The following is a 72,089-nucleotide window of genomic DNA, read 5'->3' as shown; positions in this document are numbered from 1 at the left end:
AGTTGGGTTTTAAATATCTCCAAGGATGGAGACTCCTCAGCCTCTCTGCACAACCTGTTCCAGTGTGCAACCACCCCCACAGTAAGGAAAGGTGTTTGGTGTGTGTGTGKGGGGTTTTTTTGTTTGTTTGTTTTTAAATGTTAAATAGAGTTTCTTGTATTTCAATTTGTACCCATTGCCTCTTGGCCTGTCACTGGGCACCACCAAGAAGAGCCTGGCTCCATCTTCTGTCTTTACTCTCCCCCCATCAAGTGTTTATACACATTGATAAGATCACCCTGAGCCTTATCTCTTCCAGACTGAACAGGCCCAGCTCTCTCAGCCTCTCCTCGTATGAGAGATGCTCCAGTCCCTTAATCATCTTTGTGGCCATTTCCTGGACTTGCTCAAGTATGTCCATGTCTTTCTTTTACTGGGGAGCCCAGAAATAGACATTTCCTCTGACAAAAAAATTTAAGAGAACTATGACAATTGAGAGTTGCCTAAATTAAATTTAGTGAATGCAAAAGGAAGAATTTTTTTAAATTTATATATGTGCAGTATAATATATATGAATTGAAACATGTTTGTGTACATATGTATTATTAACCGAAAATGTTTGTTACAAGTGATATTCTACAATTGATATTCTCAAGATATATGTTGGAATAATCAGTTTCTCCCTTCTTCATAGCAGGTATATTCTTCATAGGGGTCCCAGGAGTCAATGTTGTGCATACAATACATACCTAATGTACAGTGTATACTTGCCATAAGGAGAAATGAGTTTGTGCTGAAGTGTACTCAGGATTGAAATGTGTTATGGTACAACTGCAAAGGTTAAATGCAGATTGATAGGATTAGGAAGAGTATTTACTCCTTCACGAGTACTCCTGAATCAGAGAGACTGGGATTTTAACATGATTTCAAATAAACTTGCGCTGTCTTAGTAAGTGACAAGTGCAAGAGCATCAGAGAAAAAACAGGTGAACCATGTTGCTGACAGCAATACCTGAAGGCACAAGACTATGTGACCAAACCTTACAAAGGTTATTTGGAAGTTATGATGTTATGTGAAAGAGTCAGGCAATAATGCCTTTTGCCTGAGTGCCCTGTGAAACTGTTTCTGTCAAGTAATGTTATTAAATAGCCTTTTACTCAAATAAATAATGCACAGCTTGTGTATAATGATACTAGGGCCTGGGAATTAGACACTGTAAGGAGTGGAATAAGGCTGCTAATGTTAAAGGAGCAGTGTTAGAAGCCAGTCGGGATCCCTAGAGATGGAAACTTATTTCCATTTGGTTTAAACCTAACAGATATTTGATGGAAGCTCTGATTTTGTAAACTGAGACTTCAGTGACTGCTTTCTTCTGTGACCAGTCGAGACTTGGGGCATTTTGAATAAACTGCAAATGATCCCTTTTTAAACAATTCAGTCAAATTTTATACAGAGTTGATTTACATAATCATAAATGAATTAAACTTCCCCTCTAGGACCAGTGTTCAAAGGTCTTTTTAACATGACCTTGGAGTTAACAGCACTAAAAGTTGTTCATCCCTTTCTCTGCAGACCTGAGCATTCATTTCTCCCCAAGATACTAGTTTTAGCTCTTTGCCCAGGAGCGGTAATCCCAGAAGTAATGCTGGGGCATCCTGATAGCGTTGGAGGAAGCGGAGGTGGGCTTCCTCGCTGTTGGTACTGGGCTTTCTGCACAGTCATCATCAGTGTGCAGCAAAGCCTCGATGGGGGGTTATTTTCTGTAGTGATCTCAGCTAGAAGCCAGTGCTGAACCAAGTAGAGTTTGCGGTGCCATGCACCATGCATGGCTCAGTTAGAAGAGAGGCAGGATTTTAGTAAGCTTTTGACAGCTGTCCAAAGCTTTGACTTGTTCTGTGAGTTGACGTTTATGGCCAATTGGTTGTATCCTTATGCAATTGCTTGGAGATGCTATTTTAACTCTATCATGCAGCAAATGTCAAGCTAGCAAATATGAATAATGGCTTGGTTACACTTTGTTTTTTCTATCTTACTCATTCTGAAGAAAAAAGGCATTTGGTCTCCCTCTTGTTTTTTTTTTTTTTCCCCCTTTATTTGGATATAGAATTAAAAAAACATATTTAAAGGATGGGTTGGGTTCATTAGTTGTCTATTTATACAACTGCAACCCCCATTCGAGCTCTGATGATACTACAGAAATTACCCACTGTTTATTGGGAAAAAAAAAAAAAGTCCAACACTAGAAACAAAGTAATTATTTTCTCTTCCCTATTCTCTGGAGTTATATTTCAATTTTTTTTTTCTTGATCTTGATTTATTCATAATTTTCCTATGATATTTTGTTATATGAAAGACACTTTTGTTTTCTCATTCTGTTCCTTTCTTCTTTTCCCCCACACTCCAGACTTTCCTGAAAAACTTGGTACTGATCTGTGCTTCCATTTTTGTTAGTATAGAAGTAAACTGGACAAATTGGAAACAAATGCTAATTTTAGAAATAGTGCAATAATTGATCCAAATAAAGTGACAAGCAGGCAACATACACCAAAAATTGTCCCCAGTAATACACCTGGGATCTGTACAGTCTTCTGTCAGTGGTACGGACCTTTGCAACTTTTGCATGGGTTCATATTTTTCCAAAGACATGTTTCCAGAGTAACTTTGCAAAACAAAACTAGTGTTCATATATAACTCAAGGTATTTCCGTGGAAGGTCATGTTTTAGGTCACTTTTTGTTGTTTTGTAGCAGGAAATAAATGATGGCGACCTAGAGGCCAGCCTGAAGCATGCTCTAGACTGAGAGCCACAGCATCTCCCACATAGGGAAGGAACATAAGAGGTAGACATGGGTCTGGTTCTAACGTATTAAAGGTGATTTATAATGACTACAGCAACTGTTGCAAATAACACTAAACATTCAAAAAGAACATTCATTATGTTAAACATACATTTTAGCTCATTTCTCCATCTCTCCCTTAAACAACCTCTAAGGTCTATGGAAGTTTTCAGAGTGCACAGTACCGGGATCTCTTTTGGGAACCAGTATAGTCTGAATATTGAGTGACACAAGCCAGTGAGACCTTGCTGTGTGTGATTAAGGCAAGAAGTCCAGATCACTAGGCTAGCCTGGAAATTGGGATCAGGGAGGTAAACTGAATCAGCTCTTTTCTTTTGATATTGGGGCTGGTGCAAGCAGTAGCACTTTGTTGCTCTAATACACAAGAGCAACAACTTTGTGAGTCTGTGCTACATGCTACATTTCCAGAATGCAGCATCCTCAGTGTATCTGCTCAAAACTTGTCGTATATTCCCTCATAGATCATAGGTAGGAAATGTATAATGTTCACATATTCTTCTGCAAGAGGAATATCTTTAATGCAATGCAAGCCAGCTTTCCATCTCCTTTGCATTGCCAGAATACTATAAAGGAGTAGAGTTCATGATCAAGTCCAGTATCTGAAAATGCCAAATGCAGCAGTCCTCCAGAGGCAAAGGTTAGTTTTACAAGCTAAAATCCTCTCTAGAGTAAAACTTCTTTATCTAAAACTTGTTTATTTTGAAAGGTCTGCCCAGGCCTCCAGCACTTGCCTTTCTAAGACAATTCAGGCTATCCTTGGAAAACTCCAGCTGTTCCCGAAAGAAAAAGTGTGGTCCCTGTGACACCAATTTGCCCTCCCCAGGACATCTCAATAAGGGCATATTTCTTCCTTGTCTCAGCTGATTCCTTCCCAGGGCAGGAAGCCCTGGTCACGTGTGCACTAAGGCTTAGGGGCAGGTATCTCCACTGCTTTTGCCTCAGGGGCAAAAGTATGGTCCAGGGTCCAGAGCCAGACCCTGACACCATTTCTTAAAGTTATTTGTACCTTGTTCCTTGAGCAGCACCATTTAAATAAGCAAGTCTCTCCAGCAGAGGTATCTCTTCTTGAAGTGTTTAATCACTTGTCTTCCCAAGATCTTAATGAGGAGTTAAGGTTTCAGAGTCATGGTATGACCGTAATGGACATGCAGCTGACCACAGTATTTTAAGTCCCATTTAACAGTAAAGGAAGTACAATTTGAAATCTGCTGCCTGTTCAAAGGGATGAATGACCAGCTGATAAAAGATATTCTGCATTATTGTACTGCAAAACCAGGGAGCAGAGACGCATAGCTCTGTAACAGAGGCTCCGTAACAAACGGGATCTGAAAGGAGCAGCGTTAGTCCGTGCATGTTATAAAAAAGTGCAAAACTGTGAGACAGGAATTTGGATAAGATACTTTCATGACTTCTGTGACCACAGCTGTGAACTCCAGCTGAGTTGCAGACAAAACTTGCTGATTTCTTGGCTAGAGACAGTAAGCAGCAGGGTCTTCTCTTCAAATGATGTCTGGCAGTTTATCTTGAGATGTCCAGTCAATGAGGCTAAATCAACATGCAAGATGAAGGGGTTAGTGATCTCTCTTTTCCCTCCTCTGTGGGCCTGAAGCTCTCTCCATCTGATTTATGAGTTCCTGTTGATTTCCAAATAGCCCATGGTTCTCTCTGAAATCTGAGACCCAGAAGACCTTCTTGAAGTTTCCCCTTTCCACTCAGGGGGGAAAAAAAATCGATTTCCAAGTTTTCTGCTGAATGCTTTGTGCATATTACCCTTTTATCCTTTTACTATAAATTTTAGCAGAGGAGAGAGGCTACAGATTATTGCCTATCAGCCATCTTATCTGGTAGATGTCATTTGGAATAACCTATACTTTTGCTCTTTACTCATATAATTGAGTTTACTCTTAATCTATTGTGGGTACTGTGTGACTCCTACTACTGTAGTATCTCTGTGCCTGATGACAGTCTGCATGAAGTTGGGAAAAAATATTTCTATTTTACATGAGACACATACAAGACACAAAAAGGAATTATGTGCGCTCACACAGGACATTGCTAAAGAAAATGCTTGAATTCAGTCTGTACAAGTGTGAAGTGTCCTAACCACCTACACTGACCACTTTTTCTTCACTTTAGAAGAGACCTCAYTGCAAGAGGGAGGAAGAGCCACTGATACAGTGACGAGCAGTCATGAAAAATCAATCCAAAATGAAGTTTTGAATAGATTTCAACTAAATTTATTGCTTGATGTGTTCCTGACAGGCCTGGCAGAGGCTTTTGAAAGTGCTGAAAGCTTGAAAGAAATTGATAGTTTGTATGAAATTTTGAAGCAGGAAGTATTAGTTGCATGTGTTCTGGTTTGGGGTTTTCTTTTTCTTATTCTTTCTTCCATAACCTTGATGCTGATTGAAGTCTACTGCTGTGACTGAACATGGAAATCTTGGCTGCCTTGCCGTAGCTTACCGAAGGACCTTGGCGTTTTTGTCAGGAGGGAAGTGAGCACAGCAGTAGTCCTGGGATGTGTGCTGTGCCTGCGATGTGGCTCAACTTCCCAAAGAGCTCTTACTCCTGGGTTTTGAAAGCAATGGTTCAGGTCCTAGCATTAGGCACAACAAAGAAATTGTCCTTTTAGTAAAAGCTATGTGATGCTTGGAAAATTTGTGAAAAGCCTTTCTGAATCTGTTTCTCTTTTTAAAGAGCTGAGCTGGCTGACTAGGAAAGTAGCTGGAGTCTGCTTCAAATCCACAGCCTCAAAACACCAGAGGCTCTCGGGGCTGTGTGGCTTACAGGAAGCATTTGGCCATATCCCATCAAATATCGAGGAAATGCCCACTTGGGTGTCTGGAGCCAATTTTTTGTCACAAGTCTCTTTCAGTGAAAGAGTGTCTCTCTAAGAAGAAAGAAAACAGTGTTCATGGTTCAGTTTTGTGCAATGGCTAATTATAGAGAACAAGAAATATAAATAAGGGCTATCTGTGTATAAATAAGGCTGTGATCAGGACTGCTTTCCCTCGGAGGAGGCTACATCCTCGTTGTGGAAATCCATAACACAGATATTAACTCCACTGCCAATGGAAATGAGTGTGTGACAGTCCCAAAAGAGACAGTAGAGCAAGGGTTAAAAGAATGGCATGTATTGACAATCAAGAACATGACTAACAGCAATAAAACTGATGAACACTGAGGAAAACATTGTTTATATCAGGACCAGAAGGCCAGAGCATCAGTAAGTCTACAGCACAGATGACTCATCAAGAGAAAATCTGTGCCCTGAAAACAGAGGGGCTGCAACAGCATTATGCCACACTTGCTTTGCTGTTCCTCTTCCTGCTGTCTCCAGAGGAAGACAGCCTGCTGGCATAAAGATACCCCAAATGAGGAAACAGTAGGCTGCAACCTTGTTTAAGGCTGAGGCAAAAGATCACCCTATAATGACCGTTGACTCCCAAAGAATTTAAAAGACTTATCCAAAAGCCAGTTTGTTGTCCATCGAGAAGAACCTAGGAGACATGAGAAGTTGATAGCTGGCCCTTGTCCTCTTTGTTGCACATTAGTTATACTGGCCAGGCTAACTGGACACATCCGTTCTGGTGCTTGTGAGTATGAGAAAATGACTGAGTGACTGAAGTTAGTTTTGTTTAAAACAAATAGCATGTTCAACTTTGAAGGTCTTGAATTAAGTTTTTTTTAAGATAGTTTTATACAGTGTCTTGTGGGTCTTGTCAACAATGCTGCTAATAGAGCATGAAGCAATTGCATTCAAAAAAGAGATTCCAGTATTTTGAGGACAGTAGTTGCTTTATGTCCTAAACTCTTGATGCTGTGCTTATCAAGTGGAGAACAATGATTTCTTCGCCTTCTTTTGTGCAGTGTATTTGATACAAGATAAGCTACCTGCACGCACTTGTTCTGAGAGTATGAGAAATAGGACTTTTCAGGGACTTTTCAAGGCTTTAAGTTTTCTTTCACAAATGGAAGATCTTTGCTATCTTTCTGTGATAGGTGTCCGACTTCTGAATGCTGCTGCATTTTTGAAGGTGGTATGTCAGCTGCAAGCAGAATTAAGTGCTCTGTGGCTTTTAACCAAAAGAGAAGACATGACATAATGTTACATTTCTGTGCTTTCTCCTTCGTTTTGTTTGTTATGATCAATCTCTGGGACAACTTACCACTGCCCTTTTTCATTAAATAATCTACTGAGCCAAAGCATTGTTCAGCCAAACATAGGTGCCAATGAAAACCGAGTCACATACAGAGTGCAATGAATCATTTGATGTTCAGCTGTGACCTCGCTCTTACTGCTTGCAGCTGACATATATGACTGTCCAGCACAATGACACGTTTTGCCATGGTCTGTGTTCAAGGGTATTTACACTCAGTGTTAGAACAACAACATTTAGAAGACATGCATTAGTCTGTATAGGGTAAATCCAAGCTAACACAGGATYTGATGCTGTTTTGTTGGCCTGAGTCTGCTGCGTATACTTGGAGCCTTCACTAGTCTACGCTGGAAATCTGAATAGGTTAAGTTGCATAATATACTACCCATGATGTTTGGGGGAATCTGAAAGGGGACAATTAAGCCAGTGGAGCCAGCACTGAACCAAGAGCTTTTTCTTAAGGCACCTGGGCTTGAGAATCCAGCGACTCTGGAGGGGTGGTGGGAGGCAGTGGGTGTATCCCCAAACTGTGGCAAGAGCCAAAGGCCTGCAAAGCCCTGAAGCCTGAAAGCACCTGTACCCAGTATCCTGGGAACAAAAATTTGCTGTCTGTATGCATCCAGGCAGGAAAACTGTGCTTTACTGTGCTGTATTTGCCTTTAAGGATGCGGGCATTGGCAATATTGCCTACAAGTTATCCTGACTTGTTTAGCTTAGTTTTTCTTTTTGTTTTCTGCTCTCTGCTGCAATTAGGAGCAGCCAGAGAGGCAGATGCATGTCAAAAGCAATGCCAAGGCCTGCCTACCCCGGACCGGAAGATGTGCAAGATCTCTGAGACAGCACTGAGCACGGGATCCCTAGAGCTGGATGATGCAGCACTTTGTGAAGATGCAGCTCAGTTCCCACAGGCAGTGGGAATCGCTCTTTTAGCATGGTGCTGCATCAAAGTTAATGAGCCCTGCCTTTCAGGACTTGTTCCCTTAGGCCCTGAGTTGTGCTGGGCACAGCTCTGCTACTTGTTGTCTCTTTGCAAAGCTATCTCCATTGTGCAGAAAAACATGCCCTTCAGTATCTCCAGAAAAATATTTGTCTTTGCTTTTGTTCCTAATTTCAGTTATTTTAAGTGCAGCTCCAACTGTTTAAATCACAAACTTATGGAAAAGTCCATGACAAGTGGTAATCAAAAAAGTAGCCTCTAGGTGTATCCGTGGTGTTCACTGCACTATGTGAAATGCACTCTGCTATCCTGTTTCTTCCTCCCTCCTTTCTTTGGCACAGGGCTGGAGATTGCTCAAACTCAGTGCAGGCTGGAGCACAAACTTCCGCACAAGTGCTCTCTAGTGCGGCAATAAGAAAAATTGGCCACAGCCAGGACAGACAAAACTATGTACACTCTCCTTTCAGTTGTCTCAAGAGTATGGACGAATCAGGACCGCAAACCGAGAGATGCCTTCAAACAAATGAGTTTGTAGTAAATATATACTTTCTAAATGGACTGGTGAAGATATGGAAAATTGTTGTGCCCCCCTTCCCCAACCTCCCCTGCTCCTCCATCCAGACAAATTCCCAAAATGGGAAGGGAGGGGGTGGGAAAGACATTTGAATTTGAAATGTTTAACTATGTTGCATGAAAACAGAAATTATTTCTTAAAAAACCTGCTGATACTTGAGTTTTCTCCCACATCCCAGCCTTGTCTCATTTTTTTCCTTTCAGACTGCTCTAGCTCAGTTTTCTCTGTGCAATGGTACACATATGCTGCAGGCCATTGCAAAGAAATATAGATTCCCAGATTGCCTCTACTAGGCAATGGCAGCATGGAATTCACTGTGAGTTAATTAGGCCTATATTTTAACACTTTTATGGCTGTGATGGAGTTGTATTTTCTGGTAAGGTCTATTTCCCCTGTACACATTCTGTTGCAGGTTTACTTTTCATCAAGGTGCTTTCTTCTGGCCCAATCTTGGCAGATTTCCACTGAACCCTTTTCCCTGATCCTTGTGGATACCTGACTTGGTTGGAAGGGCCCAATGCCATTCAGAAAGATGTCAACAGGGAAATACCTATTGCCTTTGAAAATGCAATTAGGCCTATGGGTTTTATTTATTTATTTTTTTAATTCAGAAGGGACCATTTTCATTACCTTTCCTGTAGAATTTGGATGCCATAAAACCATGAAATTCACCCAGTGACTTCCAGTCCTAGCCCAATAACTAAAATATAGAGTTATTTGTAACAAAGACATCTGGTCTTCATTTAAAGACTAGGAACGTAATTGAAACTGATGGAGAATTTCCACATATGACAAATACCATCAAATAGATTAGCTTCAATCTGATTAAAACAATACTTTAGAATTTCTTTGACGTTATATTTATCCTTTTGGGGAGTGAGAGAAGAACTAACAGATTCTTTTTTGAAATTTCACTGTGAAATTATGAATTACTACTGCCAAGTTTTCATTATAATTACTTTTTATATTAGAAGTCAGTCACTAATTCAATATAAACTTAATGTAACTGGAGTTTCAAATATATTCAAAGCGAGGTTCTTAAATAACGATCTAAACTCATTATGAGCACAAACTGACATAGAGTAATAGCTACATGAGTAAAAAAAAAGAATTAAGCCAATAAATGAAGTGTGGGAATTAAATGGCACATCCTGAGTCAGTTTTCATTCATTGTTTTATTCACTAGTTTTGGTGCATATGTCTCTCTCTCCTTTTCACTAAATATAGCGTGTACTATAGGTCTAGTAGCCCACACAGATCAGAGCAGCAACTGAGCATCTGTGGTCCTTTAAGAAGGTCATAGGATTATATTATGGCTCTGTCAAATGGACTCTCAGAGTCTGATGAGACAATGAGTCTAAGCAAATTCACATTTCAGTGATATATTCCAAATGTTAGTAATTCAAAAGCTATTCTGTAAAATACAATGATCATGGTAGAAGGGCTAAATGCAAATGCAGTGCTTCGAGTTACTTTGGGAGGTGGAACCAGGTGTCTGAGGTGTCATCTGGAGTTATGTAGCATTACTTGGTGGTCACAATTATCAGATTTTCCTTCCCAAACCCCTCTTCCATAAACAACAGAAAAGCAACAAAAACAATATTGATTCAACTTTGGTGAGTGTCAAAGTGCAGAACTCTGTAGTGACCTTACTTTGAAGGACTCATTTTTATTTTGTTTGGCCTTCTGGGATCTAAGTCTTTTTTGTGTTCGTATAGGTGTGCACCAGTGCAAGCTTTGGCTGAAGTCAATCTAATGTTACTGTGTAAATGTAGAGAAAGTGAAGGGAAAAGCAGGTTTCTAATTTTCCTCTATCATGTGGGCAGGATATGTCTTTTACTCAGACATGACAGCATGTCATGACTTTAGTCTGTGAATAGCTAAGAAGGCCAGGGCTACCAAATGGTATTCCTGGGGCTGGCTGTGCCAAGCGACCTCTTGTGCAGATGCAGATGGCGCACGTCGGCTGACCTGAGTGCTGTCCCAGCAGCTTGGCCGGGCAACGCCATGGGAAGCCATCACTCCCGGTGGGTAGGAGCAAGGCAGCAAGGAGAAGTCTTTGCTTCAAATAGAAGTAAGAGAATATCATATAATAAGACTTGATTTTTTAGGCAGGGAGAAAGAAAACGGGCTAGGCAGTCAGTGACAAATTTTTCATCAGCCTCCTGAACTCACCAGTCCCCAAGTAGAAAGTGACCTGAGCTTCCCTTTGGTTTCTCCTCCCAGGCTGGAAAAGACGCCCCGGCCGCTGTGGCGGTGGAGCAGCAGGCAGGAGCCTTGACGACCGGCAAGGGCTGAGACCGACCGAGGTTGGCCGTCTCTCCTGATGCTTTCCTTGCTCCTGCTCTGGAGTGTCCTGCAGGGAGACCTGGGCAACAAGGAAACCTTTCCTGCTCTAGCAGCTTATAGAGCTGGGCTATTTTATTTCTCTCCGTTGGAAACATCATTAAAAGGCGTTTTTCTTGTAACTGATTGGGGCAGTGTTTTACTAATGTCTAGAACTGACTTCCTGAGCAGAAATCTCTCTTTTATGGAGGGCCATACATTTAAACTCAGAAAAAATTTAAAGGAGTTGGGGAAAATATTTAATCCACTACCCTCTAAAAAATATACTATTTTCTATATTTTTCATTTTTGGCAAAGACTGAAGTGAATCCCAGCCAACATGTAAGTAAAACACAGTCAAAGACTGTCCTTGTCCACATGTTTAAAATGGGCTACCAAAAATGTTTCATTTTTTCCAACGTTTTTGTTGGGCGGAGTACGGAAGGTGATTCCCCCTTCACACCCTTACATAAATATTTATACAGAACTGCTTTACTTTAACCTGAAAGGAAAATTCTGAGAGTGCTTCAGAAAGCCTGTGGTAGGAAATAAAAACTGAAAATGATTTCCATTAAATTGCTGGCTCTGAACATGATGTCGTGGGCTTGGCATATGTTGTGGGTTTTGAGTGAAACAAACGGCCATACAGAAAACCCCAAAGTCCTACACTCTGTGTTCACAAAGTGTCTCTGTTACTCAAGAACCTCGGGAAAAGGAAAGGAGGAAATGCTTTATTGCCTTGGGAGGGTACATTAAATAAGCTTGCTGTCCTTTTCTGCCTCCTCACTGAGAAAGGCAAGAGAATAGTGAAAGGATACCGTATCTAAGGAAAAATCCATAACATCATAGGCACAAAGGGAATGTATAATGGGTCATAGGACAAGCACTTTTGCAAACATAAAGAAGTCTTTTGTAAGAGGATTAAAGGCTTGGGTTTCCTTGGTGTGTTATAGCTGAACCAAATCTGTCAATGCTTTCCACTCCAAACCCAGCAAAGGAAAAAAACAGAAACAGTCTAAATGCAGTACTTGGGAAACGGTACTGAATTGAGCACTGCATTTAGATCTGTTCCTGTTTTTTCCCTTGCTGGGTTAGGTTAAGCCTCATAATTCTGGAATGGCCTGTTTCAAAATGCCACGGTCAGAGGCATTAATGCTTTATAAAGACAGAGCTGAGATCGGAAACTGATCTCAGCTGACCTCCCTGGCCTGAATTTACCTTCCTTGTATTTCTCACTTGTGGAGCGGCAGCAGCAACAGGTTGTCCTGGTAATGGCTCTTGTGAGTTACTCAGGCTTGCTGGGCCAAATGAGAGACGTTTAGGCCCATGCATCTGTTTTCAGTCCCATCTATTTAGGTGACAAATCTAGGACACAGGTTAGGTACTTCCCCGGCATAGCTCTCCCAGGTCTGCTTGTCTGCACCGGGGCAGCTACATGTTCTCCATCGATTCCTCTCCTGCTGCGTTTAGCGCTGCTGGAGCAGCAGACTAATAAGCACTTGGTTGGCTTAATAGGATAGTGGCTGGGGAGGAAGGGGAATACTATTCCTGCCTGTGTGTACAAGAGGATAAATACTGGAGAAGGATAAATACTGGAGAAGGAAAATAATCATTTAATGCAAAAGGTATGGCTAAAGAGTAAGCTGGTAAAATCTGGGCCTGGATAAAAGCAGGCTGGAAATTATAATGATGTTTCACACTGTCAGGAGAGTAAGGCCCTGGGACAGCCTCTGGTAGGAGGAGCGGAGGAGAAAAATGCAGGTCCCAAGCTGTGGCTGCTGAGCTGGCTCGYGCGACGCGGCTCCCCACGGCGGCGAGGGACAGGGCCTGGTGGCCGGGTGATCCCTTGCAGCAGGGGGGCTATGCCGCAACGTGGCCGTGCCCCAGCAGCACCCCCAGCACTGCGGGGCTCCTCGTGCCTCCCCGAGACACCACCAGCCTTCCCTGATGCCTCAGGGCTGAGAGTCTGGGTAATATTTGTGCAGAAATATTAAGTAACCTGGTGGGGCAGAGATACCTCGGAGCTCTTGTTTTTATGTTACCGAAACACTGAGTTTGGTTTCTTCGCTCAGTAAGTTAGATCAGCTTTAAAGAAAGAAACAATAAAATATACATACTGCTTTGCATTTTTAATACTTATAAATAGACACTTACGAAATAGACTGGGAATCTTTAAACAGCAGAACAAATGCTATAGCATTATAACAAATCATTGCAATGAATCCTTGCTAAAGACTTCTCATTAATAAACCATTACTTTGCACTTGGGAAATGTGGTTGGTTTATTAATGTGGACCTTTAATCCCTGCCATTATGGAAATATTTAGCAGTATAGCTCAGCTGCTTGATCTTAGAGTTCTCATTCATAAATCTAAGTCACGTTTCCTAGATATAATTTTTAGTCTTGCTAAATACAGTTTAGGCAGAGTTTTACAAAAGTGTTTATGTAGTTGGACATGGCTTAAATGGACTTCTACTTCAAAGTTAGGCTGAAATGACTGCCTAATTTGTAATGGAAATGAAATTTGGAAAATTATGCAAAAGTACAAATAAATTACTAATCAGTCAAGGCCTTGTCTTCCAGCTGACGTGTAAATTTTGTCCCCGGTGCAGTCACAAGGGAGACTGTTATCATGTGCATGTAAATAGCAGTTTTGCAGGGGACAAGCTTTTCCAATTTCTTCTATGTAGATGTGTGAGACAGGGCCATGTTGGGTCATGTGAGGGGTGAGATGCATCTGATGTGGGTCATATCTCCAGGGAAGGGCTATCATCACATGAGACTTTAATGGGGTAATACATCTTTGAGCAGGGGTCTTTTAAGCTCACGTGCAGATGGGAGGCTGAGGTGTGTGTGGCTGTACGCGTACCCCATCAGCAGCGGTGTAAGAGGAAAGTCCTGGATGCATCTTGTATGCAGTGGGTGAGACTTCACAAGTCCAGGTGTATGACACCAGAATCAATTTTTCTTGATTGGTTTTTTTTGGTGGCTTTCTTTAGGAGCAGAGCAAGCTGGAAACAAAACCATACCAGACTTGTTTCTGATGACTGTCTGGGTCCTTATCTGCCAGTTTCATTGCTGTAATATTTGGTCTCTTTAGAAAACAGTAAAGCTGGCCCTGCAGGCTGGACCCGGGTCTTGCTCGGTAGGCATAACTCTGTGTGAGGAAGGTGGAGGTATGATTAGGAGTTGCCAGTGTCTCTCCCTGGGCAAAGTGCCAGCAAGTTTTAAGCGTGTGGTTGTTGGACATGTGCTCAAAGCTTGCTTTTGATATTGCTGCTCTTCCCGAGGTCTTGTCTTTAACTTTCTTATTTGGGGAAGGTTATTTAGAAAAGTGTGGAGAAGGCTTTGCTTAGTTTCCCAAACACTTAGCCCCTTTAAGCCTGTTTCTAGCTGGAAAACCGGAAGGGAGACTGTGTTCATCTCTGGAAAAAACTCTCAAAATAGTTCAAGCTCAATCTTGTAACTATCAATATCTTATAACACCCAAAATGATGGAGAGGGAGATGGGATTTTCTTTTTAGAACAGATTGAACATGCTGCTGTGGAAGAACACATTTGTCCTGGAGGCATAATGAGTAATTTAGGATTTTGCTATGGCGCGGCTCTGAATCACTGTCAAACCTCCCGTTAAGGGTCCAGTGGCTCTGTAGCACCAGCTGATGTCCAGAAAACACATGCATGCCTAATGTTTCTAGGCATCTAGTGCGGTTATGTGACGGGGCGCTGTGTGGCGCATTGCACTCCTGATCCTGCAGTGCACCAGGGCTGTGCCTTCACCTTTGCGGCTCTCCGCCTCCCCCAGCTCTATTCCCTGTCTGTCAGCGCTGGCTCCCAAAGCGCCCCTGCACGTGGGCAAGGAGAGGGGTCTTGGCAGGCTGTGCGTCCCCTGATGGGGTCCATGAGGGACTAGGACCACGGGGCATACCATAAAGCACACCTTCCCTATAGTATGTACCCAGCTGTTGACACACTTCTGCTGTTGAGCATGTACAAAATGTGATGATGTCATTCTGGGCCTGGCTTATGCCAAAACTTTGGAAAAGTTTTAAACTAGGCCTTTTATTTGTGTACAGTAGCTGGAGTGAGAGTCTTGGACTGTGAATACTGTGCATGCATACTTGCATGTGTGTATCTGTCCTCTGTCTTTGTTCAGTTTTTCCTGATGAGGCATTTTTAGGAAAAATGAAAAAATTAAGTTACATCTTAGCACCAAATCAGTTGAGAGAGGAATTTGAAAGGAGGCCCCTTGTATTACAGGATGGTTTGGCTGAGTGCCTCAGGTTATTTTATTTATTTATTTCTGGGAGGACTGCAACAGTGGCTTACCTGGCTTCCTGCGGTTTGGATTAAGTCTCACTTCTTTTCCTCAGCAGCTCCCTGTTCAGTGTGCTGCCTCTTCTGGAGCATGTTATTCAGCAGTTCCTCCTCCAGGCATTATGAGGGGAATAAGGAACAGCCTAGCTCAGAGCTAAGGAATTTGCTTGGAAACCGAGTGCCTCCAAGATGCACACCAAAACTCAGCACTGCAATGTCTGCTTCTGGTGTGAATTTAGCTGTGATGTGCCTGCTGCCCCTCACAGAGACAGTCTGATGCTGTGGGCTGCACTGTCACCCAGGCTAAATCCATAAAGCAATGGAAGGGATGGCAGGGTGGTATATTCTTGGTTTACTTTACGTATTGTAATACATTTCACAGTGCAGGTGCCAATTCTTCCAAGGGTTGCTGGTTGTGGTAATAGCCAAGAATACTTATTTTCATGTTTGAATAACATGAAAAACAGGGGTGCAGATGTTCCCAGAAGTGAATCCTGCCATAGTGACCTGTGTTAGTGAGCTGCTTCATCTGAATTAATGTAGTGTATTGTTGTACCTGTCAGGATACACTGTTATAGCTACATTTTTATATTAAAGAACACTGAAAGACAGGCCTATATTCATAAGGGATTACATTTAAGCAGCTCTAATGGAGCAGTTCAGGGTGAAGCCCACAAAGTTCCTCACATCTGCTACTGCGCAGGGCTGGCAACGCCAAGGTGTTGGCAGGGCTGAGTGCCTTGATGACCCTCGTGCAGATGCAGCTCTTTGGAATTCAGCATCCCACCATCACCAGGCTTGGGAAAAGGTTAGGATGAACCCATCGTGTGCCCCTACTGTTGTGACTCCTCTTCCTTTAGCCGTATTTTAAGCAAAAGCAGTGATTCAGCTTTCTGTATCCAAAGCAAACACTTTGGCTTTATTTACACTGGCAGGCCTGGGATGGTTCCCAGTTTCTGGGTCTGTGTTCCTGCTCTATGTGCAGCTGAACCCACCTCCTGGAAAGGCACTTGCCCATCTGCATGCCTTGGTTTCTCCAAGGAGGAACGTCTGGGCTCAAAGGGTCTTGTGGCACACCATGGCTTGGTCCCTAATTTGAATAAACAGGAGACTGAGACTTGTATTTATGCCACAGAGCACACCAATCTCTTGGTACATAAACCTAAGACTATGAAAGGCTTTCAGGCTGTGAATTCTGGATTTTCTTCCATGATCAAGCTGTCTAAGAGCTCTTTTCTTCAGCATTTGCTAGTTGAGGTGTTTCTTGCTCAGTTCATGCAGTTGCTGTGAGTCCCAGTCTAAGGGATTAGCTCTCCCCATTACAGGACGCTGTGGTCAGTCTTATCCAGAGCCGGGCACTTACCTTCCCGGGACTGCAGAACTCGCTGTGAAAGTGCCCAAGTCCCTGAGTGAATCTTTGGCCCTACTTTCGAAGGTGTTAGTTTAACATTATGTAGGAGAATTTTTTCTTTTATACACATAGACTTGGAGGTCTTAACAGCATGTTAGAAGTGAGGACAATCCAAGTACAAATTTGCATTTTTAATGCTATTGATCCTACATGTTTTGAAATTCCCACTATTATGTTATTTAAAAATATGCTAGTCTGTGAGAAATACCAAATTCCCTCTGAAAAAGCTTGATTGAATTCCACCTGCAATTAATCTTGTACAGCTAATTACTGCATTGCTGCTGCAACTTACACCTACCTAAGAAAAGCCTTTTTAAGAATGCATCACAAAATGGGCTGAAAATGATGAAGTTAATTTGTATTCTGGGTGGTGCAGAAACTTAAATGCTGAAAGAYGTACAGGAAAAATAACTTAAATATTATGTGTTTATTTTAACTAAGTGTGATTGTCAGTTTTATAACACATCTGAGTATTATCTCAAAGAAACTTCTTTCTTTTATAGGGTGTTTCTTTTGTAGGATGTATGAACAAATGATCTTCTTTATGCCAGAGTAGGTAAAGAGTTATATGCTATCTTTAGAAATTCTTACATTTGGATACAATTTTTCTGGAAGAATTAAGCCTTGAAGGTCATATTTTAAAAATCAGAAAGACAGTCTTTCATGATGCAATCCTAGATGCATTCCTTTTATGATAATTATCTTTGAGATAATTTGATGATTGGAAAAGCTGTGGGAATTTAAATCCTTTTTATAGCTCTGTATTTTGGTTGAGGCCATTCTTGTGCATTAGGATGTCACCTTTTGGTGTAATGAAGGTGAATGTGCCACCATAGAATGAAGAAGCAAAGAAAGAAAAGAAGGGTTAAAATATATGCTGAATGTTAGTTTTGTGCTGAGTACTGTGTTTTTTCAATACTAAAGATCCCAGGAAACTCCCTTGAGATGAGTTGATGCAGTAAAGCTTGGGTATACTTGATTGCAGTCAACAACAGCACAAAATCGTATTTTAACTGGCTTTCCAGACAAACAACAGTTGGTCCATGATAGCAATGTTATGTTGCATTGCTAACTAACTGAAGAAATTTATTATTACTTTCTATAATGAATGGACAGAAACTGGATGACCTGGATCTTAAGGAGCTGATTAGGGTAGAAGCACTTGATAAAATTGGTATGATTGCTGATTTGGACACAGGCTGTGGAGGATTCTCTGTAAACTTATTTTTGTAGTGTCATTTTGAGAGATTTTGTACAAATAGTTTTAAAACATGCTTTTGAGACTACTTAGCTCTAAAACTTAGTTTGGGAGCCTTTTGCTGTGATGCCCAGAGTTTATGCAGAGCAGGCTGTATCCTTCATTCAGGTCCACATGCTTTGGGGTTATGTTGTGGCGTCAAAGGTTGGGCTCTCCAAGTTGGAGTCCCTTCAGAGCAAAAGCTGTAGGACTCAGTATAGTATGTTTAGCCTGCACAGAGGTACAACCGTGTTAAGGTGATGTAAGTATGGTCTGCCAGCAAAAGGGGCACTCCTGTCTCCTTTGTTCTTCTGACCTACAAGCAATCAGGGCAAACGCAAAGCCTTTCTGCTCTGAAGGCACCAGCAGAGCTGCTGTGCCTCGAATCTCCTCATGCTCTGCTCTTTGTGACTTTCACTTGCCCGCAGGCGCAAGCGGAGTGTTGTGCTCCCGCTCTCTGCCTGTCCTATGGGTACACCCACCCTCTCTGTCCTGCCTGCCTGGGGCCAGCGTGAGGGGCGGGAAGGAAAGCAAAGTGAATGCTGCCCGCACTGGGCTCTGGCAGTACTATGAGGACCTGGGCCTGCTGGGCAGCCCTTCAGAAAAATGAAGCAAAATCGCTCTCAGACCAGGAAATGTGAAGTTACCTACTATTATTCCTTTGTTTTTCATAGTTCAGTATTGTTATTAAGATATGACTGCATCCACTATTCTTAGTTCGCGTCCTTCTTCCCTTCTATTTCTTCCCCTGCTTTTTGGGGGTGGTTTTCTTGTTAATTTTAATGTTTCAGTTGCTGGTGAAAAGTATCCAAATCAGGAGAACTAACAAAGAACTAAAACCCCTCAAAGACATACTTGAAAATCAAGAAAAAGAATAGTCACTGCTCTCTCCTGTTGCCAGCAGGAAATATAAACTCATTTTATACTAGAATTTTGAAGTTTGCCATCATCAGAGGCAGCCGTTGATTCAACAGCCAGTTCCGTTAGAATGAAGACTGGTTCATTTCTCTGCTTTGTGTTTGAGTTGGAACTTAACAAATTTGAAATCTGATATCTTTCTCCATTTAAAAAAATCATACCTTTTATTTTCTTCCAGCTGTGAAGGAAATCTGAACGAAATTAACTGGAGAGTGAAGGGTGTCATACATAAGTACAGTGAACAGCAGCACCGGAAGTAAGGAGCTGAAATCCCTTACAATACACCTATTTAGCTAAAGGATGAAAAACAAGCTGTTCTTACTTGTTTAGTATGAAGGCCTACCCTTTGGGGTTTGTTTGTTTGAATTTAAAAACAAAAATAAACCTATCAAATACCCCCTGGACATACTGGAAAATAAACTAGTGCATAATTCATTGGCTTAGTCCCATGTTAGGACTGCTGTTATTAGTAAAACAATTGCATGCCTCCAGCACAATATTGAAGAAATAGATGGACTTTACATTTTACTCGGTAATGGCTTTACAGATTGAGACATTCTCAGACAAAAAGAGGAAAAATATTAGACTCAAAGGGCCTCTAATGAGAATTTCCTTCTTCCAGTTTGAGGCTTGATGAAAAAAAAGAAATCTCTTCCAAACTCTTGATCTATTTTTAATTTGTTTTTAAATTAAACATTTAAACTTGTATCTTAATTATTATTGGGCACAATGGAAGGAAGGCTAACTCAGTGTCTTAAATCCAGTCACTTCCAACCATGAAGACAGTGACTCTACTTTGAATAGTGGGGTGTCGTTCAGTGGAAGCAGCTATTGCAAATGAAAATTCGAATTACTGAAGAACTGTTATTACTGAAGACCATTTTAATTGTCTGCTTAATGCTGTAAAGTCAATATTACCCATTTGAAAACTGTTTTAACTAAATTGTTAGCAAATAAGGGAGGTTCATCTCAGTCACGTATTAATTACAGTATAGATTTCTCTTACTCTGAATGAACAGTTTTTCTAAGCTCTTTTTCATTTATTTTAAAACATGGATAATATACTGAAAGTTTCTAGAGGATTAATATTTCTCAACAAAGTGGTGGTCTCTATATAACTTTTAGGGTTCAATCTCCAGCAGAGATTGATAAAAGAATGCAGAAATAGTGTGATTACAGAGGCTGAAAATCTGGCCCAGTGCTTTGAATAGCTCATTCTTTTCTTGACAGTGGAAATCTTTCTTGCTGTATATTACAAAGAGGGGCCTTTGTTTGTTTGTAGTTTTTAAGACTGTAAGATTATAAAAGTAATTTCATAATTTTTTCCCATACATGAAATATTGTTCTTCATGTTCTTCTAGTGATGCATATGCAGAGTAGCACCAGCCAGGAAAAAAATGACTTCCTTATTTATATTTTCTTTTATAAGATGGGAGAGAAAGCAAAATAAAAATTGGAACTTTTAACTCTACTTTCAAAATGCTTCGAAGAAGCATAAACTAAATGCTTCGGAATGTGTTTTTCTTTACTGTAAATCATATCCACAGAGTAGACTCTCCCCTGCCCCCAGATTTGTGATCCCTTTGTTTACTATGGCAAAGCAAGTATTTTCTTTCTTTAATCATTTCCTTTTCTCTTTGTCTTTTCTGGGAAAGAAACAGAAGAATGGCCAGTCAATAAGAAGAAATCATCGTATTGAAAAGAACAACATGATTTAATTGTCATTCATGGGCATTAAAATTCAGATACATTGTGAAATACAAGATAATGACAGAGCACATGAATTGATTCTAATGATAGAATTTTCTCCAAAGAACAGAAAATAGCACAGACTTTTATTCAGTTCTTAAGCTGCTTTTTAAGTTTTTAATCCAAGCACCTAGCTAGCTTATTCAAAAATTAGGAAACATCTTAACCTTTGACATTATAAAAGGAAGTGGAGTCAATGGCTGTAAAAATAAATAAAAAAATTTTTTTTTGTCTATTTGTGCCCATTTCTCAAGTAATCATACACTTATTTTTTTTAAACCTGCTTCCATTAGAGCTAATTTTTTTCATACAAACATATTTTCATCAAACTATCCCATTAACTTTATCTGTTATAATAATAGATAATATCATATATCTATATAGTGATAAACTAGCCTGTTCCCAGATTGGACTACTGGACTTTTCAGAAGTAACATGGTGAATGGAAATTCACATCCTGAGACTCTGTTACATGAACATTTGATTGCAAGTAAGCAATATCTTCAGTGTGAATTCGTAGGTGTAACTGAGTGATAAATTTGGCCACTTGTGACGACATTACAGCTCAGGGTGGCTCCAGAGGCCCGATTCTGCGCTGTGCTGTGGCCTCCTTGTGCTGCCAGGCAGGAAGGCCTGGCTGCCAGGGTTTCCCCGGAGCTGAGGGGTCAGGCTGGGCGGTGAGGAGCCTGCTCAGCCCCAGCCCGGGTGGCTGGTGATGCCCAACGTGGGCATGCGACTGGGGCTGTGCGCCCGTCCGAACTAGAGCGAGCCTGAGATTGCTGCTGCCCAGGATGTGACCAGCCATCTCTAGCATGTTGTAAGGTTTGTGAGAGGCCAAATTTACCTTTTCTGGCAGCACCTGTGGTTCAGCGAGGGCGCGTTAGCCAGCCCCACGAATGGGTCGGATGTCTATGTTTTTGGCACACTGGAGTTCTCCTTCCTGCAAGAGATGTGTCTGGGTGAAACCCTGTGAAGTTTTCTTGAAGAGAGGGGGAAAATATCTCCTTCCATGTCCCTCTACCACCATGCAATAGGAAAACGGTGCAGTCTCCTCCAGATGTGGCAGATCTTGGGGAGGAGAGAGCCAGCTGCATAAAGGGCTTCCCTCTTCACAGCAAGTCGGGAGCTAACAGGGTGGCAACCCCTCTGGGATACTCCTTATGGCTTTTTCCATATCACTGCCTCCCTGTCCATGCACCAGAGGAGACTAGGAAATACTTTTTCCATTTTTCCAAGGATTGGATGGGGAAGCAATATGTATTCTTCTTGGTTGCAGTACAGTCTTTTCAGTCCTCTTCCCCTTCCTGCTTTTTTTTTTCCTCCAAAGTGTTTGGAAAAGATTCTGAGTGGTCCAGGAAAATGTGTGAAATGAACCTTGTTTTAAAAAATGGCTGATGGGGGAAGCTTATATGGTTTTGGGGGCTTGAGCTATGATATGTCTTTTTTTATAACTAAGTGAAAGACTTTCAAGAAAACCTGACTCCTAGTGGATTTTTAAAAAAGGGTGGTTTTGGCACTGGAACTGTTTCATCTGTATATTATAAGCAAACATCCATATTGACAGTGACTCAGCAGGATGGAGTTTTGCCTCAGAGCTTGATGGGAATGAACTCCAGTGCAATACCTCTCCCACTAGGGTAGCTTTCTACTACCATCCTCTCATGTATTCCCCATGGTTTATCCGCAGAGTTTTTACAATGGAACCTCAACCATTTCGGGAAACAAATTTATTTACTCATGTCCATGGGAAAGTAACTACACAAAACCATTCTTGAAAGCTTACCAGTTGTGCCCTACTTGGATAGTACCCCTATATTTCATTTAGATATGGAAACAATGGGAATCTATAAAACTTTGTGTAATACAAATATTGGTCCTCCGAAGTCTTCATAGTAAATAAGCACAGAGTAGGAAAAAAGTTCTATGTTTTTAAGTGGTAGAACCAATACGGGAGAGGGAATTTCAAAACTGCCTAAGAGATTACTCAAGACCAAGATGTTTTTAATCAGTGACCTCTTTTTATTTATTTATTTTTTGGATATCCAGCTTGAGACACCATAAGTGGAGTAGATTTTCAGAAAGCCTTGAGCACCCACTCTTTTAAAACTGGTTGCATTAAGGTATCTGAAGATGAGCACCAAGAATTGCTGCATCCAAAATAAGTTTGCATCAGAAATCCAAATTCCCTCAGGTTGGCCTTTAGGGAGCACTTAGTGCTTTAGGCAGCTCTGAAAATCCTAGGCACTGTGCACAGTGCATGTTTATCTCTGACACTGGCAGATACAGGTAAACATATTCCACCTAGACCATTGTGGAATTAATGAAATGAAGGATTTCAATAATTTTCCTATGAAAGTGTTTTAACTAAATAATTCTTCTAGATGCAAATGAAATGTAAGCGAGGAAAGAAAGTGTTCTTTCTCCCCTAAACATTAATAGCTGGTTTCAAGTTCTTATTTAATAATCTTGTTTTAAGACTTTATCATTTTAATGTTTTTCCCAATGTTTATTCTTGTGATGTGTAAATAGGAAAGAAATATTAAATATTCTAATGTTCTTTCATTAAGACAATAACATTTCAAAGGCTAATGTAAAATCAAGCTGCTAAAGTTTGCAGTTTTTCTGTCCAGCAGTTCATTTATACAACTGCCCTGAGTAGATGCTATATGCTGCTTAGCAAACTGCCTTTAAGAGTTTAAAAATAAGTCAGTAAAGCTACTCAAAGGTAATACAACACTTTTTAGGCATCTTTAATTTGCATTAGGAAGAAAATAGGGTTTTCTCATTAGTTAATTATTCATCCCCTCATCAATGTTTTATAGACAATAAAAACACAATTGAAATGTTCAGGAGAACTAATTGTGCTTGTTGCTATGCATGGGATCATGAGCTTATTTTTCAGAAAGGCAAGTTTTTAAATGGTAAAATGAGTCCTATTTTTGTGGACTGCTTTAAATGCCGCTTTTATTAAATTGTGTATTGTTCCCATTTGAAAACATTTCCTTTCTATTTTTTTTTTTTGAAAAACCTCACTGAACCCTTATTAGCAAAAGATTATCCTATTTCAAAACTGCAGGTATAATTAATTTGCAGTGTATCTCAAACTGGTACAAATGTGTAAAATTTGTGTTTGTAAAATTTCTGCTTTGAGTAGCCTTACATTCTGTGAGTCCTAGCAATCATCAAGCTCTATTGCATGCCCCATTCATGAAAAGTATATTTTGTTGGGATGATGTAGCTTAAAGAATTTGGCGCTAAAGCTTCCTTATCTAGAGCTTCCATTAAATTATATTAATTTAAAATATCTATGGAATGATACTTTTACAAAAATATTAAAACAAAACAAAAAAAATTAATGGTTTGGGTTTATGAAAATGACTTTACAGTAAGTAAAAAAGGTTTGTCACAGTTTTGGTAACTTGCATGAGTTCATATTGAAAAGAAATCTTTCACATGTTCTTAATGAATTTAAAACTGTTGTGCTCTAGGTATTTTCAGTTGTATGCTCTGAAACAGTAGACACCATATAGCTTGTGCTTTTTATCAGGGAAGCCTACAAAGCGAACTGCTGCTTCATTAGGACTGCAGCGTTTTCTTGGCCTAGAGATTGGGTAGCGGACACTGCCGTCAGCCAGCCAGCCAGCGTCACAGCGGTCATATCCTAGCAGTTTCCAGGCAGCAAATATCTGGCCAACTTTAGCAATCTGTGCCCCATCCTTCAAGCAAGCCTGAACAGCTTCATCGTAGGTCAGCTTGGTTGGGTGTATTAGGTAGTAAAACCGACCTAACAAGAGAAAGGAAAAAAAGAGTTATTAGTGACATGAACAAGATGCTATGATATAATAAAGATGGCTTTTGAGGAGTAATGGGGAAGTTCACTGCAGAATCACATCAAGCAATTTGACTTGTTTGGAACCATGCAATTTATACTTTGTGCTATTAAAGTATTTTAATTTTAGGTGTAGTGGGTTTATAAATAATGGGAGGAAAAAAATATGCATATAAATTTATGCTAACTTAGCAAGGCAAGGGATCTCCACCCTCACTTCATTCAGTTGTAACTGAACTGTTGTAATGCATTTTTCCTTTGCCTGCAGAGGCAGAAAAATAGGAGGAAAAAGGTTGAGGAGAGAGATAGTGGAAGATACTCTGTGATTTAGAGGATGGCTTCAGTTCTGCATCTAGCTTTAGGGTGAAAGATGCATTTACCAGCAAAGTCCCCATGCAAAACATCTGAAGAACCCTGTAGACTTCAGGCAAAACAAGTCTCATGCAGCAGTAGCTTATTGATATAGAAGGGAAATTAGTTAAACGTCTAAAGTAGTGTAATTCTACATTATGTTCTCAGCATTAAATTAAAATCCTTATGAGTTTTCTTCTTAGAAGCACAGCACAGTAAGAGCTGACATTTGATAGTATTTGGGTGAGGGTGGCTGGAGGTAATGCATGCAGTTTTACTCGTTGGCACAGCGCTGACCTTGTTTCTGATTAAGTACAAGAACAATTTAAAGTTTTTCTGTAAGAAAGCTGAGATATTACACAGCTTCTCAAAAGCAGAGTTCGAACCTGTAGTAGATCAAAAACATGCCTGTCGTAAGTCTTCATTACCAGAGTCAAAAACATTTGCAGCAGTTCTGCAACTCTGTTTCTTTTTAGGCATCAAAGGGCACATTCTCACCATAAGATGACATTGAACCGATAGTGCTAGTAAAAAAAAATGCGCCCCAGTCTCAAAGTAATGAAAACATATGCCAGTGAGTAAAACTCATAATGGAAGTCTTCTGTACTAATCCATAAGCAGCAATAATACAAACATTAATTTCATTTATCAAGGCAATATAAATTCATTGTATGCCTTTCATTCATTATATTCAAGGCTATTTATCAGTATTGGATTGACAATTAACCAAGTGCTAGGTAGAAATGGATTACAGAGGAATAGCACTTAGCTGAAGGAATGATAGTTTCCAAATAAGTCTTCAACATTTTCAATCTGACTCTTTTCTAAGGGCAACTCAGCTGAAAAACAAAGCAATTTATCCATGTGGGGCTCTTGTTCTAGTTCCAGGGCACACTCTTTGCTTCTTGATTAAAAATGTACTCCAAAATAATATCCTTTTTCTTCCTCATAAGAAAACAGGCAAACACACAAACCTAGTTCTGCTCTATTTCAGATTATTTTCTTGGTGAAAAAAAGCAGTGAGAAAGATGAAGACTTATTTGAGCTCTATAGCCCTGCAAAAACATAGCTTTTTTAAGCATAGAAATGTCAGGTCAGATGAGAATATAACAATAATTGGATTAACTTTATGTTAAGGTTTGAAATTTTGCACTATGACGGGGATCTTTTTTCAAAAAAAAGCATTTACATTGGGGCTGTGGCAGTGAAGAACCTTTTAAACAATTTCACTATTGTCAGATATGATATCCACAGTGTTTCAACAGAAAACATTACTTCTGAGAGCGGATAATCTCCCCTTTTGTAAAATGCTTGCTTAATTCCATTTCAGCAAGTTGTCAGCATTTACATAGTGTTGCTAAAGAGAATGTTTATTAAGAATAAACCTGTTCCTACTATATTATTAAAAGGTTTCCCCAAAGCAAATAGGATTTTATACTTAGAGGAACAGGGACTTGAACTGATAGTATGTAAACTTCACCTAGCTTATTAGTTGCTCTTCAAATCATATGTCAATGGAATGTAATTTCCTAGGGATTTGCCGTAAGGTCAGGTTTTTGACATATGACATCAATAATAAGAACTCCTATACTCTGCCCCTTCCTTAAGTAGGAGAACTTCAATAGTAAACCTCATGGGGGAAAAGAAAATGTGTATCCAGAATGATTAAATAAAATACTATCAATAAACTCAGCACAGATTTGCTGGTTTTGCCTGCCAACAGGTTAGAAAGGTTCCTAATATGCTGACTTCTCAATCTTGGTATTTATTAATTTATGTGGCAAGAGATGGAGGGATTAATTGTCTGTCTCATTAATACCTGGTAGTTGGGTTACTCCTACAGAGGACAAGCACGCTTAATCTGACTCCTCACTTCAGATCATGGAGCAGAGGGTCTCCTCACACCTAATCAAACCCCAGCTATAATGGGTATTTTAAACTTCTTCATGTAACATAACAGTTTAAAGAGGAAAACCTGAGCACTTGACCTAAATACCTACACCCTTGTGACTGCAGGAGCTTGAGGGATGCATTGCCGGGGGAGATTTCCCCAACCTCAGCTCTAAATCAAGAGAGCAGAGATCTGAGACTAAGTTTTTGTATTGCAGCCCTGGGTTCGCAGCAGAGAGCCATCATATTTAGAGGCAATGAAAAGCAGCGCCAGCCTGCCTGCTCTTTCTGTGGCAGGAGTTAATGCAGGGCCTTGGAAAGAAGGCTCCTGGCTGTGCGCTCGGAGGGGAGGCCTCCAGTGGCACGGCCCATCCAGCGGTGCACCCCGCTGCACCATGCYGGCAGCGCCTGTAAGAGAGTCACTGAGCGCAGGCCTCTCTTTGCAATAGGCAGGCTGTACGAACGCCAGGGAGCTTACACAGAAATCAGTTAAATTGTTTTCCCGCATCAAAAATAAACTCTTCTCCATTTGTGGTTTCATACAGCAATAAAAGACATTCTCAGCAGCCAGCAGTATATTTCTGCAACTTGCACATTGTGTAGAGCCTGTCATCTGCTCAACAGCCTCAAGTTCAGTGTGTCTTAATAGTAATAGTATATGGCTGAGCAAGGCCATTTCTTCAAAATTCAAGAACATATTAAAAATGTGAGGAGATGCTTTCCATTCCTTTAATGAGAAGATCCTGATAATTATTTTAAAATACAGTGATGATTTAAGATAATTGACTTCAAATTGCCACATGAGAATATATAAGAACAGTTTAAAACATCCTTTTACACCCTTCCCCCCATCTGCAGCGAGTCCAGTGAAACAGAAGCATTGAATTTTAAAAATTCAGTTTTTAAGAATGGATAGGAAGTTTCATTTTGGTATTTTTGCTTTTCTTTTTAAAACAATGGCTACATGTTCCCAGTGGCTAAATAGTCCATTTTTCTGGAGTGGGCAAATGAGCAGTCAGTATACATTATCCAGAAAAGGCTTTATGCATTCTTCTCCCATTTAAACGGAGATGGTGGTTAACTTATCATATGCGTTGTTGTAATAAATAGGTGGTTCACAGCTGCACTTTTAACATGATTCCATAAAATTCATTCTTTGTATTTTTAACTTGTTAACATAAGAGATTTTTGCTTGATTCTGTTAGAACTGATAAAAAATCATTTATGCATTGTGATTCTATGTGCAAAGCATATAGCAAATGCATGTTAATGAGGAGAATGTGCGAGAGAAGCTCTCCTTAAACCTTTTCTTTTCTTTCAAAACTTTTAATTATCTGGAAAATGACAGTTACATTTATATTTAGCTCACTTAACACCTTCCAGTGCAAAAAATTCCCATGACTTTTCTTCAAGAAATTCACTGACCTCCTTCAGCAAGCTTTTGAACTTAGGCAAAGAATAACCACTCAGACTATACCATTACATATCTTTGTCCCATATCTTTTGGGGGCTGCAGAGAGGACTGGGGCAGCAGGAGTCACCTGCTCTTATTCCCCTGAATGGGTGTGTGGRAGCCCACCTTTACCTCCTGGAGGGAGCGTACGGAAACGGAGCAGCTCCATTCCTTGGGGCAGGGAAGGGGGAGAAATTGGGATGGGCTGCGGCCCCCATTAACCTGCAGATGACAGCAGCTTGTCCTGCCACGTGGGGGATGAGCCTGCAGCTTTTCCAAAGAGACTGTGGACTAAATTGGCTCCGACTGTGGAGGATGTGCAGGGAAGCAAACCATGGTGAGGGCTAGGTAGCGAAGTGTGTGGATATCAGGAAATGCCAACGTGGCAAATCCAACTTAGATGCTTCCCATTTGTGGGATATTCATTTTCGATAGTCTTTATCAGCTGAAGGAATCTAAAAGCAGGATGAGAACCATGTTGCCAGTTGATAGTTGCCATTTCTATGGCGGGAGAAAGATTATATGCTCCTTTGCAATATTTTAGGGGACAATCACTGTTACAGCTGGGACTTGAAATCCTGCTACAATGCTTGTACAGAAAGGGACCAAGTTGCATCTTTCCTGTGCAGCCATACCATGTTATTCCTTGAGCTCTGAGTGGTAAGTAAATGGAGAGCATTATGTTAATGTTATTCTTTGTATAGTTTTATGAAATACATCACTATATATTCTTATAAACTGGTCAATTGCTACTACCAGTATTTACATAGTATGTGATACATTTTGGATTTTTTTGCTTTGCCTGTAGAGTCACAAATCACCTGAAGTTCTTATACAAAGCAACAGAATGATTTGAGTATGAAATGGTGATACAGGCTAAACAAAATGTTCAAGTTGTGCACTTATACTAGTCTAAGAAAGACACTGTCAAGGGTAATTTCACAAGGTACTAAGATTATTTTATATTGTGTTGCAGACAAAACTTTGCTGAAACTGTTGCCCTGTGCAGTTAACAGGAATGTGTGCAGAATTCTTTACTAAGGGTATCAAAACAAATTCTTACCCTTATTATTTGGTTTATTCAATTGACCACAGTCAGGGTCCAACAGCTCCAAAATGAAAATACCGAATCTGGATTTGAACTCAACTGTGTTGTCAACTGTGTTTTCATTTTTCACCTTAACAGCTGAATGTAATTTTGCTGTTTTGGACCCTTCTTCAGGTAAAAAAACAAGTTTTGTATATATTTTAGTCAAAGACTTTTTAGTTTCAGCTGTTGAACTATTTAAAAACGAGTCCATTTTGGAATTTCCCCTGAGATTATAATGTGTTTTGGGGATTCCTTTCCCTAAAAAGAACCCGGTGAGTAGAAATCTAAACCTCACACACCTTCATTCTTCCTAGCTGCTCACACAACTGACACTTTCTGAGATTTTTTTTTTTTTAAGCTAGCATTACAATCCTGTGATCCTAGGGCTCTTGGCATTTCTCCAGCTCCCTTACATATACATAGCTGAAAGCTTTTCTGTTTTATACTGTCAACAGATTGCAGCAGTCATTCCCACTGCTGGAAATGCGTGGTGTGCTAACCACATCTCATTTTCCTTGGCTGTTCCTGAGCTGAGAGAATCAGTACTGGATGTATGATGACTCTTCACCACTGCAGGAACAGCTCTTTGCCCATACCCACTATCGTTGACAATTGCAGCCTGGTTGCAAAATGGACTATCATAAGCCTTTTCTCTTTGCAGTGAGAAAGCTGATGAAACTGTTAAACAGACATAAACTATCTGAATTGTTGAGGTGAAAATAGGAAGCTGGGATTTTGGGAGAGTTGCTGGGGTTTCTGTGGGTATCAAGGTATGACTGGGATGTGAATAGTGGAGGGTACAGCTGGGACATGAAAGGATAACATTGGCTGGGGAGGAGCTGGAAAGGAGGTGGACGGTGAGAGAAGCAGAAGCCCAGATTTCATGCTGATGCCTTGGGAGACTCATCTAGCACTGTGCTGGCGGGGCCCGGAAAAGATGGTGCCAAGCTGTTGATATCACCCTATTGCCATACAGTATTCTGCATGGCAGGCGGCTTTAACAAACTCACCAAGATGAGATTCGTTTGGGCATCATCTTCCCTTTGAATTCCCAACCACCTCTGCCTCTGCCTCTCACTGCCTCAAGCYTTTTTCTCCCTCTCTCTCTTGCTGTCTCAGCGTACAGACCTTGTTTATCCTTTGCTACATTTTTTCAGAAATGATCTTTCTCTTTCCTTAAGAGAGACTGTCCAGTTATTAACAGCTTCATCTGAAGAAAAGGTGGTGGTTAGTGATCAATAGTCACAAACATTTATTCTGCAAGCACTTTAAATATTGCAGCTATTACTTTTTAAAGTTTTCCTTGATTATTTTATTTCTTGTTGTTATTTCTTTAGTACAGGATTAAATCTGTACATAAGAGATGAGCTTGTATAGGATTTGGACTTACATAAATTAAACAAGAAAAAATGAGCCAGCATTTCATATGCCAATGATGTGGCATGTTAAAAATCAGATAAATATCTGTTTCAGATTGCATCCAGCCTAACTTTTGATATTGTTGGTTTGAGGGTTTGGGATTCTTTGGAGAAGGTGGAGCAGACTTAACATTAGAGCATATCTTCTGAGAGCAAGGCTTATGTTTATTTTTTTTGTGTTTGCTCAAGGACAAACATGCTTCATTGTGGATAAGCAATCTGAGCATAAACAAAAAGGGCCATGCTCCTTGGTCTGGTTGGGCTGCAAGCCAAACATGTGTGAAGCTGCATAGAAATTACCCACAAGAATGATGTTGTAGAAGATTGTAGACTGCTTTTGCACATTTTCCCTTGCAGTGTTCCTCTTATTCACAGCCACAGTTTTAAATCCTTTTCAGCTACTAGATTAAACCTTAAATGATAGCAAGCTGAGATCAAGTCATTTCCGACCTAAAGCAACACCTACTAATAGCTAAAAAAGCTTGTAGTCACTAAACTAAGGTTTAGAGCACCCCAAGATCATAACAAAAGTGGACAGGTTAGGGCTTTGACAGTGTACTAAGATTAGGAATCTAAATCATTACGCATAAAAGCTAGAAATAGCTGTGCTGATAAGGAAGTATTAGTCATATGAGACTTGGTGCCAGAGCTGGAGTTGCTTGACACAACAGAAGAGACATGAAGTTACAATCAGAATTTTGTTTTGGTGATATATTAAAGTTGTAAAGCATCATAATTATAACTGAATTCAAAAGGAAAGCTCAGTTAAAGGAATTATGGTTTCTTCATGACTTTAACTGAAATAAACTGGGCATATATCAGCATTAAAAATATACATACAAATTTTAAAGGGGTGAAAGTGGAGATATTTGAAACTGCTGTCAATATAAGTTCTAAGTTTTAGAAATGATTTATGTGAACATGTGGCAAAGACAATTTTACTCTGGATATGTGTCTCTGTAAATTCCACAGTAATATTTTCCAAAGCTAACATAAACTTTGACAAATCAAATATCACTTGCTGCCCTTTGCTGCTATTGGAATTATTTTCTTTTTTAAGCTCAGCAATGGCCTTTTACAAGGTAGAAGCGACTAAAGCTCTTACCATTGAAGTTTGAAGTAAAACAGAAAACGTCGTATCTGCTTTTATCTTTATCCCAGAAGCCGTAATTCCTGACCCCTGGCACGGTGTTCCTGCCGCCGCAGGGCTCGCGGGGCTTGGTGATGGGATACTGCACGGAGCCGTCGCTGAGCCAGCCGGCGTTGCACCAGTCCAGTCCCGCTCGCCAGGCCTCATAGAGCTGGTCGAAGGTGGCGATGACAGCGTCCTGGCCCCGGCATGCCTGCTGGGCCTCGTGGAAGTTCAGGTTGTACCGCCCCAGCCGTGGGGAGTATGGGAATACCACACCTGCGGTGGCAGAGAGAGGGTGAGTCACGGGGGTCCTACACACTGAAGACGCAGAAGCAAGCGAAACATCACTTACAGTCGTCCAAAGGAGAAGTTAACCGCATGCTGCGGCAGAATATTAAGCTGTTTGATTTCTGGGGAGAAATGCTCCGTCAGCAAATCAGCCCTTTTGTTCGAGAGGGGGATCCGAGTGCCTCCTCGCTCACCTGGGGGCTCCGATCCCTGTAACCCGTCCTGCTGCTGGCGGGAGCCGTGCCAGCTCTGCGCGCTGCCCCCATCCGCCGCTCTGCTCTCCCCGCTCTGATCTCACCCCTGCCCTCTGAGAGTGCTTAAAGATGAGTGGAGCTGATGGAAATTTTGCAGCTAAATGTTTTTCACCAGAAAATGTCCGTTTATCAACTGTAAGATAAATTTCTCATTTTGATTAAAAAAAAATTAAGTAGAAAAAAGCCAATTCCTTTTTTTCCAGGGTGCAATTTGGGGATTTTCTGGTACTCGTTTTGAAAGAAGTAGTATAGAGGATAGTAGTATAGAGTAGTATGAGCTATTTTTTTAGATGCAGGCATTAAAATGAAATGTTTTGCTTGACATAAAAGCGTTATTTTCTTTTCATGGATTCTTGCCAATCCATGAATTTTTCATGATCTTTTGCTCCTGATTCAAAACAGCTCTCTTCCCTCCCCCCCCCCTTTTTTTTTTTAATTTCAGGTTATCCTAGGAATTTCTTGTCAGGCTTAATAACAGCAGTGCAAGGCTAGACTGGTAGGAGACAGAATTAGGGTCTTGAGGTATTAAAGCAGGAAATCTACAGGGAAAGCAAATCAGTGAAGATGTACATGGCTTTAGCAAAGGAGACTTTTTGGACACTTCCCAATGGCCATGTGGCAGTTCGTCAATGCAGTTGCTCATGGTGGAAGGGGAGCTCCTCATGGAGGACACCAGTGAGTACAGGCCCTTCAACAGGAGACAGTTTTCCCCAATCCCACTTGGTGAGCGAGGTGGTGCATGGGATGCAGCAAAGCCAGGTGGTCCTGGGAGGAAGCAGCATGAAACACCGTCTCTCCCACCAGCCCTATGGGCGCCAAGAGCGGCGCTGGCGTAACTGAAGAGCATGTGCTGGAGAGGCTGGGGGACTGGTGAGTCCTGGCATGGAGGCATGGATCTGCTTATGCTTCCTTGCACCCCATGTGGGATGTGGGACATGGGACATAGGCCACCATCGCATGGCCCACAGCTGGGTCTGTTCCCTGTCAGCTGCAAGCTGTCGTGGTGGGCACAGCAGAGACCTTCCTGTGATGGAGAGTGCCCAAGTGGGGATGGGAAACACAGGGATGCCTCCAGAGTTGTTTCAATACTGACATTTAATCAACATCATTGCCTTTTTCTTGCAGATTTGTCCACTGTATATTTTCTTTTTGTTTTACAAAAAAATCTCTGTAATTAAAAACTACTTCTTGAAGCAGGAAAGATGCTTCAGAAAATGTTGAAAAACCACCTCCCCATGTGACTCTGACAAAAGGCAGTACAGAGAAGAGAGAGATTTGAAACAAAAGTTTGGATCAGACCACCCTAATCTTTGGCAAAGTTTAGAAATTTAACCCAGCTCTAAATTTTACAGTTGGCTTTAGCCTAATCTTTATAATAAGCTGAAATAAAATGGCATCAGAGAAGATCCAGCTCAGGATGTTTATTCTCAAACATCTCTTTAGAACTAGGAGGTGTAGGATGTAGAAAGACTGAAGACAAGATAAGACATTAGGAAATGAGCCAAAAGCTTTAAACTGGTAAAGACATCTGTCTTTCTTTTTACTTTTCCCTGTTGGTGAATTCTCCTGCCTATAACAAGTTCCTTGTCTCCAAGGCAATGTAGCATAGGATAAAGAAATTGCATTATAGTCATGCTCGACTGTCACCATGCAATGAAGTCATTCTTCTTTTTGAACATTCAAATCCACTTTGGTGTCTATTCCACTGGTATCTTAATGTCGCCTTTCTTTCCCTTCTCTTCTTCACCCATCTATTGTCCAGGTAGTGTTATTTCTGTTAAATAATATCTTTGCTATTACTAAACCCAAGTGACTTGGTCCAAGAAAATAAAGCATTCAAATGTAAACTTGGCAGGGTAATAATAAAAAAGATTTTGTTCTCCTTCAGTAATTAACTAGTAAGTCTTCTGACTTTCTTTCCTTTTGTAAATCCTCTGTTAAAGGGCTTTTCAGTTATTAGCTGTTCTGCCATATAAAAGATGAATAATATGTAACACATTGTGTGCTGTTAACTACAGCTTCTTAAGCAAGAAGCCATAAATGTTTCATGTTCATTCTGTATCTCTTGAAATTTTTTTTAATCATTTGTTCTCCCTCAGTGCTAATGGCCAGAAATATCAATGGCTACTGTAAAAATATAGCAAGCGCCAGAGGAGTCCAAGCTTTATTACTTTATTAGAAATCTAATGCTTATTATTTTTCCAGAACTATACCTTCCCAGACTCTTGACTCCTGGTCCAGTACATGTGTGTGATCTGCATATACTTGTCAAAAAAACCTAAAATCACCAGAGATGGATACCTATTAATAAAGGTCTAAACTCATATACTTCTAAAGACTGAGCAACAATTCATCAGAAACTATTCCAACAGATGCGATTCCTTATGGTTTCCAAAATCACTTTTTTAAAGATGGTTACATATGAATGCAAATTTGTTACAAATCTACTTAAGTTTGACAGTTTGGGCCATAACGTTTTAATAACGTAAATATGCACAGAACTGTAATATTAGCTTTGGGCTATATTTGAAGAGACAGGCTAGAAGCTGATTCTTGTTTGAGTTCATCTGCAGTACAAGTCTGCAACTGATTAACATTAATTTCACCCAGCATATACAGACAGGGGTAGCCGTCGGTGATTTTATATAGCAAAATTGACCTTATGCAGTTTTGTGTGACTTTGTGTTATCTTTCGTCTTACTGGTTGTTTCTTCCTCATTTCCCTATCAAGCCTAACACTGAGTTGATAGATAGATCTATACTACGCATCTTCTTTTAGCTACAATTTAGCAGTTTTGAACCTTAATTAATTGAGCAGCAGCGCCTTCAGTCTTGGCTCCTACAGCCCATCAAAAGATAGTGCACTCCATCTGGGCTTGAGCGGACAAAGCTGTCTGGGGGCTCATTGCTGTTCCCCAACTAGAAACCAAATCTAAACACTTGACTCCAATCCTGTGTTTTACTGCAAGACAAAACACCCACTTCCAAATGTTAACAAATTCAGCTTGGGAAATGAAGGAAGAAGAAAAACTTCTAGCCTCRAATGGCTGCTATTGCTGTGGTTTTCAATTACATTTGAATACTTTTTTATTGGTAATATGAAAGTCTCCTGAAAGTCTTCTGTTGGGAAAGGATGGTATTTTTCTCACAAGTACTGGTTTCAGCTGTTTACTTAAGCCTGCTCTCTGGTTCAGTCTGAACAAAATTTCTAAATCCTTTCCCCTATTTTCTGTATTACCCTTCCAGGAGTGTCCTGTCGGCAGTGACAGTATCCGTAGGCAGTCAAGTGCATCCACCAACCTATTGGGATGTGGCTCTTTGTAGGGAGTGAGTTGTTGGACACCTGTTTAAACCCAGGGAATGGTGGTTCTCTCACCCTGCTAGTTTGTGGGAACTTTGGCCTGAAGAGCCTTAACTTGACCTTAGTGACTCAGTTCCTTGCTTTAAGCAAGCAGCTTAGACATTTGTAGAGTTTGAGTAGGGAACATTAATTACAATTCAGATTTAGGAGGTAGCTCCTCTCCCAGACAATCAGTTCTCTGAAATACTCCTGTTAATAACAACTCCTCTTCTGCCTTCCTCCAAAGAAGGAGGAAAGAAACTGAAACACATTAATTTGGTGGTAAATAAATCTGTTAGTGAAAGAAGAAGGCCTGGTAAGGTTTGTTCTATGTGCCTGTGACAGTGCAATCACAGTCCTGAAAATGGTTGTTGCAATGGAAGTTAGGATTTTTACCAAATCAGAACATAAGAACTGGAAGTATAACAAAACCTCCCCATATCTGTGCCTGTGTTTCTGTGAATGCCTTACTTTCAATCCCACTAATGTACAACTCTGCTTCTGTTGCTGTGGTTTTCAATTACATTTTTTGAAGGGGAAACTAGGAGGAGAGAGAGAGGGGACAAGCGAAGCTGGCTGTTTTGCAAAGCAAGCCATCACTTTTGTGCAGAAGGGTTTAATGCTACCTTTTTTATCCTAGCTGGGGAAAATCCATTTTTCTCTATTTGTCTTGAGAGGGAGAATTTTGAACAAGTCTATGAGAATTAGATGCTCAGTTATATCAGAAAATAAGTGGAAAATAATCTTTAAAATGGATTAAGATGGCAATCTTGCTCACTTAAGGAATGGAAAAGACATGATATTTGCATGTCCTTTGTATGCTCTTTGTGTTACACATCTTATACGCAAATAGTCACTGCAGCTCAACACGAGTCCTTTGCAATTGCCTGGTCACTAGAGACATGTTCTCCGTGTAAGTAGGTGTAATGGTTACCCAAGGCAAAAAGATGAGGAAGGAATCTTAGAAAGCTTAGCTCCTATAACAATTTTAGAAAGCTCAGCTCCTATAACAATTTATGGTTGTCTGATAAGGCAGCACTATATGCAACTAGCAGTTTTAAGAGTATTTACAGATAGAACAAAATAAAACAAATTTCTGTGAACTCATATGGAAAAAAAAAGTCTCTTTACAGCCAGAGTAAAGAAATGGTTTCCTTCAGTTCTAGTATAAACAAAAAGTAAGTTTTTTTGTAGCCAGTGTAAACACAGGGTAGAGTAAAGTGTGCTATATGCTGTACTGTAGGGTACAGTTTTATGCTGGCAGGTTCATACACTTGAAGGCAAAATTTTCCATGTTGGGTTTCTAAACTTCTGCAAAAAGTGGAAAGTCCTTCACTTTCCTTGAGAATCCATCTCCAATTCTCTGCCTGTCAAAATCATCAGATGCCTGATTATGTAGCACAGGCTCCATGGATGGCCACTGGCTGTTGGCAGCGGCAGTGGCTCCATTGCCCGTAGCTGGAAGCTTGTAGCAGTGCCTATCCAATAACCGTGTCCCTGAACCAAGCTGATGGGGATGTTACTCGCTTTTGACAAATAGAGGCTAGACTTATCCAGCCTAGACTTATCTGGCCTGTGGGCAGATTATGCTCTTCTTTTTGCTTCAGCCTTTATCAGATTTGAAGACTGTTGTTTCTCCTTGCTCTCCTTAGGYTAATCAGTCCCAAATCTTTTAGCATTTCCTTTCAGGTTATGGTTTCTAGATAATTTTATCTTGCTTTATTTTGGACTTTTTACTTTGCGTGCATCTTTCCTTTATAGCACCATTGCTCACACTAGAGACAGTAGAGCCGTGCTGCAAAGACCTGTTACCCTGTCACAGAAGGAATGAGATTGGTCTGACATGATTTGCTCTTGACAAACTCCTGTTGTCTTTTACAAAACTTTGTGTTGTCTTTTAGGTATTTACAAACAGTGTGGCCTGTAAAATCATTTTTTCTGTAGGCAGAACAGATTTGTTCTGTAAAGAATGTTTAAAATAGCTTTTTGTGTATGAATGTGACAGCAACACACAGAAGAAACAAACAGAATACAAAAAAAATTGTAGGCAAAATCTGATATCCCTAGTTGCTGAGTGCATGGAATTGGTAAGCTTTAGGCTCTGCATATTGGTTTCAGTTATGAATCCCTTGTTGCTCACATGCAACTTAAGAGAAAATGATTATATTAGGAAATGATTACAATGACAATTTGGAAGAATTTATTTATACGAAGTTCATGAATTTGTCTGATCTATTTTGAACTGTAAAGTCTTTTCTGAAAGAGATGGCTGTTCTTCTTCTAATTCTGTCTTGGACATAAACCTCTAAGTGGGATCATAAAACTTGATGATTTTCTATTCATGTGAAACCACCCAAAGAGTTAGTTGCCATCTAAAAGAACCAGTCCACAGAGATTTTTAATAGGTTTATCTAGATCTGCATATTTCTGGCACTGTTGAAAGTACAAAGCAATTATTTCAGAGCCTGTATTGCAAAGTTACTATGTTCAGCTATCTTCTATCTATGTAGAGAAACTATAGAAAAGATTTCCTAATAGATTAAAGCTCTGCCATTTGTTGGGGGTTCAGCATTGTTCCACATCTTGGTCATCTGGGCCATGAATCTTACTTCCCTGAAGGAATTGTGCACAAAATCTGCTCCTGGGAAGTATGACAGAGGGCCAGTGCTGGAGCCTTCATCTGCCTGAGAAGTTCAGCATACAAGCCTAGTATGGTGAGGTTCAAAAGTATCTGGTATTCATAAGAAAGAACAAGAGTAAAACACTAAAATAAAGAAACTTTAACATAAGCTGAGAACTCTCTTTTGCTTATGACTAATGTAACAATATCTACCTGTTATATGAGAACTTGAATTTGGTTAAGGTTTTAACTCCCAAAACATTTGACAAAGAACATAAAAGTCATGATGCTTATTTAACATGTAAGGAGCACAGCATGGCCAGTTCAGTGGGAAAATGGCTTTGGCAACAAGGCTGACATAAAAAGTATCCAGCTCCCTACAATACTTGCCATTTTTCCAGCCACCATTCCCAGCTTAACATTGCTGCCCTCAGGGCAGTACTTGTACTTGTAAGGCTGAGCTACAGAACTAAACAGGGTGATAATGATTAAATGATAAAATAGTGGGCTTTTTTTTTTTCTTTTTGAAGGCTAACTTTAAGTTGCATCATTTTCATTATCTGGTTTACAGTACAGCTGCCTTGGCTCAATGAAGGAGGCAGAGAAGTGTAGGTGAGGTAGAAACAGAGGACGGGGGGAGTGCAGAGGAAGCCTGGCAAGTCCTCCAGCTGTCTTTTTTGGTGAAGCTGGCAGTTTGTGAAACACAGTACTGAATCCTAGTCTTGAGTTTTAGCTCCTAGCCAGCACTGTCTTGCTAGTGGAGGGGGAAAATGGCATGGATCTGCTTCTTTTAAATAGTATCAGAAAAGATCATAAAAAGATGTATAGCATATGTAACAATTATGGGCTGAATCCAATTCCACTGCTTATTCAAAGCTAAAATTACCCAGTTATTGTGGACAGTTTTTTTAATGATGATTCCAGGAAGCCTGTATGTCTAATAAGAACAGATCACTACCGTGTTCAGAGAAGAAAAAGGTCCTTTGAGGTAGAGGTCAACTGTTCTCACTGATATATTAATAAGCTTTCACCTAGCTGAAGCTTTATTGTTTGTACAGTGAGCTCACATTGGAGTGATCAGCTGTTTTGTACTGCTGTGGGGCATTCCTGGATATAAATGGTTTTGTCTTGCTGCCAATTAACATCCTGAGGGCCAGCATCTCAGGACATCAGGCTATTGATGCAAATCCTTCCTACTGTGAGATTAACCTTATTATTTATAACAGATGTAGAATGTTAGGATGGGCTGATAAATTTTTCTTTAGTCCAAAGACAGCGATTTTTTTCCTTGATCTGTTCTGCATTGCCCAAATACATGAAACAGCAATTAAAGCCAGCACTGCATGAAGCTGTAGGTGAGATGGAAAAAAATGAGTGCAGGGGCATGAGAAGAGAGGAATACATCCCYCTTATTATATATATCCATTATAAACATAAGTGCATTTTAATCATTATCATTTTATATGACAAGTGAAATGAAACTTAGACCCAGAATCATTGATTCAATTACCTTAAGCCGGACTAAACTGTCTTATTCCAAACTGAGACACTCAATAGTCTCATCTCAGTTCCGGTAAGGTTAAGTTTTACCACGAGGTTTCCCTAATGAGATTTTCCTGAGTGTGCTTACGAAACTTCACTCTATAATGTCAGAAATGAACAGTTTGACATCTCTCCCATGTCTGACCAAAATCACCAAAAGAGACGTTGTTACATATGTTAAACAGATCCAAGTTAAAATGTGTAAACTTTCCTTTGACTAGAGATTGGAATGTACTTGATTAAAGAAATATGATTCCTCTCAAACATTCCTATCCAATGAATTTCCCTATTTGAGGGGGATGGGAAGGTGGGAAGGAGTGGTGGTGCTGGAGAAGGTAGGTTGAGGGTGGCACATTTCCAGGTGAGACACTGTTCAGTAGCAAGCTAGAGGTAATGCTGTATATAATTGGGATGTGGAATCCAGCTCTCATATTCAATGGGCTGGTGCTATACCAACGTAAACAGTCAAATAAAAAAGTAGAAAATCTCCTTTTTTCAGCTGTGTTTTCAACAAAAGTAGCTCCTTTCTATCTCTGAAGCAAGGATGTCAACGTGCATCCTGATTGGATCTGCCACCCAGAGAGGTAGGATTTAAACAGTGTAACGTCTTTTAACTCTCTCTCTCTCTCTCTCTCTCTCTCTCTCTCTCTTTTTTTTTAATTGGACGTCCCCTCACTTTCTGGGAGGAAAGGACTCCATTTGGAACTTGAGGTGAGCCTTCACTCCCACTCGGAGCCTGTAGGCTTCCCAGCAAGGGGTGAACTGGTTTAGGAGCTGCAAGGTACCCCCAGTTAGCAGGTTTGTGTCTTTGTGGATGATAGCTCAGAGGCCTCAGTTCCTGAGGAGCCTGGGGAACCACTGCGTCCCCCGAGGCCGCAGGTCCTGGGTCGAGTCCTTCTGAACCTAGAGCCAGAAATCCTTTTCCTCCCTGTCCTTCCAGTTCAAACCCTGAATTTAAGACACACAATTTCTTCTGTGTTTACTGTTGACTAACTTATGTGGTTTGTCCTCAATATAATTGCTCTGGGGAACGTCAGGGTTGAGATACCTCGCTCTGTTCACGTGCTGCTTAGGAAATGTAGATGTCTGTCTGAGCAAAGTAGCATGTAAATTCCAGTTGTGAATTTAGCACTTAATTCTGGGCACTGTCAAAAAACACGTAACTGTATTTTGGTAATTACTGTGTGTAGTAAATAAAAAAAGATTTTTCGTTATTTTTTTTTTCCTAATATAGAGCCTTTCAAATATTGATCTAACTACTCTGCCATGTACACAAGTATTTGTACGAAGCCTCAAGCCAAATTTCACATTCTGTTACTACAGCTGTCAGTTTTCTCCTCTTTCCCAAACACTCCTGTGACAGTGGGCAGCATTTGTGCTGGAGTCTCCTCACTTTTAACTCCACTTTGACTCCAAATGCACAATACTACATGGCACCAGCTGAGTACCTGCACTACATTTGCGGTGTGATGAATCCTTTAAAGATTTTACACAGGCTCTGACCCTTATACATTGGCAAAAACATTATAATGCCATAAAACACTGGGAAATCCCAGTAGCCAACCAGGAACAAGATATACTGCTATTTCTCTGAAATATTTTTGAAGCCTGACAGATATATGTGCTTAGGATGTGAGGAGACTGACAGGAGAGTATTATACCATGCCGTTGTGCTGAATTACTGAGCAAAGCTATATACCAGCTAGCAATTCGGGAATGAACTCCAGCACTGTCCGCAAAATAGTTCAAGAAGAGCAGAGATGTGCTGAGGCCAAACAGAGGTAAAAGCTGTCACCTGTTCCAGATCTGGATTATGTGGCATTTGCTATTTCTCATGTACGCCAAACAGTTGCACTTACCCCACACATTTTTCTTTACATCCTTACTGTCTTGAAATCACCCTGTGAGGTGGCTCCCCTGGGGCTGTTGATCTTGTAACACATCTCCCGAATGCAGGTCCCAGAGCCACAGCCTGGGTAGACCTCCAAAGCCTTACTTTTACTTGCATAAACCAGAGTATGATAAACAAACTGCTCTCACTCCAGTGGCTCGTTCCAGAGAGAGCAGCTGCAGTGAGCAAGCACTGCAGCACTTCCCCGAGCGGAGAGGAGACTGAACATGAGTGCTGTTGGCTAACGGAGGAGAACAAAGTAATATGCCTTTTCCTCCTACTCATCTCTCTCCTCACTCGAAAATGAATTTTAGATAAAGAAAGATGGACATGTATACGGGTTAAGTTATCTCCTAAATTTCAAAGAACAGCCTACATTCTTATTACAGGCTGATTATGGGGGGGTGAAACAGCTGAATCGAGAATCCCACCAGCATGGAAACTGTGAGGGGCTTTTCTGTGCTCAGAAATGTAATACATTAGCAGCCTTTTACCAGGAAAGGAAAAATGAATGTAAGGAAGGTAAGGCCATGCCATCTATTTGGCTTCAAGAAGCAGTAGGCTAGTCTTATTCTGTATGCAAATTAAATAAACACTGTAATGCAAAATAGGCCTCAGTGAAAGCTGAAGATTCATATACCTCACCCATTTACCAGTGGGTAAGCCAGGATTTTGGTTTTCCTTTATTCCTTTTTATTTATTTATTTATTTTTTATCCCTAACTACTCTCAACAGATGACTTGGCTTCTACAGGTTTTTTTTTCTCAGACACACACTTGCTGGTAAATATAAATGTAAGTAAAAGTGAAGCATTCTCATGTAGCTCTTAGTTTATTGCTGAATACAGTGCTTTGGGGAAAAAAGGCCAAATACTGATTTAAATGCATTGAGTCTCATAAAATTTATCTGAATTTCGTAAGAGTAAAGAAAAGCTGAATTTTGGTCCTCTCTAAGGTCATTTCACAAATTCTTCTGATGTTTGTGTACTGTACTGTTTACAAGAATGTTGCCGAGGGAAATGACTGCAGACTACATGTAGGAATTATCTTGGCAGGCAATGTAGGGATTTATTTTATAAAATTTTAAGGCTGGAAAAACTAAACCATTGTTTCTGGAAAACTACTCTAACATTATTCCTTTTTGCAAGAAGATTTGTATCTGTTTGATAATAGAACATACCCCAAAGTTCTGTGAAATAGCCATTAGGGGAATATTTAATATAATTTTGCCTAAGTTTACTGTAAAACACATAGCGCTTTCTGTAAAGTGATAGGACCAAATTAAAAACATGTGGAGTTCTTCATGCTATGCTTGGTCATTTTTTTGGATCCTCTCACAYTGGGGCTCACTGGGGGCTGAAAATGCTATATGCTAGTATAAGAAGTTATAGAAGTCCAAATGTTCTTCTAATTTATGTTGGCTGCTATAGGCTGCCAGGCCAAGATCCCCAGAGCGCAATGAATCCCACTTTTCAGCTTGTTGTTATCACTGATAATACAATGCTGGTGGTATTAGGAAATGCAGCGTTTGTTAACACTGCACATGATTCAGACAGAATTCAAAGCAGAATTCAGGTGTTACCTACCTTTTAAATCCAGAGCCACCACTGCTGTATCATCCTCTAAACCTTCAATCACCTCGCACTTATATCTCCCATAATCCTCTAGCATGATATCTGTGATTATAAGAGAGGCATCATTCTCGCTGCTTTCCTTCAGAAACACTCTGCCCTGGTAGTTTCCGTAGCTCTTTCTGTGATGTCCCATTGCAACAAAGACGTCCACCTCTTTGAGGTAGTCTGAGGTGAGTTTGGTCCACTTGACTCGGATTTTGTGGGTTCCTGAGCCAGCTGTTGATGTGTGTTCATGGTAAAATTTACATGGCAGTGTGACATTGCCACCCCGGTGTGTGAAGACTTTAGTTTGTTCTGCTACCACAAGTAGACGGGGTCCATTTTCTTCTAGGATTTAAGGAGAAAAATAAAAACAAGGCTTAGTCTGCATTCTACCTTTTACAGAATGGATATATGACCAATGCATTAGCTATACTATACCATAGGTCTGCAGGATTAGTTCCCTGCAATCATTTTGTACCTATGCTGCAGTAGGATATGTAAGCTAGTAGTATATAACTATTTACTTAGTCGCACACATAAAGGCTGGTAACACACACTGACGTGAGATTAAATAGCAAGATGCAGCTTTATTTCTTACTCTGTATATGTAGGAAAGTGGTGTGTGTATACTCCCAGAGGGAAAGGGCAAAGAGGTTCCCAGCATTGCCCACTGTGTAGGTAGAGGCCATCCTACATAATCCATGGTCATGATGATAGAGTTGTATTAATTGGGAGGTACACATGGGGATTGAGCTTTCCCTCCCTTCCCTCCCAACTGCATAGTCTGATAGTTTGTTAAGAGATCTCTTACTTTTGAGGCCTTGATTTTGCAAATCTGATTGATTGCACAGGGCATCACAGTCAGGTGTGATATTAACTGCACATTGGGAACTTCCCTTGCATGTTACGCCAACTTCCCTGCCCCACAGTTTCCTCTACCATCCAGGTGAATATGGTCATCCATAAAAGACTCCACATGAACATTCTGTATTTCCCTGTGGGCTGTTACAGGGCTGCACACCTCCGCTCTTGGGTTTTTTTTTCATAATTCAATGTTTGGATATGGATTGAGCTCAGACGGCAGCATACAAACCCCACCATGATCCAGGATGCAGTGAATCATTCTCACAAGGTAGGAAAAATGTAACTGTACAAATAGCACTATTTATATTGACATCAAAAGTATCAGCATAATTTTAAAATGTCTCATTTTTTACTGGCATTTTATTCTAACCTTTGACTTTGAGTTCCTCTTCTGACATAAATACATCAAAGGAAGGAAATTCAGTTTACCAAAACTGTCTGTCATATTTGCCATGACATCCTCATACCAGTAAAATCCTGTCCTCCTCCCTGACTGGCCTCCTTTTTTTTTCCCCATCTTTTTTCCCCCCAGGCCTTCAAATCTCTCACTATTTATCTCTGAAATTTTGCTCTGACTTTTCACATGAACACATATTTAAATGACCAACTCCTTTTCTCCTTACCCTTCCCCCAGCTTCTCTGTTCCCTTTACTCTCTAGTAGGTCCGTGTCACTGATGTTACTCTATTAAATCATTGTGTGATAGTTGGATAGAACAGGTACTCGCTTCTCTGGGGCTTCTTTGCTATGCTGTGTTCTCTTGGGAAAACCCTGGGAAGCACAGGTTTGATGGTGGCAGTCAGCTGATGGATCCGAAAGCTAGAGTATTTCTTTCTTTAGCACCTCTTGCCTCTCCTCTCATGCATGGTTTGCAAAATTGATTTAGCAAGCTCAGTGCTTCTGTAGATATTGCTGTCTTCTATCACTGGGGACACCAGCTAAAACTGGCAATGAATCACCAGTGCTCCACTTACCAGAACAGAACTACTGACTTTGCTGTATGTAACAAATTACCAAGAAAGACTGTAATTACACGTGTGTTCAGTATGGCAATAACTGCCTAGATATGTGATTCTCAAGTCTGAGGCTCGATTGGGCTCCCACTGATTTCAGCAGAAGCCAAGGCAAACTTTCTGAACAGGGTGGGTTGCTATAGAGGCCAACCTGATGTCTCTGAAGGCTAACAGCAGTTTTCTGCCAGCTTCAGTGGGCTTGAATCTGGATTTAAAGGACAAAAATCTAGAAGCACTTGCAAAAATTTTATCAGCCAGAGAGGTGTGGATGATGGAAGGAAAAAAGGACTGAGTTAGAGAAGCAGTGAAGATACAGATCTTTCAATGATGAGCCCATCACACAGTATTTGACCCAATCAGCTGTCTGTTTACAGCGCTGCAAAAACACACAGTGTGTCTGCAGCCATGGGGAGTGGAGGGAGATGTTAAGACTTGTAATTTATATATGTCTCCAGAAAGTCCCAGGCTTCTGACTGTTGACTGTTCTGCTGGCTAAATAAATATGTTCATTCCCTGTAATGGACAGTTTATGCTTGACTTCACTATCTGTTGATGCTGGCTACACAAAGCAGCAGAAACCTCAGGCTATATAGCATTTTATGATTAAGTCACCTGCAAACGTGTTCAGGAGTGGTAATTTCAAACACAAGCTCATTGAGTTCAAATGTGCTTCTGCTTAAGAATAAAAGGTACCCCAAATTGTGCAGTTCTTTGTCAGGAAATGCCATGTGAAGAACATCATTGCTATTATCTGCATGGAATAGATAGCTGGAAAGTCAGTTTCCTTGAACATGAACAAATCTAAGTGCTGAAAGTTATTTTACTAGGATGAGAAACCTCCCTACTTAGTGAAAATTGTCACTACAAAATAGATCAAATGTAGTACCTGTTAGTACCAGATAACTGTTCCTCTTCTTCACTGCCCTTCCTCAGGCAGGGACTGGGTGCTCTGAGAGCAGCACGGCTTTTCCCCCTCGGAGGGAAGCATCTCGGGAGGGAGGTGCTCTGGGGCAGAGCAGCCATTTTCACATGAAGCGGAGAAGGAAGAAAGTCAGAGCAGCCAGGGTGGCTTGTCTGCTGCTTTCCCTGTTTCCTTTGGGGACAAAGAAATTTCACAGACCTCTGTCTATCTTGGGAGGGGAAATATTATGCTTTTGGGTTATTACCAGAAATCTGAATCAGAGCTTAACTATGTTGTGTCTTTAATACTGAAATAGGCATGCTAATAAATATTAGGGGAAAATATTGGAGAGGGAGGAGGGAGAGTGTGACTCAGGCTGCTAATGCTAGCTCTTTCTAACAACAGCTAGTTGGTGCCAGCAAGGCCTGGAGCACTGCCCAGAGTGCTGTCACCACTGAGGCTAGCACTGGCATCCTGGTGCTGTCGTGTGTCTCTCTTCTTGCTCTTCCCACCTACTCCGTCCTTCCGCAGCTGCTATTACCTGGGTTTATATCTCCATAAACGTGAAGAACATAGGGGATGGGAGCCTGGGAAGGAGGGCTGGGGTGGAACCAGCACAGTTCTTCCTTACCCTGGGACATCGCCTATATCCCTGGAGGTTCAAGGGGAGACATAAAACTGGAAATAACACCCTTTCCCCCTGCCCCCCCAACTTTTTTAAAAGCCAGTTCTTTTTACAGACAAGAGATGATATGCCCCTCTCTAGTAAGACAATGGAACAGCAAATAACATTGCTGATGCTCCCAGACCTGGGAGAGGAGGATGGAAGAGTCTCTGGCTTTGGAGTAAAAGCAGATGTCAGACTGAGGTATTCCGCATGGTTTGCTATTGGGCTAGAAGACATGCAGACAGGAAGAATTCAGGATTAAAAATGAGAACCCTGGAGTTTGGCAAGAAGGAGGAATGTCTATATTATCCAGCAGCCAGTGAGAACCAGGGCCAAATTCACCTACTTGCATATTTTTGGGAGCATGGCAAAATGAATGGTTTTGGTCTTTCAGAAGTGAACAGAGAGAGAGTTCAAAAAAACCAAACAACAACAACAAAAAAAAMCAGAGCAAACCAGAAGCCAACACAGTGTCATTCCTTAATAAAGCCCTCAGAACTGGGGGGCTGATTCTAAGCTGGGTTGGTTTGTTTGTTTGTTTTTTTTTACATGTGACGGTTGAATATATTGTGTAAAACAGTGGGAAATGTGCATGTAACTACTTTTAAGAAGTTTTGTCTGTTCTTTCTGATCTGTATTCCTAGCTTTTTTACCTCATACTTTTAGCCATGCCAGTCCATTAACAAAGTCCATTCTTTTTCCCAAGGTGACAGTCAGCAACTACATATATGCTTATGTTTATTCTCCTTGGCTTACTTGTAGAGCTTTTACTATTCTGTCCATGTTCTGTGCAAGAAACATTGAATGAATTGCAAACCATGCTCCTGTATCACTGAAGTCTGCTGCTGTGCAAATGTGTCAAGTGCTGAGATAAATCAAGTGATATTTTCATCCTTGTCCTGTTGGCAGTTATGAAATGGGTGGACRGTTCAAGTTTGGCACCTTGACCATTGGAATCGTCCCTGGTATGTCCCAGGTGTGAGCCCATCTCGGCTGTGCCCTCACTGCCTACCGTCCAGGCCGTTCATTTGGCACTCTGGGAGGACTGAGTCAGCAGCCACCTTGCTCAGCAGCAAGTTCTGCCAACACCTTTAGCTCTTGAACCCAGCATTTCAGCTTACTGCAGTAAAATGCTTACATGAGGAATGAATCTTACTTCTTTTCATACAAAAAGCAATGATCTGTTGTGAAGCAGTGATCTGATCCCAGGAGATGGGGTAAACAATGTTTATAAGGGCTTGCCAGAGTGGCTTTCTGGCTGCTTCCCTCATCAGGTTTCTGATAGACTGCTCCTTCTGAATAAAATCTTTGTATCTGAAGGGCAGGATTATCTAAATGGTGAGTGCAAGATGAAAAAAGTTGGGATAAGTGTTATTGAAGTGTCCAGCATATCACTCAAAGAAGAGAACACTTATTTTTTCCGAGAACTACTTTCTTCAAAAGTACCATCAGAGAAGTTGTAAGGTAACTGGCTGCTGAACAGCTGTAAACTCTGCAAACACCAGATAATCCCTCACTAAACAGTTGTCTGGAACAGGACTGTTCAGGAGTTTTTCTGTAGATGAGAAAGACCATGCACATGGCCACAGAAGAGCCTCAGATAATGGACTGATGGTGAGGAACGTGCTGGGCAACCTCCAGCTGTTTCTTCTGGTTGAGAATGAAGATGGAAATAGCATGGTTACTAGTTCTGATCTGAGCTCTGAGGTCAGAACTGGGTGGAAATGGTTTGGTAGGTGGGTTTTTCAGCCTTCCAGGTGTATTTTGCCTTGTAAGATGGGTGGCAGTGGAGCTGTTGTTACTCTCTGAGTTCATTGGCTCATACCTATTCCATAACAGAACCAGCCACTACCAGTAACTAATTTGCCATATTTTTTCCACTCCTGCTTCCCAAGTTATCAATTCTGTCTTTTGATTCTCTTTTAAGTTAGCAGCTCCCCCATGGGAAGGATCTGGGAAGAGACCGTCAGAAGGATGTTGGACATCACCACAAGCATGAAGGTACTAAGCTGTATTGGTGTCTGTAGTGACCCTGCCTCCTGTTTCTTCACAAGAAGCAGGAGGCATCACTGCACAAGCAGGGGGCACAAAACTGAGGCAAATGGCTTGTTGCTGATGGTGTGGCTTGCTCACAGGCTGTGGCCTTTTGTTGATCATCTTGGTGCAGTTAGATGACAAAGGCGATGTAACGCAGAGATAGCTGGGCTAACTAAAGTGGAGTTTGTTCCCATTCCAGAAGCAGTCTGGGGCTCAGGGCAGCACCCAGCTCAGGAGCCGCTTTCCCACACTGCAGCACAGCCTGCCACAGACCAACACTGACCTGGGAGCTTGCTGCAGGGCTCAGCTTTGCTCTTGCTCTGCAGGGCCAAATTGAGCACATCTATATCCTCTGTGGGCCAGAGGATATCTTGCCGCTGTAAATAAGAAGGCACAGGAGGCAGCATGCCACCAGCTTGTTTTATTTTCCACCTGCCCTCCCCTTCTCCCTTGCCTGACTGCTATGCAATTAGCACTGCTGTTYTTGTTACCATTACTTTGTATGCACCTTGCGTTGACTTTAGCGTGATTCCCACTTCAAGAAGGACAGTAAATGGATTTTTCTCATGCTCTTAGAGCTCTCAGTTTAGTATCATCTGCTGGGTTACTGGTTTTGTTCCAAATTCTACTGCTGGACATGTTCAGGGTGATTGTTGTTGTTGTTGTTGTTGTTGTTGTTTTGTTTTTAACAGGCTTCTGTGCTCCAGAGTAATGGCAAGTCAGGTTCTGAAGGCCAGGAACGTAGTGTGGGGTGGAGGGGCAGAGTCAGGCTGTTAGCTGTGACACTTGTCAAACAGATTTAGCCACTTTATCCATTGGAACTATCCAGAATCTTATACTGACCCTGCCACGTAACTTGATTATTCCCATATTTTAATTACAGAGTAAGAGTTACAGAGAGAATTACAGCATATGGAAAAAAATGTGCATTTTAGAAGAAAAAAATCAAAGTCAGAGATTATTTTTTTCTCTTTGAAAGTTTTTATGGATTTTTTTTGTCAGATAAAACTCATATATTGCCTTAGATGTTCCACACAGTTAGCAGAAGATTAGTTAAATAACACTGTCTGTCATCCTACTTTAAATAAACACAGAGTTGTTTCTTGCTTTCCTGCAGTATTATCTGGGACCTGAGTGTAATCCTCATTCTAAGACACCCTCGATGATTCTGTAGAAGTGGCATGTTTTCTTATCCTGCTATGTCTATTCAAGAATTCAAAAATCTGATAACAGTAATAACTGTTATATGATAACAATAACTTCCACTAGCTATAATATGTATGCTACTGTAGTATGTTGATATACATATATGTGTGTGTGTATTAATCAGAGAATCTGAAGGGATGAGAATCAGGTAGAATTACACACTCAAACACTTTTCTCCACCTACTTCTCCCACTACTTGTTTTCTAACTACTTTATAACTAACTACTTTTTTACTTTGCTTTTGGAAAAATTCTAAAAACTTCTGTTTGTACAAACATTGTTTGTATGGCTAAGGAAAACTGTTTGTTCTTATTTGGCCCAAGTATGAATTTCATTTTGTTTATGTCATGAGAAAGAAAATATAAGCATCAAAGTTCTGTGTTTCCACCTCCAATCTGTCAGGAAAAAAATATTTTCTATGCATTATTTTTAAGTTTTGACATACAACTGATAATAGAGATACTGATAAATCTTAATTAAGAAGTTCAGCTAAACAGTTCCAAACAACAGTACTGCTAAAAATACCTGCTTTACCAATGGCAGGGGAGAAATTCTCTCTCTCTCTCCAGCACAGAGATGACAAGATTGAGGTAAAACACTTTTCCTCTGATCCTATCTACTTACGCTGAGTAATACACTGGGGAAATTGCTAAAGGGGCCCTAGTAGCTTAAATTCTTGTGTCACGCAGACATAACAGTACATAAAACCAACAGGGAAATAACAAAACTTCAGGCCTTCTAAACTACTCCCCTTTACCCTAAATAAGAAAGAAAGGTGTTTTAAACATGAAGTGTTTCACAGCCTAGAAGCATAATCGCACTTCGAGAAGTGAGTCTGTGCAGTTCTGTGCCTCTTGCTAACATGTTGGTCAGATTAAATGCAGTGCCCCAAAAGAGGAAACAAGATGAAAAGGTTGGAAATCATGATACTGCTCCTGTACTTCTGCACAGAAGGAGCTCTTCACTAGTGGGGTGGTATGGCATGAAGACCATTTGAAAAGACCAAAATACCACATAGAACCAGTGTGGACCTTTTTTAATTCTTGAATTATCTTTCTATGTTGCACATCTGGAATTAGATTCATGCATCAAGTGAAGGCAAAAGAATAATTTAAACTGATGTTTAGCGTGAATCCTTTTTTTTGAGATATTTCAGTCTATAATAGTCTTTCACAACCAAAATATATTAGTAACCATCATTTAAGGTCTCTTCAAGAATATGCAGTCCTGAATACCTTTAATGAAATCAACGTGCCAACAGGAGGTAAGACTGCTCTTTGCCTACATTCCCATTACATGCTGTGAATATATACAATTTCTGAAGAAGAAAACAAGTTTTACTGATGTAAAACCAGCAGCTCAACAATGAGAAGAGACTGCAGGATGGATTATGAGATAATTTAAAGTGTCCTGAATGGCAAAAAAAGTAGTGAGAAATTTTAAGGGAAAAAATAAATGCAAGAAAATGGAAAGAAATAACAGGTAACATCACAGAAAGTGGGAAAATGTAGTAAGGTGGAGCAAAGGAAGAAAGATAGAAGGAAAGAGGCAAAGCATGAGTCTTGGGAATGTCAGAATTAGTGTATGAGGTCAGGTTAGTAGTACCTCTACTCTAATATCATGTTTTTCGTAAGTCAAGAAACTCTAGGCAACTTCATTCTCCCTACTGGTTCTGTCTTGTTTTGAAGAAAGAGAGGTGGATGGTGCATAAAATTCATCATCATGCAGAGCAATACAGGTGGAAATTTCATCCATTTTTGTTACTGATTAATGGATTTAACTTTCTTTTTTTCCCATAGGACATTATTAGAAAGTTTTCTTCTCGGTCCATGTTGTAATATTTTTGGTATGTATAAATATACAGGCATAGAAGGTTCTTGAGAGGCTAGAAGGGTGTGTCTTGCATCTGAAAAGTAAAGAAAAACTACATAATAAATTCACTGATATTCAAGGAAAAGATAAAGTTTGGTCCTTCCCATACCAAACTTTGTATTCTCTTCCCCGGCCTTTCTTGCTGTATTTTAAATCTTGAATGAATTAGAGACATATGTTAAAGACTCCTACCACCTTCAAGAAATTAAGTTGGCAATTACTGTGATAGCTGAGTCAACTTTTTGTTTATTTTGCAGAATGGCAACCTACAGAAGAATCTTCTTATCTCTGAACGATGCTCTGGCTCTTTGAATTATGAGGGGAAGACCCAGAAACTAGAGTTTACACTGACAGCAGGATCAGAGATATGCATACAGACTGAGAAAACAGAAAGGTATGGAAGCTTCATGAGAACCAAGCCTGTAAGAAAGATGGGAGTCTCAGGCTAGAGAGGATCCTAAAGACAGTCTCAACCTGATTGACATGTGTCTGGACTACTGGTGCTGCCATATTCTTAGTACGAATGGACCAACAGAGGCTACACAGGTAGTGTGCTTTGAGGGCATTTTGGGAGATGTTCAAAGATTGGGAAGTGTTCAACCTGGGGCTTGTCTTGTGGGAGGACACTCCCTAATACACTGATTGCTAGTCCTCTGTGACTGCGACTGGCATTGCCAATAAGAAAAACTCTAAGTGAAGAAATTAGAGGAAAGATTTAGGAGAAGATATCTATGCCTAGAGTGATGATAAAGAAGAGGTGTTTAGAAAAGCTGACAGATGCCATCGTTTTAAGGGAGGGGACAGGTGAAAGATAGACAAGATATGATCTGCCAATATAGTCAGAGAACAATATAATCAATGAAATGCTGTTTGTTCTGTTTAGCAAATGTTGAGTCTGGGAGAGACAGCAGAAGTCTGTATACTAACAGAAGGGCAGCAGAATGGGGGAATTAGATCTTCTGGTTCCTGACACAGAACTGCGAAGGTAGACAGAAACATGCTGAAGTAGCAGTCAGGGCTGGAATATAGTATTAATAGGTGTCTGCTCTTCAGGAAAGTTGGATAAAAAAACAAAGGTGAGAACTAGCACTGTACATCAGTGCTACAATATGTTGTCAAGAAATAAGAAATGATGGCAAGGATGAAACAGGATAAGGATCAAAAGTGTGTCAGGAAGGACTGTAAGAGATCTTACTGCAGTAGTGAGAGAAGTCTTTTAAGCAGGCACAGGTTCACTTCAGAGTGTGCAATCACTATACAGATAAAGGTGAAGCACAATACAGAAATCACCCAAGTATTTTTTTTTTTCCCTGTTTTTAATAAGGTTGGTTTTGATGGTGTGAAGGTAGGTGGTGTGATGTAAATGAGTGCACTGATATGGAATGAAGGCATAAAGGTGAAAGCTGAATTCTGGAAATATAGTGTGTTTGAATGAAAAGGGTGGAAAAACAGGCTCAAATACTAACATTACTGACACTTAGTCTGTCAAACCTGACAGCAGAGATATTAGCTGATCTATCACATTGAGAATGGCACCATAAGTTGCTTGACAAAAGTAAAATAATATATATATATGTAAGGAAAATAATTTAGCCATTAACAAACGGATTAGTCTGACCTCTGCAGCAAACAAGACTTCAGAACAACTTTTGAAGAAAAATTGTTGAAGGAGAGAAATAATTAGATAGAGTAGGTCACTAGAAGGTGGGATAAATGCCGTAGACATTTACAAAAGTGTGTCAGACTAATTGTTAGCAACTGTATGAAAAAATGGGTAATAAGGACAGGGAAATGTGAGGTACTGAACTTCTTGGAGCTTAGGGAAGCAACTGATATGGGAAACATGGGAAATTAGATAGGATGGAGAACATAGGTGTTTGGTTAAGTGGGTAAGGAGAGGGGAGACTGCAATTACTTGGACTGAAACATAAGTGATTGGCCTAGAGAAAGGCCAACAGACTTTCTCCTGTATCAGTGTTGAGACTGATATTCTTTAATATTTCCATTAACTTAACCTTAAAAAATAAATGGGAATTCTGAATGATTAAATTTTTGTATGTCATTAAGCATCATTGATGAAAGGAGAATATATATTTAGCATATTTGGAGACAGAAGTAGAGTGAAAAAGTGTGATATCATCTAACACAGAACGCAAGACCTAGTATGAAGAATTTCTGCTCTAAATCTTGTACTTGTTAATTGCAAGTGATAACGAAGGAGAATGACTACTAAATGTTGTCTGTCACAGTAGATTATCGATCACCACTGCAGAGTGGCCAGGGAGAGGGCAGATCTGATCCCAAGGTCTAATAAGCAAAGTATTGCTAGCTAAAAGGCAGAAATATCAATGCCAGCCTAAGATCTTATCTCGACCACAATTCTAGCTGGTCATGTTCAAGAAATACAAATTCAAACAAGAACAAGTGTATGGATGAACTACTAAAATCATGAGGCAACTGGAGGTTGTACTGTTAGAGAAGAATTTGAAATGAGAGCTGTGAGGAGATACGATGTTGTCTCATTACTGTTTTAAAGTAAACATCTAAGAAGAAAAAGAGTTGTCTGAAGCTGAGGAATAATATTAGGGCAAGCACAAGGCCATACAATGGCTGCAAATATATATTTAGAATTAGAAGTGTTTCTTAAGTCAGAAGAATAGGGACTAGAACTACTTTTCAGTAATGGGATTTGAAACCCAGCTTGTATAAAAAAGAAACTCATTCAATGGGAGATTACATGATGTGCAAAAGGGGACAGAAGACAGCTGAATTCATTGCCTCAGGAGATCCCTTTCAATTCTCTGTACTTGACTACACTACAAGTCTCTGCACCTTTTGTCATTCCAAAGTATTCCCAAGCTTGCAGCACATGGGGGGGGGGGGGGGGGGGGTGCTGCCTTCCTTAATATAATGTAAAATAATTTTGTGTGGATCTAACACGTGTTCCACAGACTTTCCTGATTTCCAGCTCTTTTCCAGGTGTAGCTCATCTCATGTGTTTATGCAGCATTGGGCAGAATGCAATCCCAAGCCTGATGTGATTCCACAGTGCAAAGAGGAATGTACAAAATTAATAATAAAAATACCAAGTTCTGAACTGTTTTATTCTTTTTGATTTGTGGTCTGTGCATTTCAGAGCCTGAATCAGCTGATCTTCAAAGCTCATGGTAGAGCTCAATTTTAAGCACTATCCAGCTTTCCTTCAAGGAATAAACTCTTGAGGTTCAGAGCTGAGGTTTTATGGATAAAAAGAATGACCTATCTTGAAACTTTTATCAGTTTTGAACTATCTAGCAGTATAGTCACTTGCAGACTGCACTGTACATACGCTGAAAGACTAATGAGAAGTGAACTGTATGACTTGAAAAGAAACTGCTGATTAGGCAAGTTTAAGATATACAGATTAAAGAAAATTAATTTTGAATTGGTTTAATTATATGCACTAAATTCCTCTTCCAAAAGATAAACAAAATTCAGAGTTAAGAAACAGCTTTATACTGAGAAAAGGCAAGCTATACATTCATTAGGTGTCAGCTTTGAAATTTCTCATCATCTCACAGAAGTGATGTGTCTTCATTTTGATATACACATTTGTTTGACCTTCATACTGTGAGTTTCCTTAGAATGAAACCAGCTGTCTTTTATTCTTTATTTGACCTTGAAAATTTGAATGTCTGTTTAAATAGGTGCAGAGCACCTTTAACTTCTGTGACTTTCTTGGGACTGTTAAGCACTCAGGCTCTCTTAGTATCATGCCTTGACTCTATAATTCATGTTTATAAAGAAGCTCAAATAACACAGTTTTTCAGCTGTTAAGAGAAAGGAATCAAACTTTAAAGAGAGACAGAGAGATGGAAAAATAATGCTGTGCTGCTTAATTTTGCAGTATTAATTTTAAGCAGCCTCAGTAAACATACAACTGAAGGCAGAAAAATCTCTGTTAGTTCTGCCTCCCCTTACTGCATAAATCCTCTGTTTTTTCTTATACAGAATGACCCTTAACGACTGAAGCTGGGACTGAAAAAACAGCTGCATTGTACTGCAGACTCCAACCCTGGTACAGCTATAAGCTGTAGGATTCAAAGGAACCAAACAGGATTATGCAGAAGGGCAGTATAATACTTAGTATGAATAAAGGTATGAGGACAGACACATTTCTTTTGGGGTAAGCTACTTTTTTCCCCCCCCCTCATGTTTAAATTGCCCAATTTAAACAGATCTCAGATGTACTGAGTTAAATAATAAGCAGCAATTTTTATATGATATGAAGATTTATATATGACTGTCTTCTTAAAACAAATATATTCCATGAAAAACTAAAAGTATTTCAATCCATTGCAGTTGATTATTACTTTAGGATGCATGCTTTTTTCTTTATCTTAAGACATGCTGTCCTTTACTCAGTAATCTCTGCAAGGTTGTGACTAAGTGCTGTTAGACAACGTAACTTCCATGTTTTTACATTTCTTAGAGATAATAATAATGCAACAGAACTAGAAAACAAAAGGTTCAGTCTCCAGTAATAGCATTAAAAAATAGTGCAGCAGAATAAAAAATTAAGGATCATTAAGCACATAATTTTGTCTCCCTCAGCAGTCTGAAGATACTGGTATTTTCTCATGGATATAGCTGTATTTCCTTACCTTGTATGTGAATAATTCTTTCATGCTCCAGACTTGAGTTGTCAGAGTGAGGTTCAGCCCAGCAGATAGAAATCAGCACCAGAAAAAGTAGACTCCTCATCTTTACAGTCAAAGAATCTTCTTCACTGTGAAGGCATCAGAGAGGCTTGTGAAATTTTGGAAACCTTTACAATGTTGCACGGCACAACTTGTTACAGCTAGTGATCTTGTAATGCAGCTACAAGGTATTTAACCCACTCAGATGAAAAAGTTACAATAGCTAGTAATTTTTTAGACGTGAAGACTGGACCTTTTTATCATGGACTTTCATTAAATGAAACTGGGAATCAATATTTAACTCTGTCTATGCAGAAATACAACATGAAAGAATAAAAGCATACACACAAATATGCACAAACCAAACTCCTTGCAAGACCATATGTAAGCAATACTGGTGTTTCAGAAAACTGTTCTAGTGTACTTTTGCTTTTCCAAAGGTACTGTAAATCTGGTCTGCTAATACAGTTAAAATGATCTAAAGCTATCACTATGTCTGTATTTACTGTATGATGCAATCTGATCATGATTGATAGATTTCTAGGATTAAAACAATTTTGGCATAGGTTTTGACATTTTAATAAAGATTGCAAGCGAACTTAGCAGTCAGGGTGGTAAGTTTGCTTGATCTAAGCAGTAAAGATGACAAAACATTTCTCAGGCTGATCATAAAGGTCTATTTTATTTCAGATCCACTTACCATTTTAAAGGATGCCTAAGTATACAGTGAAATGTTGGAAACCACGCACAAAGTAGGTTAGAGTTGTATATGCTACCACTGCAGTTGCCCTGATTGATTTTTCATTCATTTCTGCCTAGAATGCTGACGCACTAACTTAGCATGCCAGGTAGGGTCTCTGCAGTCAGCAGAGCTGAGCACTGCAGGGAAAATCTCTGCCAGCCTCTGAGTAGTAATTAGGCAAAYGTAGACCTGAAATAGATAAGAAGGCATAAAATACAAGAACTTTCAATCTGATGTGTGTTTTATAGCAATCGCTTTTATAAATGGCAGTTATTTCCCAACTTTGCCTTTCAAGAGACTGGATTTTTTCCCCAATCTTCAGATAGTGTCGGAATTGTTAGTATGCTTTCTTTCTAGTGCACAGAGAGGTTTACATTCCTCTTTTGCCTCTAACAGAGCTAGAGCTGTCAAAATTGCAGGGTACTCTTGGTCAGAACCTGCTTCAGGATCTCAGCTTTGCAAACAACCTCTATCCCTAAATGTATTCAAACCTCTATGTGTTTTAAATCAAGATCCAAATATTGTAATCTGAACCCATCTCTGTTATGGGCTACAAGGCACAAATGCTATTGTCATTTTGTCATTTTTTTCATAGAAGAACATGCATGTTACTTGCCTGCCCTTCCATTTCTTCAAAAGAGCTTGGGTGAGAGTCCAAAGTCAATTCAGCATCCCTTATTGTGGAGTATCTAGAGGTAGGACAAGTGATGGCTGCATGCTATTTTCCAGGTGGTCCACACTCAGTAACCCAAGGCTCTCCAGACACTCCCTCTTTCCTGAAAAGCTTGGCAGCCTGATGACCTCCATTTCACAGAACAAGGACAGATGTGGCTCCCTCTAGAGCACATCAGCCTGAGTTTGCAGGGACTGGAGGGTGCACGCAAGTGCAACAAGGTGTTCTTCTTTCCTTGCTGGACTGTCAGCACACTGGCTCAAGACAGAGCAGAGTGTCCATGTGTTGGGACATACATCCCACACTAGGCACCTGATACATTTTGTCTAAGAGGGAAAAATGCTCCAGTTTCTTTCTTTCTTTCTTTCTTTCTTTCTGCTAAGGATTAAACTTTTTTTTTTTTTTTTTGGTGAGGGAGAGCGTTACTTGTTCAAAAATAGCTTGGTTCACAAAGCAGTTTTGATTTTGAAGCAGACCATGCAATGCTTACATGAAGGTCCTTCTGTTTGCATTCCAGTCTCCAGCTTTGAGCCCACGCTGGCTCCAAAAGGCCCTGAGCACTGCGAAGCTGCTGCTGTTCTGCAGTGAACTAGGCTGTGCTAAGTCAACACAAGCTGGGAAGGAATAAGGCTGGCAGGGGCTCTAATGCCTGCTCCGAGGGTGCCTTAGTTGCTCATTAACACTTTGGCTCTACCCTCCTCCTGTAAGCCTGCTCTTTTTGATGGTGGTAGTGAGAACCATCCCCCAAACCAACTGACAGATAGTACTGCCGTTTTTGGGGACAGCATCTCCTGCTTCCCTAAGCTGTGTGTGCAGGGTCTGGGAATCCACCAAGGAACAAGAAAGATTTTTTTTCTGGTTGCATGAATGGAGATCTCCACACCTTATCAAGGTCACCTTCATATAATGAGGAAAAGCCCTCCACTTATCCAAAGCTTCCCTGGGGCAATGATTATCAGAACAAGCAGTTACAGGATTAGCCTGTTGAACTGAAGGAGCCATATGCACCTTTTAGAGATATTTCAGTTTACTTGCAGATACAGGCAAATGTTACTCTGTGATGGAGTGAAAGCATCATACAAGTAAGGTAAAAGGCAGACGAGTTACTGACTGATGTGGGACTCAGGAAATCTGTTCTTCCTTCCTTTCTTCCCCAACCTCCTGGATGCAGCTGAACAAATTCCTATGTCACATGCCACAAATATGGTACAAAATCAACCTTAGAGTTTTGATCTGTAGAACAACAGGGGTTTTGGAGGGAAATACCAGATATGGTGGTGCTTTAACTTTGATAATAGACAAGGTGACTGTGGCTAGGCCATTTGGTTTTCCCTAGTTGTTAAGGATGGAAAGGACAGCCTAGTGTTCACTGTATGTGCAGGAGCATATACGTGCACACAGTTAGTGTGTGCATGCATGGCTGTGGTTTCTTTGGCTCCAGTAAAGCTCATCTCCACTGCTAAGGGGTGTTTTTGTCTTTGAAATGCCTCAAATTGCACACAACTAGCAAGAATTTCAAAGCTATTTCATGGGGAAGCAAATGCCTGGCCCACCTCATAAAAAATTTATCCATCACATATCCACGCTTAATTCACGAAGCCTGTTATATTTGTGGTTGATCAACTGAGAGTAAAGTTTTAGCTGGGCAAAAGTGTGCTGTTGAGGGAGATAGTTCAATGCTCCATTCTAGTCTGAGCAGCTTTAAGGCTGCTCCATTTCTTTGCCATCTGCAGTGGGGGTGGAGAAAATGAGGCTCTCCGAAGTCAGGTCTACCCTGACCTTGTACCAATCTCCTCCAGGAATTCCCCAGGATGGGAGCTGGGGCATAAAGCCAGAGCCAATGTAAAGCAAATTTACAAGGCCAAGAATCTGACCCTTGCTATTTTGTAGGTTATCCAAAAATCAATCAGCCAGAGGAATTTACATCCTCAACTCTAGCCAAAGAAAAAGAAGTCAGACTCCATTTCTGCAGCAACCTAGGAAGACCTCAGGGGAGAAATGAAAGGTGTGGATGTTTTCATATTAAAATTAATAAAATTTTGGCTAGGAGTCAGTGAATTTTGAGGAAAAAAATGATAATGGTTAGTCATACTCAAGAAATCTGCACTGGTTTCAATTACTGCAGTTTATACAATCTTCTGTCTCCCTAGACTGGGTTACAAAGAAGCTGAATATTAATTTTTAAAGAGAGATCTCAAGGCTCAGGGAAGTGATCATGGGGACTATGCATTAAGTTTTTAATTTCTCTAAAACTGTTCATTCTTAGATGCAATTTGAAATTCTGATATTAATCATCATTTGCTATACACAACCATAACTGATTTACTTCTGGCAAATCTAAAAGACTATAAAAAACTGCTATTTGTATTTTAATACAATATTCTGAGAATTAACAAAATGCCTTCAGTTAATTCAAATACACATGTAAGAAACAATTCTCTGAAGAATACAGAATACTGAAAAATGCAAATTAGGTTATGTTTCAATCTTTGTTTTTACTACAGCAGCACTTATTATTTATTACTATAGCTACCTTCTAGCTACAGAGCACAAGAGCAGCCACACTGTGCAAGGTCAAAAGACCATCTAAGCTCAATATTTTCTCTCTGACAGTGGTTAAAAGTCTAGGGAATGCCTATGTTTACAGGAGTTAATTTTTATCTTAAGAATGGCGATATCCTGCATCAAATGCTTGCTTTCCATAGATGGAAGACCTATGGAAATCTGAGCTCACAACGCTCAAGAACATATGGAACCATCATCTCGTATGATCCAGCTGCTGCCACTGTCATTCTGATAAGATGGTGCTTGAATGGGACGTAAGCTCTTGCCAAAATCACACCAAGAACTGACTGCTTTTGTGGAAATATCCTTTCTGTTCACAGAATCACAGAATGGTTGAGGTTGGAAGGGACCTCTGGAGATCATCTAGTCCAACCCCCCTGTTCAAGCAGGGTCACCTAGAGCACATTGCACAGGATTGCATCCAGGCAGGTTTTGAATATCTCCAGAGAAGGAGACTCCACCACCTCTCTGGGCAACCTGTTCCAGTGCTCTGTCACCCTCACAGTAAAGAAGTTTTTCCTCATGTTCAGATGGAAGCGTCTGTGTTTCAGTTTGTGCCCGTTGCCTCGCGTCCTGTCACTGGGCACCACTGAAAAAAAGTCTGGCCCCATCCTCTCGACACCCTCCCTTCAGATACTTGTACACGTTGATAAGATCTCCTCTCAGCCTTTTCCTCTCCAGGCTAAACAGGCCCAGCTCTCTCAGCCTTTCCTCATAAGAGAGATGTTCCAGTCCCCTAATCATCTTCGTAGCCCTTCGCTGGACTTGCTCCAGGAGTGCCACATCCCTCTTGTACTGGGGAGCCCAGAACTGGACGCAGTACTCCAGATGTGGCCTCACCAGGGCTGAGTAGAGGGGGAGAATCACCTCCCTCGACCTGCTGGCAACACTCTTCCTGATGCACCCCAGGATACCATTGGCCTTCTTGGCCACAAGGGCACATTGCTGCCTCATGTTTAACTTGGTGTCCACCAGCACTCCCAGGTSCTTCTCCACAGAGCTGCTTTCCAGCAGGTCAACCCCCAACCTGTACTGGTGCATAGGGTTATTCCTCCCTAGGTGCAGGACCCTGCACTTGCCTTTGTTGAACTTCAKGAGGTTCCTCTCTGCCCATCTCTCCAGTCTGTCAAGGTCCCTCTGAATGGCAGCACAGCCCTCTGGTTTATCAGCTACCCCTCCCAGTTTTGTATCATCAGCAAACCTGCTGAGGGTGCACTGTCCCTGTTTTAGATCTTGAGACTGAGACTCCCTCACAACACCCATATACCCATAAAAACCCCAAAGAAAAGGGTATTGCAACAATATACCAGGCCATCTTTTTGCATGTGTAATTTCATGGTGCAAAGAAGGTTTAGGAGTAGAGGAAGCTAAAAGGAGATACCTGCAGAAGAAAGAAAAGAGGTACCAGTGCAGAAGGACTGAGAGAAAACTGAACTCCTGGGACAGACACATGCGACTTCTTTATAAAGGGTTCTGTTGTGCTTTTTCCTGTATTTAACAGTGAAGACCAGCAAGCAAGAGCAGTAATTAATGTTATCTAAAACAGATGATAGAATCAGTAAAATCAGTCCGAATAATTTAGGGTTGAAATAGCCCCCAAAATCTGTGGACTATTCACATCTGGACTCCTTACAAAAGGGGATTCAGTGTCCTGCTTGCAATTAGCATTTCTTATGGCTGGCCCAAGACAGCTTCCCACCCAGCACATGCAAGCAACTCAGGAAGCAACTGCTCATCTCTCTACTGACTGTACAGGGAGTGCAAGTATTCTGACTCATCCTGGTAGCACTGACACACTCATTTTAGATGTTTTGATGCCAAAAGTGGGCATCTAAATTAGGCAATATGAAAGGCTGCCTTGCTCTTGAAGGGCACCTAGCTTCTTAAAAGGGTAAGTATTCACAGTCACTTTCAAAGCTCTTTCTGTCCTCCAAAGATAATGGTACAACACTCAGTTCCAGCTACAGACTTAAGACCTCAGTTAGCAAAATCAGATGAAAATGCACTGCCTGCTCTGCTCCCTTACACCATCTAGTCTAGATTCTACTTTTCACTTATTTTGCTGAAAAGAAAAGTTATTCCAGGTGAAACAAAACAAAACAAAACAAAACAAAACAAAACAGGCTGATAGAATTAAGGTTAGACAGATTCAGCAGATTGCTCGCTACTTTAAACTGTTCTCCCAAAGGAAATTTTGCTGATGCCATGGCAAAGGGAAAGAACAACTGATGGCATAGTAATGGAAATGGTCATATACTGAATTAGAATGACTTAGCAAGTTTTCGAACACCCCCTCCCATGCTACTTCATCAGTTGAGGTTATTTGGAAAATCGTGAGGACCATGCAAGTCTTGGGGCCATCTAAAGTGCCAGATGGTCAATGTCTGGATAGCAGGTTGTCATGGTAGTTCTCTAACCATAGGCAGAATAGTTCAGTGGAAAAACAGCATGACCATTCAAAGACATCTGGAATCCCCTTGAGTCTATTAATTCCCTGGGAAGAATGCTGATAAATTGCTTGCAGGGAGAAAGAAAATATCTTTAAGATCTCTGAAGCGTCTGCCCTGTGTTAGAAATGAAATTTATTCCAGACACACAGGGCAACAACGACACCAATGCTTTCGTCACTATTCATAGAGTATAGCCAAGGTTCATGTGGTTCGGCTTTATGACTAGAATTTAGAAAATCTGGTACTGTAGGCTCAGTGCGAACATGGATAAGAAAAATGTGCTGCAGTTAAGCCCTATCACGGATAGAATACTGGTCACTCAGTGCTTTGAGTAGGTTTCTTTCTTATTCTTTAAATAGGACTATATACATACGCCTTTAGATCAGGAATCTGGACATTTTTGCTTAAGTAAAGCACCATCACCTGGCTTATAATAGGATCAGGTTCATTACGTGTTCTTCAATAACACCAAGCATGATGCCATAGAAAGGGAGTGCAGTATTTTACGGTGTAAAGTGGATTCTCTAGTTTGCAGTCCCTGTCCCTGACAGTTGCYATTGCAATCTCCATATCTCAGTGGTTTTCAAAAAATTTCTGTGATCCAGCTCAAGAGCTGGGTCTCCAGCTAGGTCATGCTTGTATTCTGCCATCTTCTTGCTGTGACACCCACAAGCCTCTTCCAGCCTTGAGTAACCCCTCTCATTGGAGATCAGTATGGAAACTTGATATCTCTTCCCTCATTTTTCTTGATTCTTGGTCATGTTTATGAAACTATTTTTCATCAGTCTCTTGCTGCTTTCCCCAGGCCTCTTCCTATTACCTAAAGTTCTTCCTCAAATTGCAGCCTTTGTTGCAGCTTTATTTCCTAGGCACCTGGGCAACTTTTGCCAGGCTATTTGCTTTGGGAAGTTCTGCCAGAGTCTTTTCAGCATCTCTAGCCTCCACCCTATTACTGCTTCCCCTCTTTTTCCCAAGGAAGTTTTTCTGTCCTTCTCTCTATGCAGATTTTCTGCTTCCTCCCTCTTGTCAACAACCAGGTGGTTTCCAAGTCCAGATGAACAGATTCAGTCTGTCTTGGGTCTCCTGTGTCCCTACAGTAGATACACAGCCACTGCCTCATAATACAATTACAGGTCACTGCCAGTTCTCTTTTTCATGCTCAGATTTTTCACATAATGACATAAATGTATAATGACTTAAGTTTCTAGCAGGCCCTTCCCCTGAATGTTGATGAAAGCTGGATGCCTATCTTCTTTGGATCATTAAAAAATCATATATATGGCATATCATACAGGTTCTTACAAACCATTCTTTTTATTTGTTTGTAAAATTATCATACTATTAATAATTACTATAGTTGCTGTCTTTTGGAATTTGCATTATTTTATCCAAACTTGCTGCTCTAGATTTCACACTTAAAAGTGAATTTTTAGTACAATCCATTGGCCATTTCTAAGTGATCTGGCTGAATTTTGGCATTTTGTCTCCTTGCTTTATTTTATTTTTTTTATTTTTTTATTTTTTGCAGTACAGAATGAAAGTTTTTTTGTGAGTAGTGAAAAGACAAAGCATTTTATTTAGTTTTAGATCAGGACATTTGAGTAGGAGGTCTCTGAGACTGTTAGTTCCCACTGGTCACCTTCAGTTTACTGAGCTTCAAAGGAGCAGTACTACCTGCCTGGCAGCTAAACGTTGCCAGGTGCATGACCCAGGATGACAGGAAACAATTTTTTTCTGAACCATTGGTCTCATTTCATATCTTTCTGTGGTGAATGGGAGCTCATCTGTCCTAAAACCAATGCCATCTATAGAAATCAAGCCAGTAGAAGATGTTTTCAGAGCACAGGTCCCTCAAGAGTCCTCCTCTCTTCTCAGCTACTGAAAAACTGCTGATGCTTTGAAGCAGGCCTGAAAGATTTACAAGAGCAAAGTCTTGTTTAATTGCTGCCAAGTGTAAGAGTAAGCTACCTGGAAAAACTGATTTTCCACACTGAAAACATAACAATCCCAAAACCCAAATCAAAGACCACCCCTTATAATAATTAAAAAGAAAAAAAAAAAAAGAGGCAGCAAAATTCCTTTCTGGAAATATGACAAAAATGAATGAATTCAAGAGAAGTTTTGTGTCATTCTAGATAGAAACCTTCTGGATTCTTTCAAACTTTTTGACAAATCACTCCAGCCAAATGATCTGATCACATCTTAAAACTTAGGCTTACACTTTTTGTGTAGGAGATATTGTGAAAGTTAATGGAATGGAAAAGTCAGGAGATGGTCCACGCACTAGAAATATGCAGATAGGCAAGGTCCTGAGTGTTTTAGCTAAGGGAGCTACAAAATTTCTATCCTGGCTGTCCCAGGATTGATCTGATGAAGTTCTCATTCCTTGTCCCCATCTAAGCTGACTATACCTGCCAAAAAAAAAAAAAAAAAAAATTAACAGTGCCTGCACATCCTTGAAGGATGCTGCTATGCAAGGGAACAGATGCACTGCCAGACTTGCTGGGTGTGGAGCCCAGCTCCAGACCCTTCTGAGGAATTACTAGCAGCCTACCATTTTTGGCATGGATCCTGGTGCAAAGCATAAAATGAGGTCTCTTGTCCAGGCTGCCGTGAGTGCTAAATCCTTCTTCCCTCTTCTTTGTGGTCCAACAGTTGCCCTGTCTGAACTCTCAATGTCATTGGGAATTACTTTAATAAGCAACTCCATTTCCTCAAGAAATAGTAACAGTAATAAAAGACCCTACATATTTTTTTAAACTGCTGCTGCATGTTGCTGAAGCAAGTCTCCCCTGAATCACTGCTTTTAAGATGGTAAACAATTTACTTTTACCACAGCAATGTTTTCATGAAACAGCTGCTTCTTACTGCAATGATACATAAGCTTCTTTTGGATATTCAGGCACAAGGAATTAGCTGTTGGTGCAGCCAGATCGAAGCCATATGTGGATCACTTGTCAAAGCACAAGTCTTTCAACATTTTTGTAAATTGAATTAATCAGCAATCAATGGCAAAATGCACTGAGATCAGTTATTCTAAAGAGGAGGAAGGTCTAGAGGTTAGGGCATTAGTTCAGACTTTGGGGGACACGGGTTCAGCGGAGGTGGTGGGGAGAGGTCACTTTGTCACCGCTCACTCACTAGCTGTGGCAAGGTGCAACAGTATTTTCTGTCGTTCAGTGGGTGTTGCAGAGGTAAATACACTCTGCGTTAGAAGGAACTCACACATTACTGCAATGAGAGAAACACCAGTTTCCAGCAGAAAAGGGGACCTCTTCCTTGCCAATTACAAACACTACAAGCTTTCATGTGCTGCCATATGACAGGTGACCATATGTACTTGTGCATACATACATGCAGATGTTTATTTACATGCTATCAAGCTTCCCTCTACTTTTCTTAACTATATTTTCATCACATTATATTAAGACTGAGAAACACTGGAAAAACACAAGTCATCGGTTTGTTTAGTCAACTTCATGTCAGTTAAATTCTACTGGAAACAAATAATGAACATTTCTAAGATTGTGGATTTTTCTATGACAAATTTTCTAAATAAACATAACACTTCCAAACCTTATTACTAAATGATGTTACCTCAATATTATGCATACCCTTTTTTTTCTTTCTTTCTTTTTTTTTTTTTTGGCTTAGAACACAATAACATCAGTGGGAATACCATGAAGTCACATTATGGTCTGAAAGCAGGGTTTTTTGTTTTGAGTAAGATAAGTGCATGACATTCAGTTGTTTATAAAAAATAYATTCTATGCTGGTTTACAGATATGATAACAGAGATTTGCACAAACATCCTTTGTCAGTCAGATGTGAGAAAGATGCCAAAAATAAGACCATATTCAAAGTTCTAGATTTTATATCTACCAATTGCAGGTATAAGCAAATAGTGATTGCAGTTCTGCATTTTGAATTAAGTTAACAGCAACACTAGAAAAAAATAGAAAAATAACTTATTGGAAACAAGAGGAAAAGACAACCATTTGAAAACTAAGGTTGTGAACTGCAGGTCTTATAGAAATATGTCAGGGAACCTGGACTGGTTCTCTGTGACAAGTGAGTGGTAAATGTACTGCCAGTGGAGGAGAAAAGCTTTGCCACAGGTAGGGCATACGAGGCTAGTTCTGTGTTTTTATAAAAAATTGATACAATTCCTCTACTTGGTTTCCTGTAAAACAATAAAACTTTGACTGTGATCCAACCTGGGAAATTATTATTTAGGATTGAGGAGGCAGAGATTAGTACGAGAAGGCAAGGACTTTTAAAAAGGGGAAATGATATTATAGTTGTGCTGAAAACAGGAGTTTTGCTACAGGAAGTTACCAGATGAGTTCAAGGAGCAACCTTGGGACTAGATTTATTTAAATGGGGTATTTTAATTAAAGATCTGATATAACTTGTGGCTATATATGAGTTTAATCTGTGGTTGGTACTGGGTGGAAGGCATTGTTCATATGGAGGGGACGCCACACGTGGTACTGGATTAACTGGGTGGTTAGTGAGGTGTCCTCTGGGAGTGCTGACATAGAAACCAATGGGTTTGGCGATAAGCAGAGCTGGAATTACCACTTTGTATCTCCATGGCCCTGGAAATGCCTTCTCCAACTCCAAAGCATTGGCAAAGCCTTCAGACACGCCACCTGCCTTTCTGGTCCCAGGAACTTAATGTGGGACACATGCAGACAAGGGTTTGTCAGGGCAACCAGAGGAAAGGAAAACCCATCTTATGAAGAGCTACTAAAAGTGCTTGTCTTGGTTAGCCCAGGAAAACACAGCTGAGCACGGATAAAATTGCTCTTTATAATATATCACAGGGTAAATGCCAGAGAAGAAAAAGACTATATCAGCTAAAATTTAGGAATAGAACAAGTAGAGCCATAAATAAATATAATCTAGAGAGTAAATGATGTTAAGCTATAAAGAACTGGCACAGTCTTCCTCAAGATTGGGGTTGGGGGGCAGCAAGAAACGTAGCTAATTTTAAAGTGGGACTTGCATGCTCTGTGAAAATTGCCTGGCCTGAAAGGGGACTAGGATAGAAGAAGACAAGTCTCATGACACAGGGGTCCCTTTTAGTTGTTTGTTCTTGTATTCCTCATTTTAAGCAAAGTGTTTGATTAAAGCAGGTTAATCAATTCCTATTTCAAGCAGATTTTTTTTCTTTCCTTTTATTGCAGATCCAAACTCTTTTGGCTACTGTTATTAAAGATATGATCCAAGATGCTTATGTGGGGTTTTCTATTGGTCCATATTCTATTTCAAAACATGTTCTCAGTAATACTTGGCACTGATAGTAAAGCATCTTTCTCATCACTGGGACTTCTTATGAAAGATTTCCGAAGACGATTTTTCATATTCTGATTTTGCATCTGACTGTTGTAATTTTCCAAAGTAGATTCTGTTCTTTAAGTAGCAATGCTGTTGTCCCTGATACAGATCATTAAATATCTGCAAATGAAATGGAGACACATGTGCCTGGTTTAATGGTCTGGCTTTTGCAGTACTCAGCCATATGGAAGGTTTAGCTGTGTCTGCTGCAATGATTATGTGCAAAATGTGAAGAAGACATTTCTTAAAGTCCAGGTGTTTGGCAGGGCAATGCAATCTTTCCATGATGTCTTGTAGCTGTGTAACTTTTGAGATTTAGGCTGGTGTTAAAATAAAGGAAAATGGCAGCTCCATTTCTGTGCTGGACCACTCAGAACAATGTCACAAGATGTTAAGTTGAGAAAATAAAAAGAATTTCAACACATAGCCATAAACCAAGGATGTAATAGGAAAAAAACACAGGGGGCCCTTCCCAGTAAACCATCCTGTTTTAACATTTTCATGAGGAAATAGTATAATCATTTGGATAAAATTTCAGAAAAATGTGAGATACAATCTTACAATTATCTGAATAATTTGCAACTCTTTGATAAAATCATAATGCAGAACATATATTAGTAAATAAACCTAAGTTGCTTAAGCAAAATAGCATGCTGAGTATGATATTCAGTTCAGTATGTCTAATACAAGAACAAAGTTACATCATGTGCTAGTTTCAGATGTATTCAGAGTTAAAAAGATGTAACTGAAACACCTCTATCCAGGAAACACCTACATTCTGCATTACAAAATTAAGTAACTGTATAAGCTTACATCAAGAAAAAGAGCATGTGAAAAGCCACAGACAACACCAAGTTGAGATTAGTACATACAAAGAGATTTTGAGAACAAAAGTCTAAGGACATACTTTAACTTGTTGGTATACAAGACCAAACAGAAGATATTTAAAAAAAAATCAATGGCATTGTTAATTGAACTGTTCTGACATTTATTTTGGATGCCAGCAATATCTTTTGACTTTTGGTCAGTTCTTGAGATAAATTAAACCTGTGTAGATTTCAGGAAGAAAAATCAACACAACAGGTTCCTTGACAATCTCTGAATTGGAAAATTCTGTTAACAAAGAGGATATATTGATTTGGATTATACCAGACAAGGCAATGTCTTTGCTTATGCAGTAATAAGAATAGCTGCAATACTGGCAGGCTGAAAAACAATGGGGTTTCGCAAACACCGAAGCAGGATATCCAGTTTAAATAAATGGCAAACAGATAGGACTCACATACTTTTTGCAACTGTAGGCCATTCAGCCAAGTTAATTATTGGGCTCAGCATTTCTACACTCACCCAGAATAAAAGCAAGGCTTTTATTTGTGCCTTAATGTCTTCAGGATTATGCAAGCTGTTTCAACTTCACAGGCATGATTTCCCATTATCAAATAGCACTTAGCAAAGCTGTGAACCCCCTCCAATCAGTGTTACCCAATCCACATCCCCACATCTGAAGAGAAGCTGCACTTAGGAGAGCGAGTTTGTCACAGTGTGAAGGATGGTGGGAATCCCAGGAACAGTGCCATATTGCAGAGAGAGCTCYTACAGAGACCTCAGCTGTAACCTTATGATGCTGCAGGGTTGAGCCAAGTCTGCACCATTACTGCTCTTTTGGAATATATATACTCTTTCCCTAAGCAGCTGCTACAGGTGATCACTAGATGGGGTCATGCGGCAAGGTGGACTTTTGCCTTGACGCATTACAGCCCTTCTTATGCTCCTCCTCCAGCTACCAAAACTTCCCTGGCATTTTGGGGCTGAGTACCTGTCCCACAGACCTCAGGGACATGACTGTCTCCAAAGACAAGAGTGAAATTTCCAAAGTAAGTGCCATTCACTGCAAATAGGAGTGTTAAAACTGTGGCCTGGAGTGAAGAACTGAAAAGCAATGGAAATAATATATTACCAGTTGAAAGACTTCCTCTAGAAAAGGGCTTGAGTGGAGGCACTCCCTGCCCCTAAGGGCTGCTAGGGGGCAAAGCCCCGTTTCTCAAGCTGGTGTATTAATAGGGCAGTTGTGGCCATTAGCCTCCGCTGCCCTGCAGGGAAGAAGAGGAAAGTGGAGGAGCTACAAAGGCTGGCCCTGGAAAGTCGGTGTTTGTGCTCCCTCCTTCCCAGATGCTCCATAGTCTCTCCTACAGAATAACTGTAATTTTTCTCCACGTCACATGCAACACTGCCTGTCTTAAGCATTTATCAGCCCTGGATAGATCTGTGCCAAACATCAGCAAGGTTTCCTATTTCCTTACTGCTTTTACAAATTGGCATTGTGATTTTCAACCAGGAAAATAAATTACGGGATAAACAGAGATACAGGCTTCAGCTTAATCCAGCTTGTACCTCAGCAATTTGTAGAAATTTCCCAAGCTACATAAGCTACAGAGCAGCCAGGGCATGGGACACTGTTACATGGTCTCTCACTTACCAATAGCTTCAGTTGTGCAGGGTCAGCTCTGTTTCATTTCTTTCTCAAAGGCCAAATGCAAAGATTCACTTACATCCAAATGCCAAGGTTCACAGGGTAAATGCCATTCTCAAGGCTGGTTTTTCCAGGRAAGAGTTTTTGAAGAACTAAGTAGGAAAGAGAAATAAAACCCCAAACATCCAAACCTATCCCRGTGAAGACCTCCATAAACCAGCCCTAGCAGAGCTCCACCTCCCAGCCTGAGGGCTGCCAAACAAGATGCTGGGGAGCTGTGCTAATCCCTAATTAAGTTTAATCTGCACTAGAAAAGGTCTGTTGATTTAGCTAGATAGGTAGAGCAATGCTGAAAGTACAGTCCTAATGTAAGCATAGTTATAAGAGACAAAAAAAAGTCTCTGAGAGCATAATTTATAGTAGTTTGGCGAGCAAAATAAACTATTTTCAAAGCAGAGGTTTCTTTTGCTTGAGCAGCTGCACCAGTGATACATGCCACAGTGCACAAGTGACCTCTGGAGCAGCTGCMGACACCGAGTCCTCTCCCACCATCCCCGAGGCCTCCCTGCAGAGAGCGAGGGTCTGCTGGCCCACGGGGGCGGCCCCCTGGGTGCGGGGCCGCTGAGGGCTCCCACCTGAGTGCAAGGCTCARTGTTCTGCCTGAGTCCCAGTGTGGAAAAAAAAGTGGATCCCATCTTAGGTCCCCATAAGAAACTATGTGCATAGTGTGTGCACTGTGTGTGTGTATATATACGTATATAGATATTCATGTATGTATACACAACCATTCAAATTTTGGCCGTTGAACCTATTTTAATAAAATAAGTATGCTTATGACTGGCATGATTGCATCAACAAAAGTTGGTAAGTTGAAGCAGCTGGGAAGAATTCTGTCACTCCTTTTCTAGAGATGTCTAGAAGATGCAAGGGGAGAAATGACTGAATACAGAACCTGTAACAAAAACAATTTCTGTCTCTCCTTTTTACTCTAGCAGCATCAAGACAAATTCTTTCTGCTCTGAAAAATATTGATTATCTATGCAGTTGCTATGGACTCCAGGGAGAAAGTGAGTCCAGACTCACATAAAATTGGCTTGCTATCCTCTGGGATTTGACACTCAGATAAGGGACCTGAACAGATCCCAGAGTCAAATCTCCCCCCCATCCCTYTTCCTTCTTGTGTATTGGTTACTTTGTGTCTAAAAGGGGTTATTCATGTGCAACTGCTATTTTGACATTCTCATAGGGCTTGCACATCCAAGGGGAGAAAACTTTGTGATTTTAGGGACCATGGCTAGTATTATAGCAAAATAATATTAAAGAAAATGTCACTGAAATTAGCAGAAGATGAAAAAAATCTGGGTTAATCGGCTGACAAACAATAATAATCTTATAAAATAGCCTTGTCTTTTGGTCTATTTGAAGAACA

At 40.4% G+C, this 72,089-nt stretch overlaps 1 protein-coding gene across 1 annotated transcript; it reads right to left on the bottom strand.

Moving 5' to 3' along the window:
- Positions 1–23,479: 23,479 nt before the first annotated feature.
- Positions 23,480–56,481, bottom strand: LOC112976195 (hyaluronan and proteoglycan link protein 1). The gene is made up of 4 exons (XM_026087165.1): positions 56,382–56,481; positions 43,150–43,524; positions 31,603–31,905; positions 23,480–24,250 (listed from the first exon to the last, which is right to left on the bottom strand). The coding sequence occupies exons 1-4, from the start codon at positions 56,479–56,481 to the stop codon at positions 23,961–23,963; spliced, it is 1,068 nt and encodes a 355-aa protein (XP_025942950.1). The 3' UTR covers positions 23,480–23,960.
- Positions 56,482–72,089: the final 15,608 nt, after the last annotated feature.

The sequence above is a fragment of the Apteryx rowi genome, unplaced genomic scaffold (assembly GCF_003343035.1).
Source record: "Apteryx rowi isolate R43461 unplaced genomic scaffold, aptRow1 scaffold_707, whole genome shotgun sequence".
Taxonomy (NCBI): Eukaryota; Metazoa; Chordata; class Aves; order Apterygiformes; family Apterygidae; genus Apteryx; species Apteryx rowi.
This window is presented reverse-complemented; position numbering and strand designations above follow the sequence as displayed.

What these genes read in the sequence shown, in the direction of transcription:
- LOC112976195 (XM_026087165.1), bottom strand. Translation starts at nt 56,481, where the DNA reads ATGAGGAGTCTACTTTTTCTGGTGCTGATTTCTATCTGCTGGGCTGAA. An exon ending in AAGAATTATTCACATACAAG is followed by an intron (nt 43,525 to 56,381) that starts GTAAGGAAATAC and finishes CTTAAATCCTAG; the next exon opens with AAGAAAATGGACCCCGTCTA. An exon ending in TTTTACTTCAAACTTCAATG is followed by an intron (nt 24,251 to 31,602) that starts GTAAGAGCTTTA and finishes TTCTCTTGTTAG; the next exon opens with GTCGGTTTTACTACCTAATA.